The sequence below is a fragment of the Papaver somniferum genome, chromosome 5 (assembly GCF_003573695.1).
Source record: "Papaver somniferum cultivar HN1 chromosome 5, ASM357369v1, whole genome shotgun sequence".
NCBI classification, from domain to species: domain Eukaryota; kingdom Viridiplantae; phylum Streptophyta; class Magnoliopsida; order Ranunculales; family Papaveraceae; genus Papaver; species Papaver somniferum.
Genome location: NC_039362.1, coordinates 33293822 through 33365910, shown reverse-complemented (window position 1 = coordinate 33365910; position 72089 = coordinate 33293822). Strand labels below are relative to the sequence as shown.

At 37.7% G+C, this 72089-nt stretch overlaps 3 protein-coding genes across 5 annotated transcripts; 1 reads left to right on the top strand and 2 right to left on the bottom strand.

Moving 5' to 3' along the window:
• Positions 1 to 33890: 33890 nt before the first annotated feature.
• LOC113278931 lies at positions 33891 to 34625 on the top strand. The gene has a single exon (XM_026527653.1). It carries the CDS (start codon positions 33891 to 33893, stop codon positions 34623 to 34625), a length of 735 nt encoding a protein of 244 aa, XP_026383438.1.
• A 1157-nt stretch (positions 34626 to 35782) lies between these two features.
• LOC113281344 (probable thiol methyltransferase 2) lies at positions 35783 to 40223 on the bottom strand. Of its 3 annotated transcripts, none has more exons than XR_003326053.1 (9): positions 39834 to 40223; positions 39577 to 39707; positions 39249 to 39335; positions 38674 to 38774; positions 38493 to 38592; positions 38289 to 38335; positions 38067 to 38145; positions 36237 to 36510; positions 35783 to 36118 (listed from the first exon to the last, which is right to left on the bottom strand). XR_003326053.1 is itself a non-coding variant. In XM_026530057.1 (9 exons), exons 2-9 carry the CDS (start codon positions 39955 to 39957, stop codon positions 36457 to 36459), a joined length of 723 nt encoding a protein of 240 aa, XP_026385842.1. In that variant the 5' UTR covers positions 39958 to 40026; positions 40111 to 40216; the 3' UTR covers positions 36154 to 36456. The 3 variants fall into 3 exon arrangements, 2 of the variants coding, with proteins under 2 accessions (XP_026385842.1, XP_026385841.1); XM_026530057.1 differs by lacking the exon at positions 35783 to 36118 and having other exon boundaries at positions 36154 to 36510; positions 39834 to 40026; positions 40111 to 40216; XM_026530056.1 differs by lacking the exon at positions 35783 to 36118 and having other exon boundaries at positions 36154 to 36510.
• An 11279-nt stretch (positions 40224 to 51502) lies between these two features.
• LOC113278930 (uncharacterized mitochondrial protein AtMg00860-like) lies at positions 51503 to 51946 on the bottom strand. Its single transcript, XM_026527651.1, has one exon. It carries the CDS (start codon positions 51944 to 51946, stop codon positions 51503 to 51505), a length of 444 nt encoding a protein of 147 aa, XP_026383436.1.
• Between the last annotated feature and the right edge of the window lie 20143 nt (positions 51947 to 72089).

The following is a 72089-nucleotide window of genomic DNA, read 5'->3' as shown; positions in this document are numbered from 1 at the left end:
TTATTATGCCACCTCTTGTTATTGCGACAAAATCGCATGACGTCCTTGCATTTTCATGTAAAAACCCATTGATCTTGCCTTAACTTTTTCTTTTGTAAATTGCCTCTTTAGGATTGTTGCGACAATATGACATGCCTAAATATTCTTGCGAAAATAAAGCCCCATGACATTGTCGTCGTGCGACGAAATCGCAGGACGTCTTCGCACTTTCATGCGAAAACCCATTGATCTCGTCTTAGCTTTCTCTTTAGTATTATTGCCTCTTTAGGATTGTCGCACAAATATGACAAGCCTTAATACCCTTGCGAGTAAAAAGCCTCATGACATTTGCGTCTTAAGACACTTATCAGCTCCCTAATGGAGGGTGCGCCCTTATCTTCCCCCTGGTTTCCCCTTCAAGGAGGCGTACCTCTACCATACAAGGTTGGCTCCTCCCATCCGGTCTTAACAACAAACAATTGTTTTCGCAGCCTCTTATCCCTTTTACCTAGAGGGTTTATGGTTACGAGACTGCACCCTAAGTGGGGTTTTCTTCGGGCCGAGTGAAATATAAGTCAAGACTTGTCAAGAATGGCAAGGTACGCTCCATACGCCCCTGGCACACTTGACTCAACCGTGCACCTCAGCTCCTTGGTCAGATTCTGCACTCCTTGGGAGAGTCCTTATTACCTTAGTCGCCCAACCTAAGTCATATGCTTAAGCTGAGAATCCAAGGTGCCTCTCCCGGATGGGCTTTATTGACCCCAAATCTCCATGACTCAGGTTCCGGGGGCGGTGTAGCCTTTCCCTGAGCCATGCAACAGGTACCCCCTTATATGACGTACTTTAGGTCTTACATTTGCCTCTTGCGATAGTGTATTCGCGAACTAGGGTGTACGCCATAAAGGTTCGCCCCTTTCTCTTTTGTCATTTTTCTCTGATTATCTCTGCGAAAGTTTCGCGTATCATGATCTTGTTTTGAATAATCTCGCAAATATTCTTTCATTGAATGTTTATTCGCAATCGTTTTGTTGCGTCATACATAACTTCTCAAAGCTTCTTATGGATAATATCTCTTTAGGTACAATCCGTTCCATGGTCTGTCAAGTCTATGACCAATATCTCTTCCTTCAGGATCCATTAATTTATAATCTCCTGTCCCAACTATCTCCTTAATGATGTAAGGTCCATCCCATTTTTTCGCTAACTTTCCACCATTTTCTCGCTGATATATTGGTGTCTCTCGCAGAACTAAATCTCCTGGTTGAAATTCGCGTACTTTGACACGTTTATTATATTCTCGGGCTAATCTTCGTTGATAATTCTCCATATGCTGTAAAGCTCTTTCTCTTTTTTCTTCTAACTCATCAAGTTTTCTTAAGATCAAACCCGCACTAAGATTTTTCTCCCAAGCTTCTCTCTTTGTCGTCTGAATAACAACTTCTGTTGGTAACACCGCTTCAACTCCGTATGTTAAACAGAAAGGTGACATTCCAGTAGCTTCTCTCCTAGTTGTGTTATAAGCCCATACTGCATTATGTACTTGTTCGCGCCATGCTCTATGATGTCCTTCTAATTTCTTCTTTAATATATCTGCAATTGTTTTGTTTGTTACCTCTGCCTGCCCATTAGCTTGTGGATACAGAGGAGTAGACTTTCCATATTTTATTTTAAATGCATTAAGTAACATTTCTATGTTCTGTCCTTCAAACTGTTTCCGATTATCAGATACCAACTGCGCGGGAATTCCGAATCTGCAAATGATATTTTCAAATATGAATGTAAAGATATCTTTGTCGCGAATATGCTGTACTGCTTTTACTTCTGTCCATTTTGTGAAATAATCTGTTGCGACTATTAAGTATCTTCTTTGTCCAGATCCTGGTAAAAATGGCCCCACAATATCTATGCCCCACTTTCCAAAAGGCCATACACTGGTTGAAGATGACAATGGTGCTCCAGGTGCATGTATTTTTTTTCCGTGCCGCTGACAATCTTCGAAACGTCTTGATATTTGTTTTGTATCTTCGTGCATGTATGGCCAGTAATAGCCTTGCATTTTTGCTCTATGTGTCAAAGATCTTCCCCCGCTATGATTGCCAGCATCCCCACTATGTAACATTTTTAGCACCTTTTCTCCTTCTTCTCGTGTCAAACATCTGAGTGATGGCCCATTAAAGGATTTTCGGTATAGCAACCCATCTCTTAATTCATAATTTGTTGCGCGGCTTTTTACCTTGTGTGCTTCCAATTTGTTTCTTGGTGTTTCTCCTTTCGCCAAATATGCATGAAGTTCTGTTCTCCAATTTGCGATATTTTTCGTTTGTTCTTCTTCTCCACCTTCTATCATCATTACGTTCTCTTCGTCTTATTATTCTTCATTGATTGATGGTAACAAAAGTGTCTGTATTTTTATGTATCTCGCAGTTGGATCTGTCATCATGCTTGATATGAAAGCAAAAGCGTCTGCGAGTCTGTTATCTTTCCTTGAAATGTGCCTCCATTTTATCTTTGGGATTTTCGCTGACAATTCTTCAAAGAGCTTCTTGTATTTCTTCAAGGATGGTTCATTTGTAGCGTACTCTCCCTTTATTTGGCGAATAACTAGTTGCGAATCACTAGTGATCCTGGCATTTTCTAGTTTCATTTCTATTGCGAACTTTAAGGCATGTACCGCAGCTTCATATTCCGTTTCGTTATTAGTGGATGCGAATTCCAATCTGAATGAAAAAGCCATCTTCGCTCCTTCTGGCGAAATTAAAATAATTCCAACTCAATTGCCTTCCCCATTTGATGATCCATCTACCAATATCTCCCATCTATTTGGTTCTGTTAATAAGTCTTTTGGATCTCCATGTTCTTCTTCTATATCCATCATCTCCTCCACCGCTTCATCATCTTCTAAACGAAATTCTGCTAAAAATCTGCGACAACTTGTGATTTTGGTGAAGATAATATTTCATATTTGATTTCGAAATGTCCTACTTGTGCATTCCATCTCTCCACCCTACCTGATCTTTTTGAATTCTTCATCACTGATTCAATTGGTACTTTTGTTAGTACCCTTATTTTGCGTGCTTGAAAATATATGCGAAGTTTAAATGCGGCGTATACTAATGCTAAGATTAGCTTCTCAATCTTTGAATAATTCCTCTCTGCGGCATTAAATTTTTTGCTGATGTAACAAATGGGCTTTTCCACTTCTGCATCCGTTCGCAATAACACAGCGCTTAAAGCATGTGATGTTGTCGCAAGATAGATCAATAGTTCTTCTCCTGGTTCTGCCTTTTGTAAAATAAATGTATTCATGAGGTGTTCTTTGATCCCTTGAAAATATTTTTCACATTCATCAGTCCATCTGAATTTCGCACCCTTCTTGAGTATATTGAAAAAATGTTTACATTTTTCTGATGATCGCGAAATGAATCTTCCTAGCGAAGCTAAAAGTCCATTCAATTTTTGTACATCCTTTATCGTTGCTAGTGTTGGCATGTCACGAACTGCTTGTACCTTTTCTGGATCAACTTGTATTCCTTCTTTTGATACAATGTAGCCTAAGAATTTTCCCGATGCAACCCCAAAAATGCATTTTTCAGGGTTCAGTTTAATGTTATGATGTCGCATCTGTTCAAAAATCTCCCTCAAATCTTGTACATGATCTTTGTCTTCTCTACTCTTCACCAACATGTCATCCAGGTACACCTCTAATGTTTTGTGTATCTATTTCGCGAACACCTTCTCTACCATTCTTTGATACGTTGCTCCTTCATTTCGCAAACCAAACGGCATTTTTGTATAACAGTATAAACCTCTTGGAGCGAAAAAAGAAGTATGCTCTTGATCTTCTTCAGCGAGAGGGATTTGGTTATAACCTTTGTATCCATCTAAAGAAGACATTCTATCATTTCCCGCTGCTGATTCAACCATTTGAGGAATATCCGGATGTAGATGGTGGATTTTCGACAAAGGCTAAATTCGTAAACTCATAATTATACGAAACTCCGATTCAGCAATCGGACGTGAGTATCGAGACAAGAGTCTCTCATCGAATTCTCAACGGAGAGTACTTTCTCTCAGAGTACATGTAGATATGTAGTCTCACGACTGGACAATGGCATATCTCATGAATACTGAATACTTTCAGTAATTATTTCTATATAGCATCACGAGATGGACAGCTCCTAGACAGCTTGCTCTGCTAGTATAGAGCGATAACATCTTCAGGAACAAACAACGAGTTTACCCTGACTATATAAAGGATATGACTTACCGACAAGCTCATATCGGGATAATTAATGCTCCCAGACAGCTTGCTCTGCTAGTATAGAGCCACAAAGTTAATTATTCCTAATTAAGATTGATTCTTCCGTGACATTCACTACTGAATTCTCGGAATAATCTATTATTGCTCCTATTCCATGGTCGAATCCACAGCTGGTCCTATGGAATGGCAATAAAAATTGCTCCTATTCCATGATCGAATCTGGTCCCCTGGAATGACAATAACAATTGTTCTGATTCTATGATCGAATCCACAGCTTGATCTCATAGCATAGCAATAACTATATTATCTCATTACTCCGATTTCATGATCGAATCCACAACTGGTCTCATAAATGGTAATAGATAAACCTTAATTACTCCGATTCTATGGTCGAATCTAGGATCCCATGGAATGGTAATGCTCACTTTATTATTCTGAATTCGTAGTCGAATCCTCAGCTGATCCTATGAATTAATAATAAACATCTTATTACTCAGTTTTGTGAATTATTCTCCACTGAATTCCACAATTAGTAATAAATAATCAACAACCGGGAGTCTGAGCTACCTCTAAGTAAGCCCCGATTCAAATGGTGAAGGTGTATTCAACGACGATACACTAACAGTCACCGCACGAACGAGTATTTCAAAAATACAACTAAACGATGAACCTATGCAAAATAGAGAAGAAAATAATAAATAATTAAAAATATTGACCAGGGTGCTGGGAGCACGGACACACGACCGACCGACCGTGTCATGGTCAATCCCACGCCAGTTTTATATTTTTAATGCATTTTTATTATTTTCCATGATTTGATGAAAATTCTCTCATTTTATCAAATCTCCTTCGTCTCGAGGAAACTCCTCGGTTTCATGGTACTTCCATAAATCCATAAAAAATAATATAAAATTAAGGAAAGGAGTGTGGGACGTGACCATTGGCCAACCGTCCATGCCTTGGTCCCAACCGGCCCCACACCCCACGGTTCCTTATTATTTTATTATTATTATTATTATTTCTCTAATTTCATGAAAAAACTCCTTGATTTCATGGTATTTTTGCACAAATCCTCAAATAATAATAAAATAATATAAATTATGAAAACTTGTGGGACAGGCCTTGACCGGCCGACCATACCCTAGCCGGTCCAGTACGCTCCTTTGTTTTATTATTAGTTTTCCTTGAATTCATCAAATTCCTTGATTTCGTGGTATTTATCTCAACTTAGGAAAAATTCCTTCAAATCATCAAAGATACCTAAAAAATATTAAAAAATTATGAAAACTCGTGGGACCGGGCTTAAGCCGGCCGGCCATGCCTCCATGGTCCCACATGCCCTTGTTTTTATTATTTTAATATTTTTTTGCTTCCCTGAACTCATGAAAACCCCTTCAGTTCATGGAAACTCCCTAAATTCATCAAATTTCTCAAAATTCATTAATTTTTCATAAAATCATTATAAAATTAGGGAAACTCGTAGGACCGAGCCCTAGCCGGCCGGCCATGCCTTCCATGGTCCCACACGCCCTTGTTTTATTATTATTTTTTTTGCTTTCTTGAACTCATGAAAACTCCTTCAATTCATGGAAACTCCCGAAATTCATCAAATTCCTCAAAATTCATGAATTTTTCATAAAATCATCAAAATATTATAAAATTAAGGAAAAGGAACCACGGGACCGTGGTCACGACCGGCTGACCATGCCTTGACCACGGCGGTCCCACGCCTCCTCATTCCTTATTTTATAATTATTTTTCATCATCTCATGGTGTTTTCCTCAGTTTCGTCGAAACCTTAATTTTGGCATATTTTCTCGAATGGATGCTCAATTGCACGCCAGAAAATATCAACATTCTCAGGACCGAGACGTGGATGCCTTGGGGACACGAGAACACTATCTTGACCGACCAAGATTGACTCTTCGGCTCACGGAAGCCAGTCCCATCAATTTTCACAGTTTTGACCTAATTTGCACAATTGCTCGTATTGGGTCCAAAACTCTCCCAAACACTTTGTATTTTCATGAAGTGATCGTCAGGAGGTCACGGGACAACCAGGGCCGGTTTCATGACTCCATGGTTGGTCCCTTGCCTCGTCATAATTAATTAGGTTTTCTCACCTAAGGCTCAGACGAGTATTTTCGAATAAATGATTAAGCCAGCATTTAATCATTCTTTCACCAACAAATCATCAACTCTTCAGGAGTTCTTCGTATTTGCTCACGTGAGCATATGGACACTACATGGTTGATCCACGGTCCCATGTAGTCGCTTCCTCCTTCGTCCCATGGTTTAAATTCTGACGAACCATGAATTGATCATCAATTGATCGAATTAGGGTTTCTGAATCCAAGGATCATCATTCCAGATTCTAACCTTAATAATTTTATGACGACTTCATGGTCATTAATTTTATTAATTATGCTCGGTTCAACGACCAGTATTCTAGTTAATATTTTTGGTACGCTGCCAATAATCCATCAGACGAGCAACACATGCTCAGACGATCAAATATTCAACAATTCATCACATGAGCAACACTTGCTCAGATGATAAATATTTGCTCAAACCAAGGAATATTGGTTCAACAATCAATATTCAACGAACCACCGAATGAGCAATACTTTCTCACTTCATCGTAAGAACTATACCTCTGTCTCATGACATGTTCAATTCATGAGTTTCAGAACATCATGTTCGACACTCAGCAACTACATGGACTCATCGTCCCATCAAACCACGAAATCATCAATTGACTAACAAACCACGAGATGTCAATCGTGTCACTTTGGGGGATATCACTTAGGGTTTTGGTCTACGGCACGTGTGTTCAAACACACGATGAAATGTGAGCAAGTCATGCAATCAGTTAAAGGAATTCACGAGGTAGTGGGTGTAAAATCGACCAAGTCTCCATACGTTGAGCAACTGGTTTCAAACACGATCTCTACTTCCCCACTACTTGATTCCATCAACTGTCACACTTCATGGAATCATGGTGTCTACAATTCCAACAATATAAATAAGTCTCTGAATCATGATTGAATCATCAACAGTATCACCAATCTCACGTCTCATCGACAACACGAGATCATCAACTCATCAATTGAGCAACTACTCTCAATTGAGCAATTTCAATCACTCAGAGCTTATCGTATTCGGAATTCACACACCCACAATCTTTGATTACCATCGATTCCACACATTTCTCAGCTTCCCTCCTACAGATCAACCCATCCTCTCTTGTGACCGAATTTACTCTGTAACGGTCATTGTCTTGATTTAGTCCGGAGTACTACAGATTGATCTCTCGAATCTAAAGCACCCCCTTTGCAGCGGTGCATCTGTGTGAGGTTTAACATTTCGCTCGGTTCGAGGAGTCTCCTCCATACGGTCGTCTCCTCAATTCCTCAAAAACCAGCAAATCTTTTTTTCCCATCTACAAATTGGCGACCATAGTGGGAGATTAATCTCTCGGTTGCAATCTAAAAATTTCACAAGATGGTTGATCTCAGGTCAGGTTCAGTTACGAATCCTAACACAAACCGTGCTAGCACTAGAAACAACAACAATCAGAATATCCCGGAGACAATTCCGACTTCCAACACTGATGGTGGTGACACTACTCTTCCTCACGCCGAAGGTCATCCACTGTCCGGACGACACCCTGAAGAAGTCAGAGGAAATCCACCGCCTACCATTTACTGATCTTATCAAAGCGCAGGAGACTCTTGCAAATAACCAGACTGACATGGCTGCTACATAGAAGGAGCTGTGTAATTATCTCAAAACTCTTACTGACAAGATGTCAGAGAAGACTCAAGAGAAGGGAAAGGAGAAGGAGAAATCCTCGGACGACGGTCCTGAAGTAATTCCAATCCATACAGTAGAAGACGACGAAGTCCATAAAACTGCTGCCGACAACTCATCAGCGAAGGGATCACCGAATTTCATCACTCGCGAGGATCTGGATCACCTCTTAGAGAACCATGGAAAAGGCAAGACATCGCATGACCATCGTCATCAACCTCCTTACCCTGCGGCTACGCAGATGATTCCACTCTCCAAAGGTTACGTTTCTCCAAATTTAACCTTGTAGGATGGAACTGGCAATGCTCGGGAACATGTCTCTCGTTTTATCGAAGCCTTGGGAGAACATGAACATAATCATGTCGTCCGTCTCAAGGAATTCTCAAAATCTCTGAAAGGCAGGGCATACACCTGGTATAAAAGCATCACACCAGGGACCATCAACAATTGGGGAGAAATGTTTAACGCATTTTACAGGAAATACTTCTTCGTGTCAGAACAAGTCACCCTCTCCGACCTTGGAAGAATGTTTCAGAGGGTCAGTGAAAATCCTAATGATTATGTGAAAAGGTTCAGAATCCAAGCCCTGGATTGTCATGAACCAAACGTCACAGAGCAACAACTGGTGAACTTGTGCATAAATGGCATGCTCCCGGTCTACAGGGCTTTGCTAGAAAACCTTCGATTCCAGACTTTCTCAGAGCTTCACGAAGCTGCGAAGAGGTTGGCAACCACTGCACCCGCTCTTTTGGAAAGAGCAAAGTCAACAAAAACTGAAGATTCAAAAGACACTCGAGGAAGCAGGCGTATGATCAACAAGCAGTATAACCTGCAACCTTCAACAAATACTGTCACGGAAGGGAGTAAGCGAAAAGCAGAACCAGAACACAAGCGGACTTCCTCCACCCCTTCAAAGACACACAATAAGGAGAATTCGAAAATCCCTCCTCAGCATACGGAAGATCCAGAAGCACCTGATTTTCCCTGTTCAATGGAAGAAGTTAATGAACTACTCAATGCCTGGATTCAAGATGGCGCAATCAAATTGCCTTATGTCAAGAAGGAACCAACTGAAGAGGCCATGGAAAATCCTCGGTATTGCCGCTTCCATAGATACGTCAGCCATCCCACGAGTGATTAAAAAATTTTGAAAAGCATATTCAAAGAAAAGGTCGAATCCGGAGAGCTCAACCTGGGGACTGAGGGGGTGCACAAAAACCCCCTCCCGGTCAGAACTTTTACCATCTCCGAACCTCCTGTCAAGGAAACGGTCCAATCTCTGATCGAACATGTCTGCGAGCTGTTGTATCTTTCGAAAGCTCAAAGGAAAGACATGTTTGTTGCACTGAACCACATCGTGCCCGGAAGACGTCCGCTGATCCAAGAGACCACCACCAGACCTTCAGCCACCGACACAGAAATGTATGACTGGGGACTGCTCACCACAGTGCACATTAAAGGAAATGAGTTCAAGAGGGCGTTCATAGATGTTGGTACCGCCGTCAACATCATCCCTTTGAAAACTCTCGGAGCTGCTGGTATTACTCGATGGGAAGCCACCCACGCTCCCATAGCAATCAGGGACCACGAAGGAATCTCCAGAAACGCATACGACTTCATCACTCTCAAAGTTACGGAAAGATCGATCTGCACTGAGGCCAAGTTTTTCATAATCCGGGAAGACCCTGGATATGAAATGGTCCTTGGGAGAACTTGGATTCATGCTGAAAGGACAACGATGCCTTCAACACATCCTGTCATCGACAAGGATTCCGAGTCGGAAGACGAAGCAGAGGACGCACCACCGTTTGAGCATCTGGAAGAAGTAAAAACTCTGATGGGACTTACGCAGGAACTTGGAGATAATCCGCACACCTTTGTCAGAAGGTTTCGAGCTCAGGCAAGTCTTATTCCTCCTCTTGCTCCAATATTACCAATGTTCAAATACGCTACTATGGTCCAGGGACTTCTCCCCATGAATAATTTAGCAGTCATCAAAAGCTACGAGTGGGTAACTTCACCTCAGCAATATTACACTCAATGGTTGGGTTCAGAACTTCTTCAAATCGGTCACTCCATCGAGAGGTTTATTGCTGAAGACTTGGCTAAGCATGATCAACACTATGCTGGATACTCTCTTCGCGAGTGTCCATACGGGCCACAATCGAGGAATTCCATCAAACAGGGAATTCCGAATCAGCGGAAGATATTCAAGGCACGATCGACCAAGCCTAACAAGTTTCATGAAGGGGACCTGGTTCTCAAAGCAGTTCAGCGCGGTCTTCATTCTACAAGGAACTCCAATTGGGAAGGACCATTCATGGTCGCTGAATCCGTGGCCGGAGGATACTACAAATTGACCAACACAGATGGCAGAACCCTACCAGTAATTCACGAAAATTGGCTCAAGGCGTTTATCTGAAATTATTGGACATTTAAGGTATTGGGCGTTTGAAGCACTCATGGTGTTGGGATTTAACATTTAGGATTTTCTTTCATTTGTATTTCAATTCCTCCAAAACATTTGCAATACTTGCAATCAGTATTTGAATTCAGCAATTTATCAAAATTCAGTTCATATTTCGTAAAAGAAAATCTCTATCAAATCTACAAGAAAATCCTCAACCATCAGTCAATCCAAAACCATCTAAATATCAAAAACCCAAGTATAAACCTCACATCTCTCAGAAGTTCAGAAGTTCAAGAGATCAGCAAGAAAAGGCTTTCGCTCATCAGCATCCTTCAAGATTTGCAAAGCCGCCCTCTCCTTGTTCAACTCCTCGGTCAGCTTGCAATCTTGTCCTCCTTCTCCTTCACACATCGTTGGAAAGGGTATGTTCTTCTCACATGAATCCTTGATAACGTTTATTTGCTTACGAAGCCATTTCACGTTGAGGCCAAGTCTTTCTGAATTCTCCAAGTTAAACTCCCAATCAAAGAGTATATCTGGAGTCACGGTATTCCTGGGTCTCGTATGCATATCACTCACGACACGCAAGATAACGCCTACTTGCATGATTAAAGCATAAGCACGCCCAGGGTTCCTGTCAACGATCATATGGCCGAACTTCTTCCATATCGTCTCATACAAGCGTGCATATCCAATGGGAACGCTGAATCCACCGACCAGTTCATGATACGGGAGTGAAGTGTTAAAGGGAGGATCGAAAGCGACCCCTGCAGTTGGATATTCATACACTATTATACGGTTCTCGGTCACTGGAGTGGCTCCCACGACTAAAGCAACAGTTCCTTCGGTATTCTCCGCTGCTGTCTCGGTTTCTTCTATCACTGAGGCAACAACCATCTGGGTTTCCATAACAGCAGTAGCGACCTTCTCATGGCCTTGAAATACAGGGATGGTTGTCTCTTCATCAATAACTCCGAATGGTTAGGGTTATCATCGTTGGCTCCAGTATCCTCAACTTCGGTATTTAGCACCTAATACGAAGATTACATGAGGTTAGAGTCACGAATCCAAAGGAGATTATGAAACACAGTATACCAGCAAGGAAACATCATCAAGGTTCATCATACTACATTCAAGGCACGAGCAAATAACATGAAAGTCATGAAAACACATTTTACGATGAGTCCGTCTGAAGAAACTGAACTCTGCCATGTACTAGGAGACGAACTGGGAGCAATCTACAAGGAATCCGAGGATGGGTCATATTCCATTCTCTTCGTATGGATGTCCTATATGACATGTCAAAATTTCATGACAATCCGATGAACGAGCAGTAGATGTGGCCAAAATATCAAGTGATGCGCAATCTGAAAAAAAGTCTCCTGGAAGTTTACTATTTCGCCTTTTTCAGGCTCTGAACGTGCTCAAAACTTAAAAATCTTCTTATAAAGCTTGGAAATTTTCCGGGCTTGAATTTGCACATGCAGATCATCAAAATCCGACTCCGGACGAAGATTCTACAGCGTTTCTACTAAAAGCTGGGTTCTGAATTTTCTGACGACGAAATTCGACTAAGTTTTCATATATTCACATGGGTTCTCATTCATTCATTCACAAGTCAGCACTTTTATACTTCTATGAAGAATATACAGGATATATACTTACTTGAGGAGTCTCCAAAGTGTCCAAGGGGTTGGAATTGTCCACATCAACGACAAGAGGAACATCACTTCCATCCGGCTCCGAATCTTGGGAATTACCTCCATTCCCTTCCCAGAGGATGATTGATTCCAGAATTCTCCATCTCCATGACGACATCCTCCTGTACACGTCCTTACAATCAATATTTTCATCTATGAAGCACCACATTTGAACATGTGAAGAAATACTTACAGTTTCTTCGTCACTCAAATCAGCGATTGCTTGTTCAGTAGCAGAAAATTGAAGACCTTCAAGACTGATGGAGTAAAATTCTGCAACAAAATTAACAACATTGGCTTCATGATTCTAATGTTAATAGCAATGAAAGTCACGGTGAGAAATATTGGGAACTCACCAAAGCACCAACTGGGGACTTTACGGTATTGGGTAACAGCTTATAACCTTTATGCCTGCCTTCTCCGCCATGAATAACCGCCTCAGTCTCTGAGAAATCTACACCGATTCGAGGTCGTATATTACGACCGTCCTGTGGTGAAATCCAGTAATATAATCAGAATACAGTTCTTATAATTTCGTGAAGATTATATGAAAAACATACCTGAGAGCATCCTGGAGACGACTTTCGTTTATCACCAGAAAGATACTTCAATCTTGGTCGACTGGAAATCATCTCAGCCGAAGGAAGATCCTTGAATGGAGGTCTGGGAAATCTTACAAAGCCACGCAAACGCCCAAGTTGCTGGTCCCAGAATTCTACATAACCTGGGGTTACATAGGCGAATCTATCAGAACCAGGAAACCAGTAGCTACTCCCTTCCACGTGAGTATGATCCAAATGAGTCCTGAGTTGCTCAACTGATGGCTTCCTTCTCCGTATGGTTGGAACACACTGATCCATACCCATTTGTCGAGCTGCTCTATCAATATTATACTCCTCCACTGAAAGCTCTCCAAACGTGACTGATAGCAAATGACCAGGAGTGCAACTCAACATGAAAGATCTTTCGCCATCACTCAGATGCGCACCAGACGTCAAACTCGTGCCTTCTCCAGTATTGAAAGTCATCGGCTGAGAAACATAATCAGGGACTGACACCCACGGGCGAAAATTGAACTCAGATTCTTCATCTAACACATCAATAAAACGTATTTTAGAACGAGGCTGCTTGGTGGACCAACGCATGATCCTAGCATTATCTTTCTCAGGGAAAGTATGGCGCGCATCAGTATTCGGTCCTTGCAGAACATTACGTGGAGTAGGTGCATAATTCTTAAAATGCTCCCACATCAAAGCTTGAAGAAACATCGTGTTGGCATAACACTCAATCTTCATAGAGCCGTTCGACACACTGGAGTCTATAATCAAGGAGTCCAGGTTGTAATACAAGGAGCCTAAGAATAAACTACCTATCGGAAGTTGCTCACCTTGAGCCATCTTAATAGCAAAGGGAATCACAAAAGGCTTCAACAAGTTTCCACTGTCTTCAAAAACGTCTCTGGACAACCATAAACATAAGAAAGCAGCAATGGGTAACATACCGTCGATGGGTTTATCAGAAACCTCGTCTTTGGGCCACCAGTGTGTCAACCAGGAAGCATAGCATCCTTTACTACCAGCCTTATTCGCTTTCTCCATTGCAGCTGTCAAGACATGAGAAACGCGGTCTCCTCATCTGAAAGATCCCCAGGAAGATTGCCCGTGATCGGGAGATGCATCAGAGCCGCCACGTCTTCCAAGGTAATGGTAAACTCTCCCCATCTACATATGAAAGTGTGAGTGGGAATGCACCAGCGAGCAAACAGAGCCACAATACCACTTGCGTCATGATAAATGAACAACTCTCCAGAAGCTTGAATAGCTCTCGTCACCTGCGCCTGGTCGAGCATAGTCCTCACATGAGGAAAACCCAACATATGCCTCGCCCAGCCGGCAAATTTCTCCAAAGGTCGTCGAGAAAGCTTAAACTCTATGATTGATGAGGCGAAGACCCCTCGTTCAAGACAAAATCGAATCACTGTCTTAGGAGTCACCAATTTCTTCTGAGTAACAGTTCTGGGATTTATCAAAAGACGATACACTGGGGATTTCAAATGTTGCTCAGCTCCTGGGATATCTTTTTCAAAGAATGCATCATCTATGTTCGGGACATTCTTAATCCCAGGGATTTCGTTCGTCTCCCCCAACGGAAGTTTCATCCATGCATGTCTCATCTCTGGAGATACCATCATCAACGCACATCTCTTCCCTCGAGGCGTCGTCAGCTTGGGAATTGGACATCTTTGCTAAGTAGCTGAAAAGGTTCACACTACATTCTACTTCAGTATGCCGTCCAGATATAAATCAAGGAAATACAAGCAAAAATGGTAACTCTTAACTCTTACCTTTTATACTTCCACTAACAATAGTGATAGTAATGCTAGAGTTAACACCTCAAAATCGTTCGTCTCTTCGAAAACTGCAAAAACGAACGAAACTTTATTTAATTTCCGAAACTGATTTTTCATGAAATCACGGACACAATTTTCATAATGTGAACATTCACACAACTGACCTATGAAGTTTACAACAATAAAATATTTCATCATAAATATATTGTCTATCTTCGAAGGTTCCTCAAAACCCACGTTTCTGATTTTTCGAAAAAACAACAATTAATGCAACTTGCATATATAAATTCTCAAAGAATTTTATCTAATGAAAACAAATTCATGCAAATAAAATATACCATCATATTTTACACAATATATGTCATGGCTACATATATATATAAAAAAAAATTATTTTTCCTTCGTATCGTCGTTATTTGTCTTTAAAACGAAGGTTTATTTCAAAAAATATTGTGAAAGCTCACATCTCATACATATGATAAAGTTTTGTATTTACATGAAATCTCATAAGCAAAATTTTATCACTGGACACAAGTTCATCATACATATTTTCCTTCGTGTCATCATTATTTGTCTTTAAAACGAAGGATTATTCCGATTTCATGAAACCTTGGTATACATGAAAGCTCATACACTAAGTTTTATCACTGGACCTAGGTTCATATTAAAAAAAAAATATCTCTCCTAAATCAGGGATTATAGTTAGTTTTCAAAACTAACGATTGAACGAACATACGTTTTCAAAAACGAGAGTTTTTTCATAAAACTCACACTAATATACACACATGTATATAACTTCATCATGATAAAAGCATGAACAACTCTTGAGGATCATAAACATCAGCAAACAACCAAAAAAAAAACGTACCTGGGAGCGCCGGCCGGAAATTGGCCGACGGCGGCAACGACGGCGACCGGCGGCGGCGGGAAAACTCTCTTTCCCTGGCGTGAAGGTGCTGGTCGTGTGTGAGGAAAATTAAAAAAAAAGAGGATTAATCCCTTTTATATTAATTTTATTTCCAAAACCTAATTTTCTAAGGATTTCCTTATTGGGCCCGACCCGCGAATCCTAACCGACCACGGACTCGTCATCCAAACCAGCGATTCAACACCAATTTATGCTCATCAAACGATGCTCCAATCATGACATTTAAGCCTTCATCAATTCGTGGTTTGATCTTGCTCTCTAAATCCGGTAACGTCTCAACTTATGACTAAGTTCAATTACTGGTATTATTATTTATGGCCGGAAAATCACCATTTAATGCTGACTAAGGAACACAACTTTCCTCAGTAAGCAGGGGACTTAATGCAGATGGTGGATTTTTGACAAAGGCTAAATTCGTAAACTCATAATTATACGAAACTCCGATTCAGCAATCGTACGTGAGTATCGAGACACGAGTCTCTCATCGAATTCTCAATGGAGAGTCCATTCTCTCAGATTACATGTAGATATGTAGTCTCACGACTGGACAACGACATATCTCATGAATACTGAATACTTTCAGTAATTATTTCTATATAGCATCACGAGATGGACAGCTCCTAGACAGCTTGCTCTGCTAGTATAGAGCGATAACATCTTCAGGAACAAACAACGAGTTTACCCTGACTATATAAAGGATATGACTTACCGACAAGCTCATATCGGGATAATTAATGCTCCCAGACAGCTTTCTCTGCTAATATAGAGCAACAAAGTTAATTATTCCTAATTAAGATTGATTCTTCCGTGACATTCACTACTGAATTCTCGGAATAATCTATTATTGCTCCTATTCCATGGTCGAATCCACAACTGGTCCTATGGAATGGCAATAACAACTGCTCCTATTCCATGGTCGAATTTGGTCCCCTGGAATGACAATAACAATTGTTCTGATTCTATGATCGAATCCACAGCTTGATCTCATAGCATAGCAATAACTATATTATCTCATTACTCCGATTTCATGATCGAATCCACAACTGGTCTCATAAATGGTAATAGATAAACCTTAATTACTCCGATTCTATGGTCGAATCTACGATCCCATGGAATGGTAATGCTCACTTTATTATTCTGAATTCGTAGTCGAATCCTCAGCTGATCCTATGAACTAATAATAAACATCTTATTACTCAGTTTTGTGAATTATTCTCCACTGAATTACACAATTAGTAATAAATAATCAACAACCGGGAGTCTGATCTACCTCTAAGTAAGCCCCGATTCAAATGGTGAAGGTGTATTCAACGACGATACACTAACAGTCACCGCACGAACGAGTATTTCAAAAATACAACGAAACGATGAACCTATGCAAAATAGAGAAGAAAATAATAAATAATTAAAAATATTGACCAGGGTGCTGGGAGCACGGACACACGACCGACCGACCGTTTCATGGTCAATCCCACGCCATTTTTATATTTTTAATGCATTTTTATTATTTTCCATGATTTGATGAAAATTCTCTCATTTTATCAAATCTCCTTCGTCTCAAGGAAACTCCTCGGTTTCATGGTACTTCCATAAATCCATAAAAAATAACATAAAATTAAGGAAAGGAGTGTGGGGCGTGACCATTGGCCAACCGGCCATGCCTTGGTCCCAACCGGCCCCACGGTTCCTTATTATTTTATTAATATTATTATTATTATTTCTCTAATTTCATGAAAAAACTCCTTGATTTCATGGTATTTTTGCACAAATCATCAAATAATAATAAAATAATATAAATTATGAAAACTTGTGGGACCGGGCCTTGGCCGGCCGGACATTTCCTATCCGGTCCCACAGACCCCTTTGTTTTATTATTTTATTATTAGTTTTCCTTGAATTCATCAAATTCCTTGATTTCATGGTATTTCTCTCAAATTAGGAAAAATTTCCTCAAATCATCAAAAATACCTAAAAAATATTAAAAAATTATGAAAACTCATGGGACCGGGCCCAAGCCTGCCGGCCATGCCTCCACGGTCCCACACGCCTTTGTTTTTATTATTTTAATATTCTTTTGCTTCCCTGAACTCATGAAAACTCCTTCAGTTCATGGAAACTCCCTAAATTCATCAAATTTCTCAAAAGTCATGAATTTTTCATAAAATCATTATAAAATTAGGGAAACTCGTGGGACCGGACCCTAACCGTGCGGCCATGCCTTCCACAGCCCCACACACCCTTGTTTTATTATTTTAATTTTTTTTGCTTCCTTGAACTCATGAAAACTCCTTCAATTCATGGAAACTCCCAAAATTCATCAAATTCCTCAAAATTCATGAAGTTTTCATAAAATCATCAAAATATTATAAAATTAAGAAAAAGGCACCACGGCGGTCCCACGCCTCCTCATTCCTTATTTTATAATTATTTTTCATCATCTCATGGTGTTTTCCTCAGTTTCGTCGAAACCCTAATTTTGGCATATTTTCTCGAATGGATGCTCAATTGCACGCCAGAAAATATCAAAATTCTCAGGACCGAGACGCGGATACCTTGGGGACACGAGCATGCTATCTTGACCGACCAAGATTGACTCTTTGGCTCACGGAAGCCAGTCCCATCAATTTTCACAGTTTTGACCTAATTTGCACAATTACTCGTATTAGGTCCAAACCTCTCCCAAACACTTTGGATTTTCATGAAGTGATCGTCAGGCGGTCACGGGACAACCCAGGGCCGGTTTCATGACTCAATGGTCGGTCCCTGGCATCGTCATAATTAATTAGGTTTTCTCACCTAAGGCTCAGACGAGTACTTTCGAATAAATGATTAAGCCAACATTTAATCATTCTTCCACCAACAAATCGTCAACTCTTCAGGAGTTCTTCGTATTTGCTCACGTGAGCATATGGATAGTACATGGTTGATCCACGGTCCCATGTAGTCGCTCCCTCCTTCATTCCATGGTTTAAATTCTGACGAACCATGAATTGATCATCAATTGATCAAATTAGGGTTTCTGAATCCAAGGATCATCATTCCAGATTCTAACCTTAATAATTTTATGACGACTTCATGGTCATTAATTTTACTAATTATGCTCGGTTCAACGACCAGTATTCTAATTAATACTTTGGTACGCTGCCAATAATCCATCAGACGAGCAACACATGCTCAGATGATCAAATATTCAACAATTCATCACATGAGCAACACTTGATCAGATGATAAATATTTGCTCAAACCAAGGAATATTGGTTCAACAATCAATATTCAACGATCCACCGAATGAGCAATTCTTGTTCACTTCATCGTAAGAACTATACCTCTGTCTCATGACATGTTCAATTCATGAGTTTCAGAACATCATGTTCGACACTCATAAACTACATGGACTCATCGTCCCATCAAACCACGAAGTCATCAATTGAATAACAAACCACGAGACGTCAATCGTATCACTTTGGGGGATATCAGTTAGGGTTTTTGTCTGGCGGGTATTTCAATAATTTTGTTAATAGCAAATATATAGTATATTTAGAAAATTTATATATAGTATAACGGTAAGTTAAAGTATCAGATATTATAGATTTACGTTAAATCAAATTTGGATTAGCTATATGAATAAATGTATAACAAATATAGAATTACATCAAATTAATAAATTACTGAATATTAAACTATAATTTTAGCGCGGAAAACTTAGACATACTTATCTATTAGAATCAAATTCACCATAGTGAACTTAGAGACATTCATATTATGAAATAGAAAATTAGTCTATTGAACTTAGAGCTACAAATTATAGACTCTAGTTGTAGAAAACCATATAGGCTGTGTTTCTTTTCTTGTTGCTTCGAACTCATTTAAAATGAGTTAGTTTTCCCGCGTTTGTAAGTATGAGCAGTGCTTGCATTTAGTCGAGAGATAGTATTTCTCTATAAGGTGGGGAGTTTTTGAAGACCATAAGGACGGTTCTCTTTTCGAGGACGAAAATGATATAAGGTGGGGAGAATGTAACGAGCCTCAAACTCGTCAACGCTATTAGACCAGTCAAGAGACGACTAAGCCGCTAATGACTCAATTAGATAATATAGATTTAAATTAATAGAAATTAATCTAACCACGATTTAGATACAAAATTAGTATCACTGGATAGGTCTCGAAAAATTATGCGCATTGGACTACTCGAACGTGTCATTCAGATACCGGACGCAGAAGATATCATCAGATTTGTATGAAGGGAAAAATAGTCTTTTGTAGACAAACCTCCTGGTTTCCCTTATCAATTCAATGGGTTCCTTTATAATTTCAGTTTCCTTATCATCACCGAACGTGTCGAAGAGAAAATCATTTCTCTTTTCCTTTTCTCTTTCTTTCTTCTTTCTTCTTCTCCTTTGTTCTTTCTTCTCTTCTCTCTGTTGATCTTATTTTAGAAGAACTGAGTTATCTTTGTGTGGATTATTCATAGTAAACTAGGTAGCTTGATAAATCGAAGGAGATGAAGTAAGAGCTGGGATTGTTCAAGTTTAAGGAGAATAAAAAGGTGATGTTAATCTCGAATTGAGGTTAGGGTTTCTGAATTAAGGTTTTGAGCAATTGAGGTTGTTTATGAGTTTCTGGTAGTTGTTGAAGGAAAGGGTGGTTGTTAGTTTGTTGATGTGAAGCTGCTCTTATGAAGAATCACAGAACCATGTAAATTAGGGTTTCTTTAACTTGAAGATTAAATTTTGGAGTTATTTATTTATTTATTTATTTTATTTTTTTTGCTAAATCACAATTTTTTATTAATGAAAAATCAAAATATTTACAAAAGTTTGAAACTAAAAGAAAGAACCAAAAAAATTAGACATTACAGGACTTTAACAAAATCTATAATATTTTCTATTAGGTAACTCTATTTGAATCAGAGATGGATCCTTTTCTTCATGAATTACTAGTGAACCTTGAGGAAGCTTTGCACCTTGTTTGGCAAGCTGAATAGCAGAGAAATTGATTTCTTTGTAGCAATATTCATAATGTATCTCTGTAAACTTAGCTTTTGCTTTCAATAATCTGGACTTGAGACACCAAGGTGTAATCCCTTTTTTGAAATCTTCTATCACACAAAGTGCATCTGATCTTATGACAATTTTCCTGCAAAATAGTTTACTTGCCCACTCAATAGCCCAGATAATAGCCAGGACATCAGCCAAATATTTAGCAGCTACACCAATTCCACCAGAAACAGTTCCTTTAACTTGACAGTCATGGCTTCTAGTAATGATACCAAATCCAGCCACACCAGGGTTACCAGCAGCAAAACCATGACAACATAATAGCATATAATCTTCCTTTGGACCGAGCCATTGACATTCCTTGATGACTGTGAACTTTATATTCCTTTGGCCAATTTTGAAGAAGTCAAGTACTTTGGAGTCATAATTCTGCCCCCATCTTATACCTGTCATTCTATAACCACCATAGTACACCAAACTCATAATTCTTCTTTTAAAGCTCTCCAAATTGGGTTTGATCCTGTCATGAATTAGACTATTTTTTTGAAACCATAATTCCCTCATAGTTGCAAATGATGTTGTTAGCCATATTTCCTGAACAATTGAACTTTTCTGCTTTGCACTTTTAATAATATCAGAGAAAGAAGTAGGTAGTTGAAATTGAAAGATAGTTACCAACCATTTCCAAATGCTCTTGCTAAAGTTACAAGACCACAAAAGATGTTTCATACTATCCTGAGCTTGCTGACAAATACAACATTTAGAAGCAAGTGAATATCCCTTACTTATCAGTTTTGCATCATCCATATACACACCTTGTTGTATTTTCCAAATATTGCTAGAAATCCCTGGATGTAAAAAAGGCTTCCATACCTGGAGTTTCTGTTTTGGTTGATTTCTTTATGAAATTGAGTTTGGTTTGGTAGTTTATTTCGTGGGTTTATTTTTGATTTGAAGTAGAGATGTTCATATATGGTTTACTTTTAGTTCTGAGCAGTTCAAATTGAGAATTAGGGACTTTGTAATTTAGGGTTTGAGTTTATAATTGGGGATCAATTGAATGGTACTGGAAAGAATAAGAATTGGTGATTTGGTATGATTAGCTGTAAAGCTTAATTACAAAGTTCAAGGAATTAGTATTATGTAATAGAGAGAATGTGAAGTTGAACTGCTAATGATGTTGCTGGTTGTGTTGAGGTTACATGGAGTTTGTGAATTATGAGTTGTATCTCAGGTGGATGAAGTAGTTACCAGTGAAGCTGCAGTTTGTTATGGTGTTGGCGACTTTGAATGTATGTGTGTCTGAATTAGGAGAATGAGTTGAAGATGAAATGAGGATGTATTTGGGTTTGCTGGTGGTGTTGTACAATTCAGGGAGGAAGCCTGGGATGTGTTTAAGACAAGATGAGAAGAATGGTGTTGCAGACATGAAGATAAAAGTGAATAAAGTGATATTGATGAAGGTATTGTCTGAGTTGAAGTTTACATGAACGAATCCGAGTTTTAAGATACAGTTTAGTGAATATGAATCGTATTACAGTGAACTGATGGTGGAGGCGATGAAGAGCTGGAGATTAGGTGAATATGGATGGGTTGTGTTGGTTGAGTAGACTGTATTGTAGTTACAGATGGAACTGAAGTTGCAGCTGGCGATTGTGTGATGTTTGAATCTCAGAAGTGTGTGGTTTATGCAAGGACTGAAGTTACAGAATAAATTGATGTTGCGTATGAGTGTTTAGAGATAAAGTAGCAGTTGGTTATTATGAAGATGTTAGTCTAAGTTATTTGTGTTTAGATACAAGTATGAGGCAGACGTTGATGCAGTTTCTGTTGAGGTGAAATGTAACTGAAGTGAAGCTGCAAATTGTGTAAGAGTGTTGATGAAGTAGCAATGGTATTGATTGAGATTCAAGAATGTGAATTGAGGATTGTAAATTGATTAAGTTGTAGGTTTGCAAGTAGAAATAGAAATGCATCATTTGGTCCTTTATTTGTTTTGTATTGCACCATAATTGAGCATTTTGAGTAGTGGACAGTGTAAGGGCCTTGGATTGTATGCCTGACTCAGTGATCCCTGACTGAGTTGAATCCTTTGACTAGTTCTGGACCGTTGACTATTTTACCAGACTTTGACTTAGACGTTGACCGTTAGTTTACCTGTAACCGTTAGTTGACTCAGATAAACTGGACCTTAGATTAGGGGGTAATTTGTTGGGCTTGGGCTTAGAGTCATGTTTTACTTAGTTTGATGCAATGGACCCTTTATGGTCCGAACTAGCTTTTGGTTTGGTTCCTTCTATAAAGTTGTAGATATTCATAAGAAATACCTAATGGATTATAGAACCAACCTAATCGGATTAGTAAAACATTGGAAGTGTTAAAGATAGATAATGAAAAGGTGTACAATTATAAATGGGCTTAGAACCATTACATAGTTCACTTAGCTATAACTAGAGAATTGTATGAGATTGTGTTATGAGCCTATTGGCTAATCTTTAGAGTGCTTGTATGATTAACAGTTAATCTTTATTAACAACGATCGATCTAAAGAGTGTACCAGTGGATTATGGATCTCAAGGTATGCGAGGCTTGTCATCAAAAGAGGTGGGAATCGATAACGAACTTTCTTGTATTCATTATTGTTTTACAAATCAATCTTTGTGTTGTGAAATTCATGCATATATTTGTGTGCTTTGTGTGGTATGAGGTGTGTGCCGACAAAATATCAGTATTCTATGGCTTGGGAGATACACCGCAATATTACACGGCTAGGGCGATACACCGCAATATTATTCTTCCTTATATATTCAGTATTCTATGGCTAGGGCGATACACCGCAGTATTACCTATTCGGTATGGAATTGGCATCAATATTACTCTTCCCTTATGTGCGGCAACACACATCTCATACATGGATGTTTACTGTTATTCATGGGTGTCTATGAAGAAGTTTCTACTCTGTGTTTTACTGTATTTTTGTATATTATCGACTTTCAATATAACCTGCATTGTTTTTGAATCATATTAATGTTTACTTGAAAGCTAGTTGTTATTCCTGCGGGGCACCCCTTTTAGGGATGATGTGCTCACCCATTCCCATTTTCAGTTTCAGAGACAGATCAGAGTTGCGGAGTGAAAGCTTCGAGTAGTTGACTCCGTTAATTAGTTAACTTCTACTATGGTTATTATGCTGTATATTCTATTTGCAAACCAAATGACTATTGTATATGTAATTTGAGAGGAATTCTTGTTTATATATTTTTGAGCGGGGCTAGTTTTTGGGTTAAGTTTTGTAGCAGATTTATTAATTGAATGTTTAAGTAAATGATCAGATTCTTAGTGCCTCTTTATTTAGTCAATCTCTTTGATTAGTCAGCTGCTAGATTAGGAGGTGCTACATTTTGCTCCTCTGCATCCTTCAGGACTTGTAAAGCCGCCTTCTCCATGTTCAATTCTTCAGTCAGCCGAGCGATCTTCTCTTCTTTCTCCATCACAACATCATTGGGAAAGGGTATGTTATTCTCACATGAGTCCTTGATAGCATTTATATTCTTATGAAGACACTTCACGTTGAAGCCAAGTCTCTCAGAATTCTCCAAGTTGAACTCCCAATCAAAAAGTACATCTGGAGTGACAGTATTTCTGGCCCTAGCGCATATGTCACTAACAACATGCAAGATAACACTTACTTGCATTGTTAAAGAATAAGCACGCTTGGGATCTCTGGTAACGATGATGTGACCAAATTTCTTCCATATTTTCTTGTACAAGCCGACATATCCAATGGGAACGCTGAATCCACCAACCAGTTTGTGATATGGGAGTGATGCATCAAATGGAGAATCAAAATCAATCCCTGATCTCGGTTATTCATGCACCACTATACGATTCTCAATCATTGGAGCAACTTCTACAGTCATAGCAACAGTTTCTTCAATGCGTGGTTCAGCTTCTTCTGCTACTGAAGCAACAACAATTGAAGCCTCGGTCTCTTCAACAACAACACTCTCATTGAATTGAAGTGCTGAGGTGGTTACCTCTTTATAAATAACCCCAGGATTGCTCGTTTCATTATTGGCTCCTTCATTCTCGACTTCAGTATTTTGCACCTAATACGAAGATTATATGAGATTAGGATCATCCAAGCATGAAACCAAAGGAAATCATGAAATACAACATACAAGTGGTCTAACATCATCAAAGTTCTTCATGTTACATGCTAGACATCAGCAAACAACTTGAAAGTCACAAAAACATATTTTACGATAAGCTCGTCTGAGAAGATTTTACACTGCCCTGTACAAAATGATGAACTGGGAGCAATTGGTAAAGAATCAAGGGTTGAGTTATATACTATTCTCTTTGTATGGATGTTACCTACAACATATATAAATTTCATGGCAATCGGATGAACGATCAAAAGGATATGGTTAAAACATCCGACTACATGACAGTTGAAAATTTCGTGAAAGTCTCATGGATGTTTATTGTTTCGTCTATTTCGACCCCTAAACATGCTCAAAACTTAAAAATATTATTTTCAAAAGCTTGGAAATTTCCTTGGCAAAAGGATACATATGTGGATCGCGAAAATCTGACACCGGACGAAGATTTTATGGCGATTTTTCTAAAAGGCTGAGTTCTGAATTTTCTGGTGACGTATTTTCGGCAAAGCTTTTCATATATTCACATGCATTCTCATTCACTCACTCATAAATCAACAAATTTATGCTTATATGTATAAAATTCAAGGGAAATACTTATTTGAGTGACCTCTGAAGCGTTCGAAGAATCAGAATTGCTCGTATCAGCATCAACAACACCATTATTTTCATTCGGTTTCGAGCTTTGGGAGTTTCCTTTATCGCCATCCTCCAAACGAACATCATCAGTGCTCTCCACTTCCATGGAGACATCCTCCTGGATATATTCTTAATAATTAGCATTTTATCTACAAAGCATCATAATTTGTTATATGAAGAAATACTTACGGCCTCTTTTCCATCACTCAAATCAAAAGTTTTTTTCCCAGCAGCAGAGAACTGAAGACCGTCAATACTCGATGGGGTAAAATTCTGTAACAAAGTAACGAACATTGGTTTTACGATCCTAATTACACGGATGATAAGAAGTCATGGTGGAAAAGATATCGACGACTCACCAAATAAATCACTTGGGACTTTATGGTGTTAGGTAACATCTTATAATTCTTATTCCTGCCCTCTCCACCATGAATAGTCGCTTCAGTTTCTGAGAGATCTATATCGATTCGAGGTCTTACGTTACGACCGTCCTGTGGAAAATTTTGATGCAATAATCATAATAAAATTATCATAATCTTATGAAGACTTTGTACAAGAATACTTACTTTTGAACCTCCCAGAGACGTTTTTCGCTTATCACCACCAGGGAAATGCTTCAGTCTTGGGGGAGTAGCAACCATCTCAGGAGAAGGAGGCTCCTTCACCAAAGGCTGATCAACTCTCACAAAATTATGCAAACACTTGAGTTGTTGATCCCAAAAGTTTATGTAACCTGGAGTTACATATGTGATTCGCTTAGAGCTAGGGAACCGGTATTCACTTCCTTCCACATGTGTGCGGTCTAAACGGGTCATGAGCTGCTCAACTGATGGTTTTCTCTTTCGAAAAGTCGGAACACACTAATCCATACCCATTTGCCGAGCCGCCCTGTCAATATTGTATTCTTCCACTAAGAATTCTCCATGAATTACGGATATCAGATGACCGGGAGTACAACTTAGCATAAAAGTCCTCTCGCCGTCGTTCAAATCAGCACCAGATTTCAAAGTCATACTTTTTTTCAGCATTAAAAGTTGTAAACTGAGAGATATAAGGAGGAACTGACACCCATGGGAGAAAGTTGAATTCAGATGGACGGTCTAAGACATCAACGAAGCGAGTCTTGAGTCGAGGTTGCTTTGCGGACCCGCGCATGATCCTGTCATTGGCATTCTCAGAGAAAACATGGTGAGCATCAGCGTTCAATCCTTGCAATATAGTACGTGGAATGGGCGCACAATTCTTGAAACGCTCTCACATTAAAGCTTGAAGAAACATTGTATTTGCATAGCATTCAATCTTCATAAAACCATTCGAGATGCTGGAGTCTATAATCAAGGAGTCCAAGTTAGAGTACAAAGAACCCAGAAACAAACTACCCATAGGGAGTTGCTCACCCTGAGCCATCTTAATAGCAAATGGAATCATGAACGGCTTCAACAAATTTCCAGCATTTTCAAATACATCTCTGGACAGACATAAACACAAGAAAGCAGCAATAGATAACGTACCTTCAACTAGCCACTCTAGAGGAGTATCTCTTGGCCACCAGTGTATTAACCAATGAGCATAACAACCTTTGTTGTAGGATGCCTTATTAATCTCCTCCATTGTGGTTGTCAAGATGTTAGAGATTGCAATTTCCTCTGATGAAGAAAGACCTTCAGGAAGGTTACCCGTGATTGGAAGATGCAACAAAAAAACTACATCTTCTAAAGTAATGGTAAACTCTCCCCATCTGCATATGAAAGAGTGAGTTGGAATACACCAGCGAGCAAGAAGAGCTACCATACCTCGCGCATCATGAAAAATGAACAAATCTCCAGAAGCTTGAATAGCCCGTATTACTTGTGCGTCATGAAACTTGGCTCGAACACGAGGAAAACCTAGCATGTACCTCGCCCATCCAGAAAACTTTTCTAAGGGCCGTCGAGAAAGCTTGAATTCAATGATTGATGCAGAAAAATATCCTCGTTCAAGACAGAACCGAATAGCTGCATGAGGAGTCACCAATTTTTTCTGAGTAACCTCTCTAGGATTTATCAGAAGACGAAATGCTGGAGTTTTGAGACGTTTTTCAGGCCCTTGATCCATAAAGAATGCATCCTCTATGTTTGGAACGTTCTTGATTCCAAGTGTTTCATCTTCGCCAATGGAAGTCTCATCCATGCATGAATCATCCTTAGAGGCATCATTATCTATGTATGAATCTTCCCTGGAGGCATCATTATCCACACATGTATCATCTCCGGAGGCATCATTGGCTTGGGAATCAGACATCCTTGCAAAGTAGCTGTAACATGCACACAATGCTCTATATCATTCATACAAGATGCAAACATCAATGGAATGAAGTAATTGGAAAAATGCTCATGCAAGCATCTACAAAATGGTAATGATGAACTCTTACCTTTTACACGATTCCACTAACAGTAGTGATTGCAACGTGAGAGTTAACCCTTCAAAACTTGCTCGCTTCTTCGAACCTACAAAAGACAGGCAAAACTCAGATTTTCATAAAATCATGAACATTTGTACTATGAACATTCACTATGGAGTTATGAAAACTAAAAAATTATTTCATTATAAATAATTGTTTACTTCTAATGACTACACAAAATTCAAGTTTTGATTTTTAGTATATATATATATATAAATAAATAAACGTGATTTATTCACGTAAATAAAAAAATTTGACGTGAGCAAGGCTCACGTAAATAAAATTTGTGGATATTCTACGGTCTCATCAAAAAAAAAAATCCATGAACATGCCATGGTTTTATAAAAAAAATCTTTTTCCTTCGTACTATCATACGTCTTCGAAACGAGGGTTTGTTTCGATTTTGTGAAAAACTCACACCTTTTAAGATAAAGTTTTGGTTCTCATGAAAGCTCATAAAAAAAAAATTTACCACTGGACACAAGTCTATGTATAAAAACAAATTTCTCCTAAGTCAGGAATTATTATTAGTTTCTTAAACTAACGATCGAACGTACGTTTTCTAAAAACAAGGGTTTTCTACAAAACTCATACTCATATATACACATGTATATAACTTCAACATGATCAAAGCATGAACAACTCATGAACAAACTGCAAGTTAAAAAAAAATCGCTTACCTGTCGGCGCCGGCCGGAATATGGTCGAACGGTGATCGGACGACGGATGTTCCGGCTGGAAAGCTCCGGCGAAAATTCTCTGCTTCCTTCCTCTGCTCGGGCATGAAGAAGGTGAAGAGGTCAAGGTGGTGGTCGGTCGTGGGAGAGAAATAAAAAAAAAAAGAGATTAATTCTCTTATATCAAATTTTATTTCCAAAACCTAATCTCACAAGGATTTCCTTATTGGGCCCGGCCCGTAAATCCTAAAATGACCAAGGTCCCGTCATCAAAATCAGCGGTTCAACACCAATTCATGATCATTAGGCGATGCTCTATCATGCTACCGGAATATTCGTTCAAGCCGTGGTTTGCTCGTACTATCAAAAATCCGGTAAAGTCTCATCTTCCGGCTAAAGTTCAATTGCTTATATTGTTTGTAACCGGAAAATCACCATTCAGTGCTGACTGAGGAACATGACTGTCCCTCACTAAGCAGGGGAATTAATGTAGATGGTGGATTTTCGACAAAGGCTAAAATCGTAAACCCATAATTATACATACTCCTGATCCAGCAATCGGATGAGTATTGAGGCTCATGTCTCTTATCGAAAGCGTGAAAGCTCATGCCACAAAGATCTCTGACTGAGAATACTGTCTCTCAGAGTATATGTAGATGTGTAGTCTCTCAGCTGAGGCAACGGCATATCTCATGAATACTGAGCAATTTCAGTAATTATTTATATATATAATCGAAAGAACGGACGGCTCATAGACAGCTTGCCTGCTAGTATAGAGCAATAACGTCTTCAGGATGTAACAATTGTTTCCCATGACTATATAAAATAAGTATGACGCTTCAACAAGCTCATATCACTCAATTCATGAATAATTAATGCTCCTAGACGATCGTACTAGTATGGAGCCTTTAATTAATTATTCTTAAATCATCAGATTCATTAACTGAATCCCTGGTCTATGTTTTCCATAATATTTCATTACTTTAATTCATGGTTCTTCCCAGCAGAATTCCATGGGTTAGTAATAAATATTCAATACACGAGCATCTGAGCCACTATCGAGTAAGCCCCGACCAAAATGGTGCAAGTGTACTCAGCAATAATGCACTAACGAGCATCTAAATGCACGAACGAGCATTCCAAAAACACGAAGGAACAATGAACCTATGCAAGGAACAAAAATAATAAATAATAAAATATTAATCAAGGCGCTGGGGGGATGGACCCGCCAACCGGTCGTGCCGTGGCCAATCCCACGCCCAATTCTATATTTTATCATATTTTTTTTATTTTTCCTTGATCTCATGAAAATCCCTTCATTTGAAAAAATATCCTTCGTTTTAAGGAAACTCCTCAATTTCATGGTGTTTCCTTCGCATCAAGGAAATAATATAAAATTGGAAAAGGTGTCGTGGGACCGTGTCTACTAGCCGGTCGGATATGCCTTAGTTGTGGCCGGTCCCACACCTCAGGATTCCTCATTATTTTATTATTATTTCCCTAATCTCATGAAAACTCCTTAATTTCATGATATTTCCTTAAAGACATGAAAAATAATATAAAATTAGGGAAACTCGTGGGACCGGGCCCTAGCCGGCCGGTCATGCCCTAGCCGGTCCCACACGCCTCTTATTTTATTATTATTATTTTTTATGTTTCCTTCATCCCATGAAATTCCTTGATTTCATGATATTTCCTTCAAATTATGAAAATTCCTCCAAATCATGAAATAATACATAAAATTAGGGAAAACTCACGGGACCGGGCCCTAGCCAGCCGACCATGCCCAAGCCGGTCCTACAAGCCCTTATTTTATTATTATCAGTATTATTTGTTTCTCTCATCTCCTGGAAACTCCTTCACTTCAATGAAACTCCTTGATTTCAACAAAACTCTTTAGTTTCAACAAACTCCTTGATTTTATGATATTTCCATAAAATCATGAAAAAATATTATAAAATTAGGAAAATGCTACGGGACGGGGTCATTGGTCGGCCGTCCATGCCTTGGCCATGGCCGGTCCCACACTTCATGATTCCTTCATTTTATTATTATTATTTTTCCTTCATCTCATGAAGTTTCCTTAGTTTCAGCAAAATCCCTGATTTCTTCATATTTTCTCAAATGATTGCTCAAACACACATCAGAAAATATCAAAATTCTCAGGACTGAGACACGAACGCTATGATGACATGAGCATACTACCTTGACCGTCCAAGGTTGGCTCTTTGGCTTGCAAGAGGCCGGTCCCATATATTTTCATCATTTGACCTAATTTGTTCATATTAGGTGCAAACTCTTCCAAACAATTTAGAACTTCATAAAATGATCGTCAGTCGATCCCATGACCACCCAGGGCCGGTTTCATGACCCCTTGGTCGGTCCCTCATCTCTTCATAATTAATTAGGTTTTATCACCTAAGGCTCAGACGAGCATTATATTAACAAATGATTAAACTAGCATTTAATCATCCTTTCACCAACTGGTCTTCAAGAGACTTTGGTATTTTTCTCACTTGAGCATCTGGGCGCTACATGGTCGATTCATCATCCCATGTATCCGGTCCCTCCTTCATTTTCATAAATGATTTTCAATAAATGGTCAGTTAATCATCAATTCAGCAATTGATCAAAATTAGGGTTTTGAGTCCAAGGTTCATAATTCCAGATTGAAACACTAAATTTTATGTTGATCCCATGATCAGCACTCTAATTAATTATACTCGGTTCGGTCGCCAGTATTTTAAATCAATATTTATTTGGTCCTGCTACCAATACTTCATCAAATGAGCAACATTTGCTCATACGAGCAATATTTGCTCAGACTAAGGAATATTGGTTCAACTATCAATATTCAACAATTCACCAAGTAAGCAACATTCGTTCAGATGAACAATAGAATATTGGTTCAATTATCAATATTCAATAATTCATCAAACGAGCAACATTTGCTCAGATGAGCAATATTTGCTCAGATCAAGGAATATTGGTTCAATTATCAATATTCAACGACTCATCAAATGAACAATATTTGTTCACTTTAGCCATCAATATTTATTCGATAATTATACCTCTGTCTCAACAGACATGTTCAATTCGTGAGTTTCAGAACATTTTCAAATCATTTTCGACTCAACAATACAAGGACTCATCGTCCCATGAAGTCATGAAGTCGGAAACTGACTAACTAAATATACGTCTGCCTTGCAGACTCCACAACCACGAGACATCAATCGTGTCACATGGGGGATATTAACTAGGATTTTGGTCTGGCGGTCTACGACACGTGTGTTCATACACACGATGAGAATGTGAGCAAGTCGTGCAATCAGTTGAAAAAGTTAACGAAGTAGTGGATGGAAAATCGACCAAGTCTCCGCACGTTGAGCAACTGGTTTTAACATGATCCCCACTTCTCCACTCTTTGATTCCATCAACTGTCACACTTCATGGGATCATGGTGTTTACAATTCTAGCAATATAAATAAGTCTCTGAATCATGATTGAGAAGCCAATCTTTCGTAAAACAGGCAACACGAGATTAACAACTTAATGTCTGAACAATTACTCTCAACAGAGCAAAATTCAATCATTCAGAACATATCTTATTTCAGAATACACAACACACCTACAATCTTCAATCACCATTTTTCTCACACATTTCTCAGCTTCCCTCCTACAGATCGACCCATCCTCTCTTGTGATCGAATTTATTCTGGAACGACCATTGTCTTGGTTTAGGCCGGAGTACTATGGATTGATCTCTCGAATTCAAAGCATTCCCTTCTTGCAGTGCATTTGTGTGAGGTTTGACAGTTCGCTCGGTTCAAGGACTTTCCTCCGCACGGTCGTCTCCTCAATTCCGTAAAAACCAGCAACTCGTTTTGCCCCATCTACACCTGGCGTTATTAAATGGATTCACGATACAATCTTAAGGAGATTATTATATGTTAATCCAAACTTGCTCGGTCTTATGCTGTTTTGGTTTGGTTCATCAGAATAAAATAATTTAACACAATAAAACAATTTGACTAGCAAGATTTATTTTCAGTAATTACTCTTTAATCCACTATACTTCGAAACAAATGTAAAGATTATTTATATAAGACTTCTCGATCTACAAGTTCAAATGTGCGAAATTCAACCTCGCAATATTTCGAAATATAATTATTAACTAGATAAGTCTTTTCTTATTAGATATTTATTAAAATTTTATTTAAATTTTATTTTAGTTTCATGCCATGCCGTTACGGCACGGGTTATTTCTACTAATCCCACAAATAAGAATCTAAGACTAACCCCTATGGTCTTCTAATCTAGCAGGTAGATTGTTCACGTCAGCTAGGACAACCTCCTAAGTCCTATAAGATGGCTAATCTAACAGATAGTCGCTGAACAGAACAGCGTTGGGCGCTGAATGGTACACCGCAAGAGCCTGGCGCCGAATGAAACCGCGCTCTAAATTTTATCAAACAAGTTTTTTAACCTGTTAAAACCATCACGCATTTAGTGCTAGTTCTGAGTCGGTCCCTTTGCATCAGTCATTTCCACTGTTCACTGTCCACTAGGGCAAATAGGCTAATCGTGTGGACATAAGACTATTCAGATGTAAAGGACTAGCTAATCGTGTGGTTGCATGCAGGGCTTCGGTTTTCAAATGTTCCCAAAGATTTCCCTCTCTCCCCTTTTCAAATCGTGTGGACCTAAGGCCACTCTCTTATTCAAATTAGGTAGAACTTTATAATAACTCTCACATCAACTTTTTTTGGGTTTACTACAAAACAAAAAAAAATCTTTCCCGCCCTTAATCGTTCACTTTTTGAGCGCGTTCAATCTCGCTGCTAGTTGAACTACGATCAAATGTTAGGAGAAAGAACTAGCAAGTGTTAGTGTTAATTTTTTTCCCACACCTTTTTTTTGATTTTCAATATTTTTTGGTCAATGTAGTTCATAGGGGTTAGCCTAAATAAAACTGCATAGGATTTGTAGCACCCACTATTAGAGATGCACTGACTAGTATTTGGGGGTGTACTCCACGATACATACAAAACAAAATATATATACCACCTCTCTACCGTGTGCAAAATTATGGCGTTAGAATGGAATATAGTAGTCGAACATCCTGCCAATGGTCCCACACACAGACACAGTACATCAGTGATGAAGTTGTATCATTTTCCTAACGCGTCTCACTGCGACTGAATCAGAGAACCTGATGAAGCCAAATGTGATTTCTTAAGTTGAAAGTAATGCCTTGTGATTTGTTGGAGTAGCTTAAGTATTGTACCATGCTACATATTATACTTTTTAATCGTATACTAGAGAGTATCGAGTATCTTTTTGTACTCTCACTGTCGATTCTTTCTGTAAAACTGTGCTCCATACAGGTCGATAGCGAAAACGTCTGCAGAAAACCGAGTCTAATCCGCTGCTCATTTCTCCTTTTTCTGATTGTTTCTTACTTAAGAGATAACCTACAGTAGCTATTATTATTTGGGGTTTGAAGTTTTCAAACTGTGAATTAGTGAAGATGAGTATATACCACCTATATGGTTCCTCTTATACTTACAGCGCTGAAGATGAAGAAGATGATGATTATCACGTTGATCGACAACAACAAGGTCATATTCACACAAGTGAAGTTCAAGCAAGAAGAACAGGTTGTCGGATCTTCAATGTCAACTTTTTTGGAAGATCCATTATCACTACTGTAACTTCAAAACCACGTGAAATCAAGAGATGGATTGACAGTAGTTTGTATTATGAACGCTATCAGTATCATAACCGCACTCTCGTTGTCGGACTTGGTGTTCAATGGCTACCTCCTTATCGTGGTTCTGTTGATCCTGCTGAAACTCTACAGCTATGTGTTGGTACTCGTAGTCTCATTATTCAGCTCTCTCATACTCCTTATGTTCCTAGAATCCTTCGTAGATTTCTTGGTGATGAGAAGATTACTTTTGTTGGGATATGGAATCATATGGATGAAAAGAAGCTTTTGATGTCTGAACATCAACTTTATGTTACGAATTTGGTTAATCTGAGTAATATTGGGACTAGTGGAAATGATTCATCAAGAGGTTCTATGGAAAACTTGGTTAGGGTTTTTCTTGGTTTCAGTGGTGTTGCTAAAGATCCTGTTGTTGGTAGAAGTAATTGGAAAGCTAAGAATCTTAGTCATAATCAAGTTCAGTATGCTTGTGTAGATGCTCATGTTTCAGCTGAGATTGGGAAGAAGTTGGAAGCGTGGAATTATAAATGTTAGGGTTTTGATTATTTTGGGGTTTCAGTACAAGATCATGGTGGTGGGTTTTTTGTGTTCCAAGGAAGAAAAGTAGTGTAGTAGTACTAATTACTAGTAGTAAGGGATTTAGATGTTCTTTTTTTTATTAAGTTTTTGATGCTGTTATTCTAGGAACTGAATGAATAGATTTAAAGGTTTTGCAGCTGAATGTCCTTTGCTGTTGAAGCGATTTTTTTGAGGTTGAATGTGGATGATTGGTTGTACTGATGATATCAATACATTGTAGCAGGGCTTCACATATTTGTGGCACTTAACAGTAGTACTCTGCTCACTCTGCAGTTCTATTTGAAATCTTGTTGTAAATTTTCTGGATAAAATGTTGTTCTCTTAGGCATAATTTCTGTGGTGTTTGATTGCATTAATCTTATCAGCAAAGAATCGTAGGATCTGACTATATTGATTTTAGTATCGTGGTTATGCGCTGCATGTGAAAAAGAAGCTTAACATGTAGTGGCATTTTATTCAGTTCAACGAAAAAAAAACTTTAGTGCTTTTTCAAAAATAAGAGGGATTCAATTTAGACTCAAATTAGTTGAGTTAGAATTATTGTTTTTATCAAATCGACCTCCTATAAACGGGAAAACCACAAAGGATAATTTGGCAAATTTTGGAGCGCAGGAAGAAATAGATTTAGGTTAGGGTGCAGGTATTGGATCAATGACATATATTTCGAGTCCCGAAACCAATTTTGGGTCGAGCCCATATTTCATGCTGCTAATGGGGGACCGGAATTAGCGGGGTACCGTTTGAATGATCCGACAGTCAGGATCGGATATAACTTTTTTGTCTCATATGAAACGGTACCCCTGGCAATTCCGGTCCCCATTAGCAGCCTTGCCATATTGGACGTTTGCCAATTTCATTTTCATCTCATAGTATACAGTATACTATGCTTTTAGTCACTCTAGAACTAGAAAATTCCTAAACAGTCATGTGACATGGTAAACAACCCTTGACAGAGAGACCTAGACTAATCCATAGTTTATTAGAAGCAAAGAATTACAGGTTGGCGAGACAATAGGACACTATACAATCAACCTTCAAGAAACTTATAAAATGTATGGCAAACCCTTCATAAACACAGCCAAAGCGAGAAAAAAAATACAATAGAAGCTGGCTGGCACAATTTTTCCATTTTTCATTACAAAATTTTTGCCTAGGACACTACAGTTTTGAGCTATTTCACACTTTGCAGTGTCATTTGGGAAAAATTGGAAAACGCTGTACATGGGACAAAAGCAAAGGCAAAAAAGATAGTCCAGATATGGGACATGAAGGAAGGGAGAGGGAAAGCAACGTGGCGCTCATCCAAGGATGCACACAACAGCACCCCCTGCTATCTATGGTCCCAGGGGGGCCATTGTCCCATATTTGTCCGAGTCCTTTTATCCCTGCTGTAGCAGCTTCGGTGAAGGAACAAACAATACAAAGTTTTCCTGCTGGCATTTTCGCGCCTGCAGACATCAATCATCTATTTCAAATATTTAAGGCGAAAATAAAATACTAAATGAGAAGTTGGTCTTTTATTCTGAATACATGTTAAGACAACTACACAAGGTAAGATTAACATACAGATATCGCAGCCATTGGATTGATACACCACTGATTCGACCACAACCTAAGTTAGTATATTACATGCTGTATAAAAAGGAATATGCTATTGCTCTAAATGGGATTGTATCATCAGAGGATGGTTGTCATTTTGATTGTCACTAATCTCTGCCTGTGTTTATGAGCTAAGAAAGATGAAATGTTACTAGGCACTAGTACTAGCTTCTTCTCTTTTGATTATTCATAATTGAGAATGATTTAGAAACCTCTTCCATCTCCCAAGCTTCTCGCATCCCTGGACAAGTGAAAACAACAAGTTCTGTCATCTCTAAAACTCTATTACCATTAAAGAATGAACAGTAAAGATGTTTGAGCTTAATATTTCCATCTTTTTCATTCTACGCATAAAACACCTCAAAATCGATAAATATAAAGAGAAACAAATTAAAGAGCTTAATAATTTATTTTTTGGTCCCACAATATTCAGACTTTTCTGCTAATACTATCAGGAACAAACTCACGCTAATGGAGCTTAACAAATTACAGAGCTTAATATTCAGTCTTTTCTGCTAATACAAAATCAGAAAGAAGACATACCATGGTACCTAAAAGGAATGACACAAGAAATCAACATGCTAATGGAGACAATCCCACAAGTCAAATTCACGCACACATACAGGGAAGCCAACCAGGCAGCGGACAAACTAGCGAATGAAGCGGTAGAACATCAATAACAAAACCCAACTACATCAACCACAAGAATTTGGGATAACACATGCCCAGCATTTCTCTCCAATATTGTAAGTGATGATAGAAATGGGGTTATCTACACCCGTAATGTAAGAACCAACCTTTAATTCTAATAAATTGCAAGTTCAAAAAAAAAAAAAAAAAAATCAGGAACAAACTGTCCCCACCCAGTATTACCAGAAACATTCTATATATGGCACATCAAGGGGTATCCAGTATGCTATTAAAGTATCAATTCTGGGTTCCCATGATTTGGAGCCATTATTAAGTTTTCTACCGCCTACCGTTATAATACACTACTAGTTAAAGAGGAGGAGGTTCCAACTTCCATTAAAATGATACTGCTTTTAGAATGTCTAGTGGAATCCACATTGATATGAACTACAGCTTAATTTTTGGTGAGAATGTTGTTCTCATCATGTAGATCATCTACAGAAATCAGCTATTTTAAAGATTTGTGCCTATATCAGCAATGAGTGTAATTTAATTGTAAAACGGATAGTTTGGATACCATTTTATCTTCAAACTCATAGATGATCCTGTTACATTTTAGAAATATGCTGATTTTAGGTGACAAAGTTCTACCCAATGAGAAAATCATCCTCAACAAAAGATTAGATCAAAATTCATTCTCATTTGGGTGCCATAGGATGGATAAGTGGAAATGTGTCATTTTAAGCATGTGATTGAAATCCTCCTCTTGTTTAATAAATATATTATGCAACACTTAAATGGGGGCATAATGTGGCACACTAAGCATGAGACTTAACTAACGCGCCATAGAATCAAAACTGATGTTCTTGTCACCATGATTTCTTAAGAGGAAGTTAAGATCATCTAATTATATCTACACTGATATAATATCAGGTCTTAATAAAGGTGATCGGCCTGAACACTGGTTTTAATGTGGGATATGGAGAGGGGGTGGCTTTACCGGTTCGCCCATCATTAACATACATTACTGACAGAGACATGTTGTCACGCGAATAACCACATGACAACAGTGGCAAGAGTCGCACCTTACCACCGTTGGATGTTTAGCAGGGAGATCACATACCTTGCAATGAATTCTATACTAAAATTTTAAAATATATCACATACCCTTCGTCGTCCTACAGCTAGCTCGTTATCTATTATAGAAGTCGCCTTGAATCCCCGGGGATGCAAAACCTTTTCATAACTGCAGATAGATGAAATACTGATAGTTAATCAAATGATACCAAGAAGACACAAACATTTACCTTGTACAAGCTATAGTAACAGATAAGAAAAAACATGAGGAGAGCCATTGAACCAAAAGAAAAAGATTGAATGTAGAATTACTCAGCCACAGAGACTTTATAAGGTGGACCTCCATCACGATCATCAGTCTGCAATTTCAAGAAAACAAACACTCTAAAATTTAAAAAGCATGTAAGATTTTCTTAGTTGCATTTAGTTTCTAATTTTCATTAACTATAATTTATCATTTGAGAAAACTCTAGTCAAACAGATATATATGAGCAATAAATGGGTCCTTGCGCTTACAGGAAACATTAGAGTTATGAGCTCCCCATCTGGTTTCAACAGCTCATGTATTCGTGTTCCCCAAGATGCTCTAATGCGAGGTTCAATTGCACAGAAAAACCTGCAATGCTCCATATTAGTAACACGGATAAATCCCGCTGAATGAAAGAAGTCAATAAATTTCGATAAATTATCAACTTACGTATAATCAAATATGAGATCAAATAACACAGGTGGACGCCAAGTGAAGAAGTCCGTCTCTATAAACTCAAAATATTTTGCATTTGGTGATAACGAAGATACCTGGGTGACAAATAATGCAGAAGGTTAGGTAGGTGATATTTCATTCATACAAAAGAAGGAATTGATATCTAACAAAAGTAAGGTGCTTAGCGGACTAGAATCGGTAGAATGAAGGAGCTCATCAGGTAAGAAAAAAACAGGACCACTAATCTGAGATTGATTTCATGTTTTCTAGTCCTACCCCACATTCTGAACACATATTAATTCTTGGGCTAGATGCATGAACTCTGACTCTCAGTGTGAAATTAGATAGGCATAGGTGACAAGTTCATCTATTAAGTCACAAATTGTCCAAGCTTGTAACATATCGGTACGAATAGAAAGTAACATTATCTTCCACACCTCTCCTTCCCACAAGAATTATTTACATTCTTTATTCAAACCTAAAGAACAATAGATTAGAGTAAATGTATAAACAGTAATCCATGCATATATATATATCTAAGTGTCCCGTATGCAAATTGCAAACTTTACCTCTCTTGCTCTCTTAATGGCATTTTCGGATAATTCCAGGCCTACAACATAGCGTTCAGGATTTGCAATTGCAATCACGTCGTGTCCCTGCCAGTTTGATTACTCTGTAAGCCACGAAAAATATAAGGGAAAGAAAATATATTGTAAGGTGTAAACTTAAGCTGCAAAACTGTAAAAACACCATGTATCTGTACTTTCCAAAACTTAATTTTGGAGTATCATTATGATTATCCCTGAGTGTGAAGAAAATTTCTGAATAAATCAAGTTAAACTGTGAGGTGTAAATAACCTAAAGTTCTAAAGAAAAGTGTGATAATAAGAAACTCACAGCCCCACATCCAGGGACTAGAACTCTGCCTTTGGGAAGGGTTTCCTTGTCAAGAAGTTGTAGCAGTACAGGCGTTGGCTGACCCAAATCCCATGGTGTCAATCCTTGCTCCCAGCATTTGTCCCAACCACCTGAAATTACAATACTGAAACCACCGTTCACAATAAACAATGGAACCCTAACAGCTTCCATAAAAATTAAATGAATTTACCCAATGATATAAACCCAAACTCTCAATTGACAAGCACAATTGTTACCTGTTGAGTCTTCATCTAAGATATCCTGCATTTTCTCCACTTTGGAACTTGATAATGTAGAATTTTTTGAATGATTTTCTTCTCCTCTTTTTCCTTCCATTTTTTGGTTTGTTGTTGTCATCATCGAGAAGAAGGGTTTATTTACAGGGAAAAGGCCCGACTTGGATCGCAAATTAATGGATAGTCGATGAATCTGGGGACGAAGACGCAAGGAGACTGAGAACATTTAAAATGGGAGAAAGATTTTTAGAGAATAAAACAGAAAAGATTTACATACAGTGATACAGAGAATGCGAAAATGCTGGTCTTTCCCCACTCCTTTCCCCGTTAGGTGTCAAACACAGAGCGGTTTGATGCCACACACAAAAGGATCCTATGTTACTTCAATCCAAGGGATCAAGAATTAAGATTGTTGCCACCTAATGGGGAAAGGGGTGGGGGAAAGGAGTGGGAAAGTGTAGCAGCTTCGCAGAGAATGAATACATTAGGTGATGTTGCAGCCACATCTATCGCTTTCTATCAGCTTTACGCACGCGCCTACGTAAATGGACGTATTTACGCAAGCACCCACGTATATAGAATTTACGCAGTATTTAAAAGCAATTGTTGGTGCCTAGTGCCTACTATTACGCCTTGGGCACGACCCTTTTCATTTCAAATCTTGGGGTTTTTTATACGTGGGAATTATATAATTGACCTTACTCTTCAAGGGTTTCACAAATACCCTTATGAGACAATAAAAATATCCTTCTCCTATTACAGGCCCATCAGGGGTCCATTAACGTTTTTTTCTTTCCACATTTACCCTTCCTCCTTCAATCTTCGGTTCCGTCTCTTCAAATATTCAGAGAAAAGAGAAAACGTTATCGAAACCCATAACACCTTCGTCCCCATCGCTACCACCACCATCTCTGTCGCCATCACAACCAACAGCAACACCAGTGCCACTGCCACCCCCATTACAACCTACCACCACTACGGATGGAGAATACAATGGAAAATCAATTAAAAAAAAATCAATTTCAGATCTGGAAATTATCTTTCAGTAATCGCCACCACCACTGCTATCACCACCGTTTCAGTATGAAATCGATAATAACAATCCACCTGAAGAATCGATTCTAGTTTCAGATCTGGAAACTAGTTTACATTTCTTGTGATTTCGATATCGATTCAACCAGTCTCAATCTAATCTTCGATAATATCTATCTGATTTTTTTACAAATCTTCACCGGTGATGTTTTCTGTTGGTTTCCTTTCAATTTATTGTTCGATTTGTTTTTCATAATTATTTTGCTTGTTAGTGTTTATATTCTGAAAATTCATCTTTGATTTGGTGTTGATAATGAATTGGCTTGTTACTGGAATTGATTATTAGGTTATACTCGAATTTTCTGATTGCAGTTACAGAGCAAAGAAATTGATGCTACTGTTGGTATTGCAGGTGAGTTGAATTTGAGGTTATGGTGCTGGAGGTTGAGCTGTGAACTGATGGATGTGATGTTACCATGGTTCTGAAGCTGCTCTGAGTTTGACTGAAGGAGTTGGTAGTATTGGAAGAATGAGGTGTTATTTGTTGATGTCTGAAACAGAAGGGATTGGTGTTGGTTGATTTCAGATGAGTTGAGCATGGAGGTTTTTGGAATTCAAGTAGAGTGAGAAAGACTGTTGCATGTAAGGAATTGGTGATGGTAGTCTGAATATGCTGAGAAGATGTTGGATATGTTGATGCAGTTGTAGCTGGTAGCTGATTGCAGTTGTCTATGAGTTGCTGCTACAGAACATATTGTTGGGGTCAAGAAGCTACAGAACATATTGAAGGATGTTACAGTAGAACTGAAATGGTTAGGGTAGTTATTGCTGCTAAGTTTTATAATGCAACTAGTACTGGTGGTCTGGTATTGCAGGAAATGGAGTTGAAGCTGTAAACTGGTGGTGCTGAGATAATGAAATTGAGTTAGCAGCAGGAGTTTGAATAGAGATTGATGTTGTTGGTGTTTTGTAGTTGATCATGGAATGCATAAATGAGTTGGAGAAAAGATGTATGGGATATCCCAAAGGTGCGTGACTCCATATCTATATGATTTGTTGATTCCAAGTTTTAGTTTCAACCATAACTACATGTATGATTTAACAATTTCATTTGATTGAATGGTGTGAGTTGAATTTCTGAAACATTGAGGTACTTATTTTTTGACGAACTTGTGGTGTAATGGTAACACACCTGACTCCATGTCAGAAGATGCGTGTTCGATTCACGCCAGGTTCATAATTTTAGTACATCAATTTTTGGGATCAACTGCAGTTGTTGACACCATATTTTGGGATCAACTTTAGTTGTTGACCCCATTCACTGGGATCAACTTCCATTGTTGACATAAAAGTTGGAGTATTTTTTCACTTATTGTGTCAACAAAAGAAATTGATCAACTTTTGTTATTGAAACCAGATTTTGGGATCAACTTTGGTTGTTGACCCCATTCACTGGGATCAACTTTGGTTGTTGACTCCATTCACTGGGATCAACTTCCATTGTTGACCCAAAAAAATTGGGAGTATTTTTCAGTTATTTTTTAAACAAATAAAGTTGATCAACTTTGATTGTTGATACCAGATTTTTGGGATCAACTTTGGTTGTTGACTCCACTCATTGGGATCAAATTCCTTTGTTGATACTCAAAAACTTGAATATGTACTAGTAAAGTTATTTTTGATAATTTTGGATCAACTTTAGTTGTTGATACCAAAATTTGGCGGAGTGGCGGCGGCGGCGGTAGCGGAGTGGTGGTAGCGGCGGTGGTGGTGGCGGCGTAGTGCTGATGGTGGTGAGTGGTAGCGGTGGCTGAGTGGTGGTGACGGTGCTGGTGGTAGTGGAATGGTGGCGGTGGAATAATGGCGGTGAAGTTGATAGAGAAAAAAAATTGTCTTTTGAAATTAAAAAAAAATATTATATAAGTGAGGGTATTAAGGTAATCTATATTTTAATGGATAAGGTTCTTAAATGATAGAGGTATATTTATTGTTTTATAAGGGTATATTTGTTGGGTGTCAAAACTAGGAGTATTTAATTTATCTACCCATATTATATCGGGCCGCGAGTTATAACCCGAAGGTGTCAATGACTCACTATCAATTGTGAAAACTACTGCCACACCCATTTTTCAGATTTTCTACACTAAGAAACCCACGCCCAGAAAAACTCAAGCGCGCACCCATTTTTTATGAGAAAATATCTCCCAAACCCATAGTTTCTGAAATTATGTTTCGGTCTTTTTTTTTTTTCTTCTTCTTCTTCTTCTCCAATTCGTATATATCTACATAAACCGAATCTCGCTTCATAAGAAAAAAAACTGAGTCCGAACTTATTTCTCTCTTCGTCTCAGTTCTTCATTGAAGCTTCAATTTACAGGTAAATCCCAACATCTTTGTATTTTGTAAACCCTAGATATACGAGTCTTTAAATATTTTGAATCTAAAGAAAACTAGGTTATGTTCTTTTTCTGATGCCGATTCAATTAATGGATTTGGTGGTTTCTATCAAATTTTTTAGATTGAATTCAAGAAGGACGAGAAAGATCTGTATTTTCTGGACATGGAATTGAAGACGAGAGGGAATCAAAAATTGGGTATCGATACATTTTGGATTTTGTCGAGAAGTGATGTGGTGCCATTGATTGATGAAACACGGTGATGTTGAGATGAAAAGGTGTTCCTGAATCTAATATTATTAGTGGTATGTAGTTTGTCTTTCCCCTTTTTGTTAACTTGATGACTCTCTTTAATTTTTAAGGATTTTAGCAATGTGCTTGTTTTGTTACTTTGGAAATGAAAATTATACCATCTCTCATGATGAATAACCTAAAGAACTTATGTCATGGAGTAGTTTTTGTTTGCTTTCTGGTCACTAGGTTAATGTAGAACAATTTCATGCAAAATTGAGATAAAGGAATTCTCACTTGCTTCTTTAATTTCCTGTGAATCGATGGTCAATTGTTCATATCTAAATTTGATGGTGACCAACAAGTGGTTGCATAGTTGTAATCATATGTCAATTCTTGTCAGGTTGCTTCCATCGATTCACATGAAATTAAAGAAGCAAGTGAGAGTTTTTGATCAATTATGAGTTGGGTTGGAGTCGGATCTGTGTTTGGCAAAGACTTACTCGAGTTTGGGGATGATGTAAGAAGAATGAGGAGTTGCTGTGTCTGTTATTGATTCATCCAGAGAAACCAAATCAAAGGTATGAGTTAACGGAGTCAACATGGAAACGTTATAGATCTTTGATAACCAAGTAATTTGTTTTTGTGGTGATTTTTTCTTATAATTCTTACATCGATGTTTGAGTGTTTGCCGGTTTGGGAACTCGTATTAACACAGTGGTCATTTATGCGAAGATGTTCAGTCATATTAATTAGCAGGTTGTGTAAATTTGTTTGGAATGCAGTGTTAAGGTGTGTATATTCATTTGTCTTATTTAATCTCGGACCTTGCTATCCACTGCTGGTTTGATTTCATGGAAGAAAATGACACTAATAGATTGCTTCAATATGGCATCACTAACTGTAGTAGGGGCTATGATCTATGAACTTCACCCAACTCCTGATGATTATGAACTTCAACTGTTGCTAATAGATTACTGACCTGAGTTAACAGCTTAATCGAGTACTGGTGCTTCGTTTTCTGTGCACATAAGACATGTTAATTTAGTAGGCTGGATTCCAGAAATGGTTTGAGTGTCTTCAATTTTCTGACCTATACCCTCTGTTGTTATACAATTTCACTGAAATGGCATGCTTATGTATTTATAGGTTAAGAAGAACCAGATTAATGGAAACGGGAGCGGAGTCCTTTATAGTAGGGGGAGCCAGCGCAAAATTGAAGGTTCAAGTGTTGGTGTGGGATCCCATGATTTTACTGATGACATTTGTGCAATGGTAATGAAGCATGATTACTGCATTTTCTTTGGTAGTAGTGGATTAGGAAGCTACGGATGGAGGATAATGGTTGGATAAACTGAGTTTGAGGAGTTGGTGTTGTTGGTTGGGAAGCTACGGACATATTGGTTTTGGTCATGATGGTTGAATAATTTTTTATGCAGCTAAGAAAATGGTTGCATAACATGTTATGCATCTACAAAAGTTGTTGCATAACTTGTTACGCAGTCCAGAAAATGGTTGCGTAACATGTTATGGAACAACTTTTTTGTTAGTATTGAAAAAAAAAGGACTGCATAACTTGTCATGCACCTTCAATAATATCTGCATAACATGTTATGCATTCGTGAAAATGGATGCATAAAGCATTATGCAACCACTTTATTGTAAGCACTGAAATAAAAAAATTGATGCATAACTTGATATGCATCCAAAAATATTGTTGCATAACGCATTATGCATCAACTTTTTTTGTAAGCACTGAAATAAAAAAATTGATGCATAACTTATTATGTAGTTGAGAAAATTATTGCATAATTCGTTATGCGTCTTTTGGTTTTTGGTTGCATAGCTAAATTACTAAATGCATGAACTAAAATATGGTTGCATACCGTTTTATGCATCTTTTGTTGCGTCTGCATAATGTGTTATGCATCGTTTTTGGTGGTTGCATAATGGTTATGTATCAAGTTTTCGAAAATTTTGCCTAAAATGAATATCACCTCCGATATTTTCGTGAAAAACAAAAATTTGATATTGTTGTTTGTACTCGTTGTGTAGCTAGCTCTCTTTAAAAGATTTCCAACGATATAAAATTTGTAAAATTCCAAGGCGCAGTTTTTTAGATATTTTATATCCAAGTTGCGTTGCCAATTATACCCCTGAAAAATTTGGACGCATAATCCGTTATGCAGACATTTTTCAAAATTTCGTATAATTATGGGTGTTATAGAATCTAAAATTAATCTTGGGCCTGACAATAAGAATATTATTTTTTTTGGGTCTCAGCCTATTTTCCCCTATCAATTCACAAAAATCCCATCAAAACACAAGTAACACAAAAACCTCAAATAACAAAAGTAACACAAAAACTCCAAAGGTGTTTTTGCCACCACTACTAGCAACCAACACCACATCCACCAACAAATACTAGAACTACCATCACCGTAAAAAGCACCACCACCAACCAACACCACAACTAACCAGAAACAGTACCACCAAAATTTGGTTTTATCATAAGCTTACTGGTTTCATCATTAAAATTTATGGTTTCATGATAAAAAAATAGGCAAAAATAAGTTAAAACCAAATTTGGTTTCATCATAGAATTTGATGAAACCAATTTTGTTTGGGGTTTTTGTATCAAATTTTAAAAATTTGTGGTTTTTGTATCGTGGTTTTTGTATCAATTTTGTTTAATATGGAGTTTTAATGGATCCCAACATTTGAATGGAGTTTTTGTACTCCAAATTTGGTCACCTTGGTGTTTTACTATTAGTTCTGTTTTCGTATATTATTTTTTTATGTTTTAAATTTTTAGCCGTAGATTTCTAAATGAGACAGGAATTGGATAGTCTATAAATAAAAATAAAAAATCAGTATGAATAAATATGCAAGAATATTGAAAGGTAAAAAGTAAAGAGTAATGAGAGCATTTTTTTCGAAAGACAACGCAATAAGTACAAAGAGTTGGATTTTATTTTTTCAAAAAAGATGCAAGCTTTAAATATATGTTAATGGTAATTATCTAATTCGAAATTGGGGTCGATTACAAGATTTATTCGAGAATTTTTAACCATTATAGAAATCTAAAACAAACAACAGCGTGATTTAAACTACTTAGCATCATAGATACAGGACATAATTCGAAGAAAGAAAATTGAAATATTTCAAACCAACTCCAAAATAACATGAAAAATTCAAGTTGTTAGTTTGGATCAAAAGTAACTTATCCAAACTATACAACACATCTACGAACATGTAAGTGTTAGGATAGAAAGATCCAACCATTTCTTTAGGATTTTTTGAAAATTATAGTAAAACATAAGACATATGCATAAAAGGATCCAACAATCCAACCATGACTATTATTTTCTCAAAGTAGCAGAAACAAAGGTAAAAGGAATAACATGAATTGGTTATGCTAAGGTGCAATCGGTCTGGCTCGGTCTAAGAAATCATAAAATCAGTCTTCTAGAACTTCTTAATGTTGGTTTCTTTGAGTCATAATAGTTGTTGGTGTATGTGTCTTAAGAGATCTTATTTATGATGGAGTCTGAATCAGAACCGGAGACTCAAGGTGTTTCGTTGTTTCTGTTGATGAGGCCATTGAGGGAGTATTTGATACTGTTGTTGCTGTCATTTCTATCGATGAGTAGAAAACCGTTTTTATATAATGATAAAATCAGCAATAAGTTGAACAAAATCACGAATAAATACCCAACCCAAAGCTGAAAACGTCACTTGCAAGTATCGAAACCACATCAAAAGTTAAAGATCCGAAACAAAAAAACCTTAAACAAGTACTGAAAAACCAAACAAAAAAAAAGAAAAAACTTGAACTACATAAACCTAGATCGATTAACGAAAAGAGAAAAAAGAGGATAGGTTTTTGATGATCTGGTCTACTGAGATCTGCTCCTAAAATGAGCAAATTTGAGCAAAAAATCTCGAACGATTAGATTTTGGTTCCCCCTACTGCTTGAGAGGGGCTAGAAGGGGAGAAATGTTTTTTAGCATAAGCAAATCGGACTAAGGAAATTGTACTTATTTGTGATACCGAGTAATAATTTTCGTTATCCATTTTATTTAAAACATATAATTTTTTTTATTTGTAATATTAGAAATAGTCCAGGTTGCGATAGTAAAATAAATGTTGTCCCCGTAGAGGCATCAGAAGAACCAATATTGCTGGCACGAGGGGCCTGTGAAGCATGAAATCAAACCCTTAATTTGTCGTTTTTCCGAAAACAACTACCCACATGTAAAAGACAATGTCACATAAAAGGAGAAACATCGTTAACGACTGATTTGAAAAGCAGACAAAACATTAAATAGTCATTAATAGCGCTCATATCTCTAGAAGAGCCTTATGACCACGCAGCTTTTCAGGAAGACATTAGATCTCACACCAAAAATATACCAAGATCATTGAGAAATGAAACAATCACTCTGACCAGGAGCCAATCTTTGTACAACAAGTGGTGATATTCATAAAGAAAACTAAATAGGAAAAGTACAGCCTCATGGCTATAAGAATGTAATCAATAATGGTTGTAAAATATTGTTAATAACAAGGTTGAGAGATTCTTGTGTCTAATTTTAGTAATTCAGCTTTCTCATGAGAGCTAAAATCGACTATTGCTTGTAATCTTGATCAAATCAAAATGAACTCATCCCTCAATCCCTGTGAACATATATTTTAACACTGAATCCAGTAATTATTTAGGTGCTTGTTTACTTAGAACTTTATTTATATTTGTGTTCTTTATTAACGTTACTATTGAACTAGTAACCATTGGATTAGTTTAGAGGTATCTAATAAATTTTTTGTAGTTACCGTTTGGCGCTAGAAGGAGAGGGAGTTAAAACATTTATCATACCTATTAGTCAAGTAGATCTTAAGAATGAGAACGAAAATTTTTTTACTGGTGTAGTTGTAGTCAAAATTTGAACGAGCAGCTTCATCACTGTTAGATTAGAAAGGTATGATGTCGCCAAACTGTACTTAACCACAATTATCATAAATCGAATTTAAACTAAAACTTCCATATTTTTCTGAATATTCCATATAATTATTTTTCCAAGTATTTAAGTATGTCCTTATTCCTTTCTGTTCTTTGGCTGCAAGGAAAGATCATGTATCTCTTATCAAACTTATCAAGGTGATATTATTATAACAACAAATATTCTCGGCAACAATGCCTAAAGCATGATGATTTCCTTGCATATCACAAAATATATGTCTGTTTAAGTGTTTATACTTACATTCAGTAAATGACATACTCACAACGAAAGCATTAGAATGTCAACTGGGATGTAGACAAAGCACATACCGGCGCTTGTCGCAACAAGAACAATATCATCTTGACTAGCGAACCAAGACTACATCGTTTCCATTTGGAAACTCCTCAACATCGGAAATCCAAAAAGAATTGTGTAAGATATCCCAATCGTCTCATATCCTTTGCTCTCATAATCATTATCAGCAACAATTACACTCGGTCTTGAAAATCATACACTACCTTACTTCATTAATCTTCAAAATCGTAATTAACTATCTATGACTATAAAGTTCATCCATGAAAATTTGAATTTTTGTTCTTTGGTGTCTTCCATGACAAATAAATTCATCAGAACCAGGATGTGTATATCATTACCCTTCTTAACGATCTATGATAAATGGTGTTAGAGCATTCCTCGGTCGAACTCACAAGTGTTGATATATCAATCTTGTTGTCAAATTTAGTTGATCAAAACTATATCTTGATTTATAGTCTACAATTAGTTAAGTCTCGGATTAAGATAGAAGTGTGTAGTTGAGAATCAGAAAAGTTCTGTGAGTTTCGGAACTTAGTTTTGTCTTAAGGGTACTCATACCCGGTATCCAAAAGGGAAAAGTTATGTGAGTTTCGGAACTTATTTTTGTCTTAAGGGTACTGTTCTGTACTGAAAAAATTGAAAAAACAGAAGAATCGAAAATGGTAACTCTGATCCGAAAATCATCATGTGAACAAAGTTCTTTAATAAATTCAATAACTGGTTCTTACAGCAACCCCTCCTACCACTCTAATAGGGCAAAACAGAAAAAGTGGTACTCAATCCCCACACGACACGTGTGAGATTATTATAAGCTAAAAACAGAAAAAGTAAATAAAAGATAAGACAAGATGTAGGCACCCTGGGTTCAGATGAGTACAGCCCATAGCCACATGACATTGCCTACTCCTCCAGATTGTGCTTGCCCTCAACGACAAAAGCTGGGACATGAGCTGTAATGTTTGGCAGATCCTCCCAAGTGGCCTCTTCTGCTGTGGCATTAGACTAATGAATATGAACCCGTGGTACAATGTGATCACCCTTGTGAGCTATTCTATAAGCAAGAGATGAGATAGGAGTGACAATAATTTGTCCTTCATGGTCTACTAGTGGCAGAGTTGGTGAAGGAATATAAGCAGACCCAATCTTCTTTTTAAGCTGAGACACATGAAAAACAGGGTGTACTCTTGCCTCTGGAGGAAGTTGCAACTTATAATCTAAAGAACCCACTTTGGAAATAATAGGAAAAGGGCCATAATACTTAGCTGAAAGTTTAAAGTTCTTTCTGAGAGAGACAGAGGCTTGTCTGTAGGGTTGCAGCTTGAGGTAGACTAGGTCACCCACTTCAAAATACCTTTCAATCCTCTTTTGATCAGCAAAAAACTTCATTCGGATTGAGCAACTGATAAGGAGTCCTTAAGAATATCTAGCATGGCAGCTCTTTGTTGTAGATAGTCCTTAACTGCAACTACAGAAATAGTGAGAGTGGTTGGGAAAGCCATATGAGGTGCATCATAACCATATAGAGCTTTGAAATGAGTCATTTTGAGACTAGTGTGGTAGCTAGTATTGTACCACCACTCTGCCAGTGCTAACCAGCTGAACTATTTATTGGGTTGAAAACCTGTCATGTATCTCAAATAGTTCTCTAAACAGGCATTAACCCTCTTAGTTTGACTATCTGTCTGAGGGTGATAGGAAGTGCTGAGTTTAAGAGTAGTACCCAAATGATGAAAAAGGTCTTGCCAAAAATTACTGGTGAAAATCTTGTCTATGTCAGAGATGATGGAGGTAGGCAAACCATGTAATCTGAAGATATGATGGAGAAATGCTTTAGCCACAGTGACTGCAGTGTAGGAGTGTTTGAGCCCAATGAAATGGTTGTATTTGGTGAGTCTATCAACCACTACTAGAATAACATCCTTGTGCTCACTCTGGGGAAGCCCCTCAATGAAGTCCATTGATATATGCTGCCATGCTTGCTCAGGAATGGGCAGTGGTTGCAACATTCCAGCAGGAAGGTTGTGCTCATGCTTATTTCTTTGACAGACATCACAAGAAGTTACCATAACAATAATATCTTGCTGAATTTTTGTCCAGAAGAAATGAAGTTTGGCTCTATTATAAGTGGCTTGAATACCAGAGTGGCCACTAATGGCTGATGAATGTAATGAAGATAAAATTGAGGATTTAATGTTGTTGCCAGTACATATGTATAATCTTGACTTGTACCTGAGGATCTCATCATGGTAGGTGAAGTGTGGAGTTGCAGCAGGTGAGAGCAGCAGTTAAGCAATCAATTATTGGGCCTTTGGGTCATTGTCATAGCTCATAATGACATCCTGCATCCATATGGGTTTGGACAGAGTGATAGCATGGAGTGTAATATCTGCATGAGTCCTCCTAGAAAAGGCATCAACAACCTTGTTTTCAGTCCCCTTCTTATATTGGATATCATAATCAAATCCAATAACTTCATCAGCCATTTATGTTGCAAGCCAGTGGTGATCTTTTGCTCAAGAAAAAATTTAATACGCTCATGATCAGTCTTGATGGTAAAGTGATATCCTTGAAGATAATGCCTCCATTTAGTAACTGCTGAGCCTACTGCCATGAGCTCTTTTTCATAGGTGGATAATCCCATAGTTTTAGGACCCAATGGTTTACTATAAAAAGTTATGGGTCTGCCCTCTTGCATCAATACAACTCCAATGCAGACTCAGAAGCATCTGTTTCCAAGATAAATTTCTTAGAAAAATCTGGAAGTGCCAGCACAGGAGTAGTTGTAATGGCCACTTTTAGTTTGTTGAATGCTTCCTCAGCAACTGGAGACCAATGAAAAGAATTTTTCTTTAGAAGTTCAGTCAGTGGCTTACTAATATTGCCATACCCTCTGACAAATTTCCTGTAGTAACTAGTTAGCCCCAAAAATCCTTTTAGTGCCTTGATAGTGGTGGGAGTTGGCCAAGAAGTCATGCAACTAATCTTTGCAGGATCAGCTGAAACACCCTGAGCTGTGATGATGTGGCCTAAATACTCCAACTCAGTTTGTGCAAAACAACATTTGGATAATTTGGCATGTAGTTGATGTTGTCTCATAACAAAGAGTACTTGTTGAAGGTGAATCTTATGTGATGCCATATCAGGGCTATAGACAAGGATATCATTAGAAAACCAAAACAAATTTCCTCAAAAATGGTTTGAAGATGTCATTCATGAGTGCTTGGAAGGTGGCAGGAGCATTGGTGAGGCCAAAAGGCATGACAAGGAACTCATAGTGACCTTGATGATATCTGAAAGTTGTTTTAGGAATGTCAGGTGGAAATAATCTGATTTGGTGATACCCTGATCTGAGGTCAATCTTTGTAAAATCACCAGAACCATGTAACTCATCCAATAACTCATCAATTATAAAATGGGAAATTTATCCTTAATTGTGAGATCATTTAACCTCCTATAATCAACACAAAATCTCCAGCTATTGTCTTTCTTCTTGACCAATAATATGGGTGAGGCAAATGGACTGTGCTAGGTTGGATAATGCCTTGATGTAGCATTTGTTGAATCAAGTCCTCAATGACACCTTTCTATACATAAGGGCATTTATAAGGTCTTTGGTTGACTGGTTGTGCACCAGGCTTTAGAGGAATAGTGTGATCCAAACTTCTGTGAGGTGGTAAAGTTGTAGGTTCTGCAAAAACATCTTGAAAATCTTGCAATAAGGAAGAAATGTCTGGAGGGTGTGAAGTGGTAGTGGGGGTATCTGAGATGGACAGAAGTTGAGCACAAATACCATGAGTGGTGCTTTGGAAGAATTTATTGACACCCTTATTGCTGATTGGTTTCAAACTAGGTGTTGTAGAAGTACCAGTGAGAGTAATATGAACACCCTGATGTAAGAAAGAAACACTCAAAGTTTTGAAGTTAAACAGTACATTACCAAATTGACTTAACCAGTCAGCACCCATTACTATGTCACAGCCACCCAAGGGAAGCAGCCTGAGGTCACCAGAGAATGTATGATTTTGCATTGTCCATTGTAAGGACTTGCATAAGGCTGAACTGAAAGTTTTAGCACCATTTGCTACAGTGACAGCCAACTGAGTAGTAGGAGTGATAAGGCAGTGTAATTGCTCAACTAAAGTTGAATCTATAAAACTGTTGGTGTTGCCTGTATCAATGAGTATAGAGATTTTGTGTTTCTTAAGAAGACCAGGGACTCTAATAGTGTCTCCTTTATGAGTACCTGTTAAAGCATTCAATGAAATCTCCATGTCACTATCAGTTGGAGAATCAGTACCCTCATCATGTATGTCTTCCTCAGTAATGGTGTCAGCACTCTCTGTAACAATCCAAAATAGTTGTTGTGTTTTACACACATGACCTTGTCTATACACCTCATCACAATTGTAGCACAAACCCTGTGCCTTCCTGATTTTGAGTTGTTCAGGGATTAGTCTCTTAATGGGAGGGTGGGTAGGGTTTGATTTAGGAAGAAGTGGTGGTGGTTTTGGGTTTGTTGGAGGGAGAGCTGGTGGTTTTTGAGACAGATTAGACTGATAGGATGGTTTTCCCATGGAAAAATAGTTGGAAAAAAATTTTGGGGTGGGTTTTGGAGGTTTTTGCTGATGAAGTAAGGATTGTTCTTGTAACCTTGCTAGAACAAAAGCCCTCATGAGGTGGTAGGGTGAAACATCAACACATTATGTTGGATTTCTTCCTTAAGGGCCCCAATAAAACTCATTACATAATAACTCTCAGGAAATTCAGGATGAGTGCTCATCATTAAGGACCTAGCCATCTCAAATTCATCAAAAAATTCTTCTACTGTAGTTTTGTGAGCTAGCTTATTAAACATACCCACAATATTATCATTTGATGGGTTTTCAAAATGAAAACAAGCTTGTTCAGCTAATTCAAACCAACACAAGATAGATCTATAAGTTTCTAATTTAGGAATCCACCTTTCTGCTTTGCCATCCATGTGCATAGCTGCCATCTGTACTTTTTGAGTTTCTTCTCTGATATTGTGGAGCAGGAAGAATCTCTCACACTTTTGAATCCACCCTTTTGGATTAGTACCATCAAATCTCGGGAAATCTAGCTTTGGAAATCGATTGTAGCTGTTGAAACCCCGGTTTTCAGTGAGTTGATTAACGATTGGTACAGTACTCCCCTCCTTTGGGACAACGTTCGATTCTCCTTGATCACTCTCTCAGTTGTTTAGATTCTGCAATTGCAGAAGCACTTGATTGAGTTGTTCCTTCATATCCATAACATCTTGATTGACTTTATCGAGCTGGTTTTTTTTTTCTTTGCGTATCCTGTAAATCCTTATTAGCTTGAGCTCCCTGCCCTTCCATGGCGACAGGATCGACTAGCTTCGATGCCAATTGTTCTGTACTGAACAAATTCAAACAACAGAAGAATCGAAAATGGTAACTCTGATCCGAAAATCAGTCTGTGAACAAAGTTCTTTAATAAATTCAATAACTGGTTCTTACAGCAGCCCCTCCTACCACTCTAATAGGGAAAAACAGAAAAAGTAGTACTCAATCCCCACACGACACGTGTGAGATTATTATAGGCTAAAAACAGAAAAAGTAAATAAAAGATAAGACAGGATGCATGCACCCTGGGTTCAGATTAGTACAACCCATAGCCACATGACAGGTACGTATACCCGGTACATGTACCATGAAAAAAATAATCACGAACAAGGTAGAGTACACGTACTTTCCCTGTCGAATATTTTTAGATGCACAAAAATTATTTCTGCGAGATAATTGACATTTGAATAAATCTCTAAAATCAATATATAGACATGATTGGTCACATTATAACCCATGGTTGTGTTGATGGTGGATTTTCGACAAAGGCTAAAATCGTAAAATCATGATCTTGCATATTTATGACACGGCTTCAGAAACGTATATGAAACTCATATTTTAGGATTTGTGAAATCTCATTTCACAATCTCTGACTAAGTGAACACCCTCTCAGAGCATGCATGAATATGTGATCCTTAAAGCCTCTCAACTGAGCTTTCAACAACACTTCGCATATTTCATCAATACTTCTGTATAGGAATCGATAATGATTGGATGGCTCCTAGACATGTTGCATGCTAGTAAGAGCACTAACGTCTTCAGAATGTCTCAATGTTCCCTGACTACATAATTCATATTCAGAACGAGTACGATGTCTCTACCAACTCATACCTCGATTCTCGAATAAACGCCGTAGACATATTACATGCTAGTTAAAGCAATTCATAGTGTTAGAGCACTTCTCGGCTGAAATCGCAAGCATTGCTATCTCAAGCTTGTTTGTCAAGTTTAGTTGATCAAAACTATATACTTGAATTCTAATCTATTTATAGTTATGTCTCGGATTAGGATAGAAATGTGTATTTGAGCTTTAGACATCACGACGGTCACCAATTGAAGAAGAAGACCTACTGAAGAGCGTGGAGGAACTTCATCAACAAAAGGTATGTGCAGACTAAAACTTATCTATCACTCAGAAGTCTATTCTATTTTATCTTCTAAAGAGACTAAGTCGTATAGCTATATAGACTTTTACACTATACATATTTGAAATTTCGAGCCGACTTTATCTCGTTTATATATTTCTCGAAATACATATATATAAGATTGATTCACCAATATCTTATGTATATGGACGTTCTGAAACCTCAAGAAATCCTCTTGTGATCTCATGGACAGTACTATGAATGGATGCAAAAAGGAAGATGAAATTAAAGATGGCAAAATTATTGAGTTTCATGAGAATCCTCTCATAATAACTTGTTAGTATGCATGCGATCATGAAGACAATAGACTTGTTCAGATGTCATCTGATTTGGCTGGAATTCTTCTCCGTGATTTTACGGTTGTACGTGATCAACTTGCCATTGCAACAAATAACCTTGATTATCTGAAGACTGAACTGAAGAAAGCAACTGATGATATTGTTCTTGTTCGATCTCTAATTGTTGACTATATCTGAGTCTCTCAGTATGTTTTTAGGTTTTGATTTATTTATAGGAAACTTCTTATGAGAATTTATTCTTGTGTTTAAGAAGGATAACTAGGGTTTGGTATAGCAAATATTGTGATTATACATAGCCATTTCCAACTATTTTCATCTTGCTATGTTTTTAGATTTATTTATTTTAAATTCTAAGTTATTTAGAAGATGATCTTGCAGTATTTAATCTTATTGGTTTTATATATTGAAAATGTGTTATGAGATATATATGCGTCTACGTTCATGAACTGTGATGTTATCTCATATATGGTCAAAAGTTAAGTCTATTATGTCTTTATGCAAATATTGATAAAAGATATAATGATTTTTTTGAGGAAAATTCCACAGTATTGATCTTTCCCCGATCCACTATCATGTGAGAGTACTGTATTTACTCTGTAACTTTTCTTATGTTGATCAGTGATTTCCGGCTAAATTAATCAATAAGATCTTTTTGTGGTTAATTTACTCGAGTTTAATGGATACAAATCCATGTGATTTGTTAACGTCCAAAGAAATTATTCTTTTCGTGTAAACATAAGGTCGCTTATTTTGTTCTTTTGGGAATGACATCAAATGGGAGAGAGTTCTTAAATGAATGTGCTTAATTTCCATATCTTTGTGAGGAGAGCGGTTGTGGAATTTCAAGGGGTTAACTTGTATCTTGATAAACTCCTTGATGAATACACTAAGTTTCGACTATGTGAAATCATCAAAAAAAAGTTGATTTGTTTCTTTTTAGTCATGAATTATCTTTTGAGAATTTCATTATGATCCCATAGTTTCCGTACCTTTGCCAATTTATATTCACAAAAAGGGGGAATGTTATTTAGTAGTTCACACTACATAATATGGTTTATGGATAATTATGTAAGGGGGAGTGGTTTTCATTATAAGATGAAAGTATTGACTAAAGGAGAGTGATATTATTTCAAAGGTATGATGCAATTAGACTTTGATTCTATATAATAATACTATAACACTGAATAACAATGATTAAGAACTTTCGTTTTCATATTGTTATGGATACGGATCTTCAACAACAATGATGTTGAGTTGAACACATTCAGAATCGATGGAGAACTTAAAGTAACGAAGAATTCAAGGAAGAGCCAAAGAAATCAAGCATGATGGATCAGAAGCTACAAAGTTTATTTATTTTGTAATCCACATGTATTGATAGTTTGTCACTAAAATTGACAAAGGGGGAGATTGTTAGAGCACTGCTCGGTCGAACTCGCAAGCGTTGCTATCTCAAGCTTGTTTGTCAAGTTTAGTTGATCAAAACTATATATTTGATTTTTAGTCTACTTATAGCTATGTCTCGGATAAGGATAGAAGTGTGTAGTTGAGCTTTAGACTTCACGACGTTCACCAATTGAAGAAGAAGATATACTGAAGAGCTTGGAGGAACTTCATTAACAAAAGGTATGTGGAGACTAAAACTTATCTATCACTCAAAAGTCTATTCTATTTTATCTTCTAAAGAGACTAAGTTGTATATCTATATAGACTTTACATTATACACATTTCAAATTTGAGCCGAGTTTATCTCGTTTATATATTTCTCGAAATATGTTTTGGAAGCTTTTAGCTTTAGCTTAAACTTCATCATCTACTTGACAAGTTTAGTTGTAGATAATTTATTTGTTATAAACTAAATATTAAGTCAAGATGATCATGTGAAAATTACCTTGAACATCTTACATGAATTGTGTGAGACAATCATTTGATGTTAACTTGAGAAGTTTCGTGTCGATCGATTAATCACTTGAAAATTGATTGAAGCTAGTGGTATATGTAAGGTTACCATTGTTGTCTTCTAGGTATGTTTCAATGATTAAATGAGAGTTTAGAACGACTACCATGCCTGGATATAACACAGTATGTATACTTTGTATGTGTGTTGTGAAGTTCTAGTCCGGAAATCTTGTTTGCGAACTATGTTTGCGAAAGGGTTTACCCGTGAAAAGGTCAGGAGCTATTGTTCGCGTACTCTGTTTGTGAACGGATAAAAAGGGTTAATTTCGAAACTATTATTCTCGTATTATGTTTGCAAACGACATGACTAGGCCAAAGTCCGGAACTATGGTTCACGTACTCTGTTTGCGAACACAATGGTTAGGTTCTAAAATCAGTAAGTATTAAATTCATAATGATGAACTCATTTTCTTTTGCGAACTAAAGTCCCTGGAAATTTAATGAAATAAGGTATGCGAACTTGTTTTGCAAACCGTGGCATTATGTTCATGAATTGGTTCCTGTATAAGTACTTTGTACAATTTTAAACCAAATAGATTATGTTTCAAATGGTTCATATATATTTCCATGAGATGATGAACATTTGAAAAACTCTCTTGAAACACATTTAGATTCATTTGATTATGTATCATGGTTGATTGATCATCATATTTGATCTATAAGTGTCAGATAAATGTGGCTAAACTACAAGTGTTCATATGGCTAACTCCGGTTAACTATTATTGAGCCAACGGTTATACATGTTTAGGTACGGTTCATCCATATCAAAATATAGGTATATTTCACTTGTTGTATCAAGCTAATACCATCTAACGGTGAAGATTGATTACTTAGTTTCTAATCAGACTTAGCTTGAATCTTAAATCAGGAGTTCATCTAACGGTGAATATAAATTGCTATGTTACTAAGCTATCTTAGTTTTGATTGTAAGCAACCCTGATTTGAAAGACTATATAAGGGAGAACTCTAGTATGTGGGAAACCTAATCCTGACACTCTTGTGTGTCCTAGTTGCAAACTAGAGTCAATTCTCCATTAACCTAGGTTTTCCAAAACCATTATTAGGTTAAAGACTTAAAGACTTCATTTGGGATTTGTGAAGCTAGATCCAACTATTTCCTCTGCAGTTGTGTATTATGATCTTACTTTTTCTATCGTATTTAGTTTAATTTTCTCTAAGATTTTCTCGAGATTTATCTCCGATAGGTAAGATATAAAAAGTAATCAGAATAGTTCTTCGTCTCAAAATCTAGTGATTCCGCAATAACTTCTTTTGTTAATCAGTTAGGTTATTTTGAGGTGACTAATATTTCTAGGCTGCTTTTTGGGAGTATAAGAATGGATTATTAGTTGAGTTTCATGTTCACCTTGATTTATCTAAAGACGGAAACAAAAACCAGAATAGACTTATCTGTGGGAGACAAATTTGTTTTTAAGTCTTCGACTTTGAGTCTTAGCAACTTTTAGTTGTGGGTGAGATCAACTAAGGGATTCACGATGCAGAGTTCTGCTGGGATTCAAGAGGCGTAAGGAACATGAGTGTACCTTAATCAGTGTGAGACTTGATTAGGGCTCAACTATATTCCAGTCCAAAGTTAACTTGTAGTAGGCTAGAGTCTGTAGCGGCTTAATACAGTGTGGTGATCAAATCTAGACTATGTCCCATGGTTTTTCTTCATTCGCGGTTTCCTCGTTAACAAAATTTCTGGTGTCTATGTTATTTCTTTTCCGCATTATATTTGTTTATATAATTGAAATATCAAAGGTTGTGCGTATTTCAATCACAGTTGATAAATCCGACCTTGCTTGTTGGATAAAACTTGATTGACCCTTGAACATTGGTTTTTGGTACCATTCGAGTTATTCTCATATCAATTAGTCTCACGGATTTCTATCTAGTTGATTTACTGATAGTATTGAGAAAGAGATAAAGGTCTTTGATATGTTTCTTGATTGAGTCTCATTTTTAAGTTGGTACTCTCGGAATTATGTTGGAGTTTAGTCCATACAGATTTCCGAACGAAATAGTGGGTGTGGTTGTTATACCCCCGTGTTTTCACATAGATTAATTCTAGCGCACGATTCATCAATTGAAATCTTAGAAAATAATCTATTTTATCTCATTACTCCGTTTCATGGCTTATTCTCGGCTGAATTCCATGGATTAGTAATAGATATTCAATCTATCTCATTACTCTGTTTCATGGCTTATTCTCAGCTGAATTCCATGGATTAGTAATAGATATTCACTTTTCGGCTGTTTAGGCCGGCACCGAATAAGCCCCGAGAAAATGGTGTGAGTGTACTTAACAATAATGCACGAACGAGCACCCAAATATGCATAAGTGAGCACCCAAATGCATAAACGAGTATTCAAAAATATGGACGAACGAGGAAAACCATGCAAAATAGGAAAGGAAAATAATTAAAAAAAAGGAGAGGCGCGCACGGGACCGGGCCCAGCGGCCAGTCATGCCTCCATGGCCAGTCCCACCCCTCCCTTTTTATTTTTTATCTTATTTTATTATTTTCCTCATCTCATGAAAACTCCTTTGTTTGAGCAAACTTCCTCGGTTGAGCAAAACTCCTAGTTTTTCCATATTACCTCACACGATGAAAAATAATAATATAATATAGGAAAGAGCACGGGACCGGGCATATTGGCCAGCCGGCCATGCCTTGGCTGTGGCCAGTCCCACGCCTTTCTAATTCCTTATTTAATTATTATTTCTTCTCTCATCTCATGAAACTCCCTCGTTTGAGCAAAATACCTAATTTTTCCATATTTCTCCAATATTGCTAAAACTACCAAAACGTCAAATGGTCACACGACCGTTCGGACTTCTGACGGCAAATATTAAAATATCATTATTTTAATATTCTCAAAATATTGGTCGCACGAGAAAGTTCTACTTTCCTATTCAAGAAAAATCGAGAGTTTCAGTCAAGATCAAACTCTTCTGAAAATTGAAAATATTGCTCGAACGCACACCAGAAAATATCAAAATTCTTAGAATTGAGTCACGGGAAACATGGTGACATGGGCATGCTACCTTGGTCGACCAAGGTCGGCCCTTTGGCTTGCAAAATCCGGTTCCACACCCTTTTATAATTGTGACCTAATTAATCTTCTATAGTTCATATTGGGTTCAAAATCTTTCCAAACAACTTGAAATTTGATCAATCGAACATCAGTTGGTCTCACGACCACCAAGGGTCGGTTTTATACACTTGGTCGGTCCCTCCTTTCTCCATAATTAGGTTTTACCACCTAATGCTCAGACAGACACTATTTTAATAATGATTAAACGAGCATTTAATCATCTTTTCTCCAACTGGTCTACAAAGGACTTCAGTGCATGCTTATTCGAGCACATGGGTACTACATGGTCGTCCCACTATATCATGTAGTCGATCCCTATTTCACTCATGGTTGATTTTCAGTAAATCATTCATTGATCAACAATCAATCAAAATTAAGGTTTCATACCAAATGCCCTGCAAAGCATAATTCTGAGCAAGTTCAAACACTAATAATTTATGTTGATCCAGCAATCAACATCCTAATTAATTATAAAAAATTCGGTCTCGCTACCAATAATTCATGAAACGAGCAATATTTGTTTAAACTAGCAATTTTTTCTTTTCTCATCTATCAACACTGAATTGCTTAAATTAGAAAAATGCATGATCAACTGGGTTCAAAACTCACTTCTAACAATATTTATTCAACTATCAATATTTAAATTGCTCAATCGAGCAATATTCTTCATGTTGATTCAACTATCAACATTCGAGAATTCCACTGATTCACTATTAATATTCCATTGGTTCATCAACCAATATTTGGTTCATCAGTTGACCATTATAATCTAACCGTCATTGAAAACTCGTGACAGAGTGCTTAACTGCATTTTCTATCAATAAGTCCATGATCGAGAAATATTAATTTGGATGCGATAGTCCAAATTATCAGAACATCATTATTACCTCAACTGGTAAGATGATATATCACAATTCATGAAGACTCGACGTCTTTTCATCATTGTGTCCCAACAGACACCTTATGCCTAATACATGAGTCTCATAGCATACCATATTCGTTCATTATGCTCGACTCATCAAGGCTAAGACTCATCGTCTAGTCGATTCAACAACTGACTAATTAAATACACGTAAGCCTTGCAGACTCCATATTCGTGAGACATCAATCACGTCACATGGGGGGATATTCACTAGGGTTTTGTTATGGCGGTCTACAACATGTGTGTACACCCAAGATGAGAAATGCGAGTAAGTCGTGCAAGCGGTTGAAGGAGTTAGCAAAGTAGTGGATGGATAATCAACCAAGTCTTTGTACGACGTGGAATTGGTTTAACCACGATTTACCACTTTCCCACTCTTTCACTCCAACAACCGTCACACTTACTAGGATCAATGTGTCTATTATTCTTGCAACATAAATAAGTTCCTGGACCGACGATCGAGGAACAACAATTTCGATCCATAAGAAATTACCACTCAATCGATCAGGCCTTATCTTATCCAAACTTAACAGTTCACAAATTTGTAGAAATCTTCAACACATACACAATCCTCGATCATCATTTATCTCACATACACTTCTCAGCTTCCCTCCTACAGATCGAGCCTCATCCCTTTTTGTGGCCGAATTGACCCTCGAACGGCCATTGTCTTGGTTTAGTCCGGAGTCCTACAGATTGATCTCTCGAACTCAAAGCAATCCCGTGCAGTGCATCTATATGAAAAAGGTCTAGACAATTTGCTCGATCGAGGAGTCTCCGCCCGCACGCTCGAGTCTCCACTTTCCTAAAAACCAGTAAATTGTTTTCACCCATCAATAGATTGGCGACCACAGTGGGAGATTAATCACTCGGTCGCAATCCCAATTTTTCACAAAAAATGGTTGATCTTAGGTTAGGTTCAATTATGGTTGATCTTAGCCCAGGTTCAGTTACAAATCCTTACCCAAACAATGCTAGCACTAACAACAACAGTGGTGGTACTCCAGTCGTTCTTCATGTTTCTAACAACGGCGCTACTTGTACTACCCCTCCTCAAACCAACATCGGAAACAACCCTCTCTTCGGACGGTCTCATGAAGAAATCAAAGAAAATCTACCTACCATATTGATCTTATGAAGGTTTAGGAAAATCTCGCCAAGAATCAAATAGACATGGCTGCAATGCAGAAAGAGTTGTGCACTTACCTCAAGACTCTCACGGACAAGCTGTCGTCTGAGCAAGCTCAGCCCCAACATCAGTTGGAGAAAAGAAAATTTAAGAAAACATCCTCAAATCTCCTCAATTCACATCCTGGAAGATGATGAAGTCCGCAATGCTGCAGACAACCCACCAGCAAAGGAACCATCAAGCTTCATCACTTGTGAATATTTGGACGCTTTTTGGACGATCGTGGGAAAGACAAAACATCATTTTTCCATCATCACCGACATCCATATCCTTTTGCCATACAGAGAGTTCCTCTTCCGAAAGGTTACATTTCTTCAAATTTCACACTTTATGATGGAACATGCAATGCCCGAGCACATGTTTCTCGATTCTTGGAATCATTAGGCAACCATGAGTACAACCATGTCGTTCGTCTAAAAACGTCTTCAAAGTCTATGACAGGCAGAGCATATACGTGGTACAATAACATCGCACCAGGAAGTATCGCCAGTTAGGGAGAAATGATTAATGCTTTCTACAAAAAGTAATTCTTTGTTTCAGAACAAGTTACCCTTTCTGATCTAAGAAGAATGTTTCAAAGGAACAATGAACATCCCAATGATTACGTGAAAAGGTTCATAGTCCAAGCTTTGGATTGTCATAATCCTAACGTCACAGAGCAACAACTTGTAGATCTGTGCATCAATGGAATGATCCCAGTTTACAAAGCTCTATTGGAAAATCTCCAATTCCAGACTTTCTCAGAGCTTCATGAAGCAACCAAATGATCAGCAACAACTGCGCCTTGTTTACTAGAGAGAGAAAAGACTACAAAAGTCGAGGAACCAAGGGAGACTCGAGGCAGCAGCATGCGCCTGATCAATAAGAAATACAATCTCCAACCTTCCACGAATGTTGTTGCTGAAGGGAGCAAAAGGAAAGTCGAGGAACCACATCACAAGCACGCTTATGTAATATCCCAAGCTCCTCCGAAAGCGTAAAGAAATGATAACCAATCCTGAAATGAAAAAACCTCGACCCAGCATCAACAAATGGGTAAATGATCAGATATCCTCGGATTTCCCTCTTCTCATTGAAGAAGTGATCGAGTTACTGGAAGTCTGGATTCAAGATGATGCAATCAAATTGCCATTCATCAAGAGAGAACCAACTGAAGAAGAAATGGAGAACCCCGGGTACTGTCGCCTTCATAGGTTCGTCAATCATCCAACAAGTAATTGTAGTATTTTGAAGCACATCTTCAAAGAGAAGGTTGAGGCAGGAGAGCTTAACCTAGGGAATGAAGGAGTGCACAGGGACTCTCTCCCAATCATGACATCAATCTCTTTGAGCAACCTTTCAACGAAGCAATTCAATCCATGACAGAGCATATATGAAGAATTCTATCCATCCCGGAAATACTCCCCGAGCCTTCAGCCACAGACAAGGATATGCACGACTAGGGACAGCTTACCATAGTCAATCTCAAAAGAAATGAATTTGGAAGAACATTGATCGATGTTGGTACTGCCGTCAACATTATTCCACTGAAGACGCTTAGAGATACAAGCATCACTCAATAAGAAGCTACTCATTCTCCATATCAATCAGGTATCATGAAGGTACGCTCAGAGATGCTTATGGTTATATCACTCTTAGGATGAAAATAGGCTCAACCTGGAGACAAACCAAGTTTTACATAATCAAGGAAGATCTAGGATATGACATGATCCCCGGACGAACATGGCCACAAGCACATCTCTCCACTGAAGAAAATTCTGACCTTGATGACTTGGTGGGCGCTCCATCGTCATGGCACTTGGAAGAACTTCAAAATCTGACGGAGATGAAGCAAGAACCTACAGAGGATGCATTGACATTATTCAAGAGATTCCGCGCCCAGGAAAGTCTCATTCCACCCATGCCTATGTCATATATTCTCCCACATGTTCTCATAGCATGGGGAATCAATGCTGCTAGCAAATCTGCTGTTGCAAAACGCTCGAATAGGTGGCTTCACCGCTACAATATTTTACCAAGTGGCTGAGTTCGACTTCTCTTCAAATTGAGCACCGCACTGGGATGATCATTACCGAGATGATGTCCAAGCATGGAAAAGAACACTTTGGGCGTTTCTTCATTGCCTTGCATGAGTGTCCATGTGTGCCACAAACTCAGAAATCTCTGATGTCTGCACAAGTGTTGAATCCCACTATCGCGATGAACCGAATCAACAGAAGATACTCGGGGACGATACGATCAATCCTAAAACATTCGACGCTCAAGGGATGTGGCGCTTCAACGTACAAACATCTATGGTTTGAAGCATTTAGTATTTTCTTCTTATCTGTTATTTTCAATCCAAAATATATGCAATACTTGCATTAAGTAATTGAATCTATCAAACCAAAAATATCTGAGTGTTATATTCTTCAGAAACCTTTCAAATTGTACTCCCAATCAAAGAGTACACCTTCGATAATGGCGCCTCTAGATTTAGCACAAATATCTCGACGATGACACACTGATTCAATACCAAAACGGTTAAAGTGTCACTGAATTATAATCGTTAAGTCTTCACTATCTCCATGACAAGACTTCTGAAGCAGATGCAACATCATTCTTCCATGGATAGCACAAACTCCTTCAACATATATCTTTTTGTTGAATAGATGAACACCTCTGGGATGCACTTGGGGACTTGATCTTGTTGAAAAGATCAATTCAGATCAATTTCAATATGTTTTATACATAACAAGTCATTGCCACCTGATGTGATGCCATGAAACTTCATCAGCGGAACCTCTCTACATCACAAACCTTTCACGATTGAGGAACTTCTTCTCCTTACCGATCACACCCAGAATGGAGACTGTTGCTGCTATCTGCCGCAACAACATCGATTCCATGACAAAGCCACTTCACAGTAAAGTCATAATATTCAGGAGAATTTGGGTTGAACTCCCAGTACACCTTCATCTTATAGATGGTCAACTCACCAATTAGTTCTTGAATATAAAGGCTCATTGGATAGAGGATCAAGGACTATGTTGATAATCATGGTTCTATGTTTTTGGTCTCTAGAGCAATTCCATCCATGGTATCAGCATCAACAAGGGTCTCTAGAGCAACTCCAGACATGATCTCAATACCAACAAAGATCTATGAAATATGATATAAGTGGGGTCTCAACATCAACAACAGTATTGGGAGCAACATCCTCGTGGCCAACTTCATTAACTGTCCATTCTTTGGAGTGTTATTCGATGGATCGGACTTCTCCAAGCACTAACGATTCATATCAAGATGTGTATACATGAAAACATGTTAACATGAAAGTCTTCCCAAAGCTAGCACGACGGACGGGCACAATCCAAAGTCTTCTACAAGATGTTATCATTAACTCTACAAATGAGATACAACACACTTCAGGCCATTGATTCAGAAAAATGTACCAATGTTTGAGGAATGAGACAATGTTTCTTTAATGAAAGACGTTTTTCTATGTCTCTCCTACAACATACCAAAATGGCGCATCAATCTGATATACGAGCCGTAAGATATGACCTCCACACTCATGTTCATGGAATATGAAAACTTGCACGGGATTACAAGTTACGAATGTGCATGTGTCATTGAATGCGCTAGACATATCCAAATTGAAGGATTCTTTTTGTATATGATTTCTAAGTCTCTTAGCTTCGAAACTTGCGGTCAAACATCGAATTCCGACATCGTATGAAGTTTCAACAGCTTCCGGAGTGGACGACATGCAAGCAGAAATTTCTAGACAGGGTTCATGACACTCACAGTCGGTCGACGTCCACCTAGGTATTTTCATAAAGTCCTTAAACCTCGATATTTCCACCTTTTCTTATAAATAATAAATAATAAAGAGAAGGAACGAAGAGGAGAGCCCACCAATGTTGGGGATTGACGACCATAATACGCATGTCTCTCCATGGCGGCTTTAGAAGTTTCGAAGATGACATTTCCATAAATGGTCAATTTGGGAAAAATGAGACATGAGCATCTATCATAATTGTTAGAGCATGGATAGACTAACAACATCTGTCATGAAATATTCCAGACACAAGCAAATGGATGTTTTTGCAGCAAGCTCGTCTGTCGAAATTTTACACTGTTTTGCACAAAGCAGCAACTTGGAGCAATTGGTGAAGAATTTAAGGACGGGTCATATACCATTTTCTTTGGATGTTAGCTTCAACATACACAAGATTCACATTAATCGGATAAACAAGCTAAAAAAATTTCTGAAGAAGAATCGTTCAGGAATATGGGCGTTCGTACACTTCCTTTAAGCCGCTATACAAAATCAAACCAACTTCGTATAGTTGAGACCAAGCAATTAAACCTATAGTTCACCTAGTTTCTTCAATATCCCTGCGCTTTTGACATTCGATAAGTGCACGTACTGGAACAATTCCTTTGGTTCGTATTCCAAACAGTAAAGAAACAACAAATCTGTTGGGTAACAACTGTATTCAATCTGAGTGATATGAGTTAGACAAAGGCTATTCTGTTTAATCTAATAAACTCCTTTGTAGGGTTTGGATCTATCTATACAACAACTGCCAAAGTAGCAAAGTTTAGATTTTGCAATCAAATATAGGATATACCAAGATACTATATAGTGATGCCGATCTACGCAACTAACCAATCAAATCTATCAAAGATAAACCGATTATAGTTGGATCCCAGCCGATCAAGTTTTGTCCACACCAAAGATATAAAACCAATAAGAAATCTTTTTTGTCTTCAAATCTTCTTTATCTTCAATAAACACCTGTGATAGACGCGTTTATGTGTCTAATTTGTCCTCAGTGTCTCTATTGTTAGTGCTTGATTTTGTACTTATTATGGTGTTTTTATGTTTGTGTAGGTGTTCTTGGAGAAATACACTTGTGTGGAAAAAGTTGCTCGAATAGTGATGCTTGCACCTCTCTGAGAAAATTAATAAAGGCACCTGCACTTTGGATAGGGGCACCACCTTCGTCTTCATTTTCAAACAAAATATTGGCGAAAAATTTGGGTTTCAACAGTAAAGGATTTATAATTTTTAAGACAAGAATATCTTCTTCCTTATAAACATGAAATGTATGAGTATTAATTACCGGAGTTTCGAAAAAAAAGGAATGTATCTTCTATTAAACATGAAAGATATCTTAGAGGATTTTGTCTTGGATTTGATTCTGCGAATTAAAGAAGATTTGGGTATAATAAAGAAATTTAGAGAATATAAAGAAGAAGAAAAATTCTTGAAGATATTTTTAATTAAAAAGAAGAAGATTTTGGAGTTATGGAAGAATATATTTGATTAATGGGTTTGTGTGTATAAATAGAGAGCAAGAGAGCACAACCAAGGGGTGAGCCGTTATCCAGTTTCACAATTTTCTTTTATTTCTTCTATTTAGTTTTCTTTGTAATAATGAGGAGCTAAACCCAATCCTTGGGGCTATGGAGGAAGCCGTTGTTTCGGTAAAAGTGATATATTTCCATTAATTAATTACAACAACTCTATTATGATTTTTTCATTGAACTAAAAATTGTTTATATGATTTTGATTAGTTAGGTGTATTTTCTCTTGATAGAATATGATTGCTTTAGGGTTTTGATATTCTATGCTTGGATTAACATCTATTCTTTTGGAAATCTACATGTCTAGGCAATACTATTAGAATCAATTTAAATGTTGAGTTGCATAATTATTGTTTTATTAAATCACTAATATCGACAAATGGTGGAATCCTAACCCCATTCTCTCCATAATTTTCACAACATCTTTTTAATTTAGTCTGTTATTTTTATTTATAAAAATTAAGTCTAAAAATCCGCTTCCACAAGTCTCAACGAACCTTTTGCTACAACATCATTGAAAATAACCATCAATTTTTGGAGCCGCCGACGCGGACTTGTCTTTAGGCTAGAGTTTTTAGATTTTTTTTTCTTTTTTAGGTTTTTATTTGTTTTATTTTATTTGTTCTTCTTTACGTTTTTGGGTTTTTGTCTTTTCCTTACAGAATTTGGAATTGGAGCGAAAGAATATTTTTCCAAAGCTTTTGGTGAATACTTAAAGACTTGGAGTAAAAGGCAAAGCGAAAGGAGCGAAAGAAGAATATTTTTTTTATTTAATAAAAAAAGAGAGAAAAAAAAAGAGAGACATTTTTATTTATTTTTAGATATTTTTTTTTTAGACTTTTCTTTTTCTTTTGCACTTGATTTTTTTTGGACTTTGGACTTGGACTTTGGACATTAATTTTTTTTTTAAACCTTACGGAATGGCAGTTTCAAATATAAACTGCACAGGTAAGGACGGAGATTACGATATCGCCTCGGCCCCTCGGGTTCGTACATGACAAAGGAGTTGTGGCTCGAGTCGACTTCAACGGTTCATCCCCCGTCTGGAACGGGAGGTAAGAATTCTAAACACCCGTGAATCCCCTGTCAGCGGGTTTACTGGATGATTTTGTATGCATATATGTTGAGGAATCGAATACGGCTGTTTTAATTTCCTAGTAAAGGGCAAGGCCTGGCCATACAAGATAAGGGTTCGGATTTCATCACCGTTCTCTTCTTGCCCGCCTTAGGAAAACGAAATCAAACGCGAGCCTAAGCCTAAAATTTTGACTAGAACGAGACTGATAGGGTAACGAGCTTAATAGGAAAGTCATTCGAAAAATATTGGTTACTCTTTTAAGCATACTTCGAAGTTCATGATGGTTTCTGTGAGTTGAATGCGTGACTGCGCCGCCTTGTAATGCGGTGAGGCCTTGGGTATCAAAGCTCCACGCAGCTTCCCTCGCCTCTATTCAACTTACTTTGACTCGGATTGATTCCAGAGGGGTTTGCTTAAATTGTAACGAATTCCCTTTCGAAGGATTAGAAGCTGGTCTAGAAACAATCTAAGTGGAGCTATCATGCTTTTTGTTTGCTAGATAAAATAGGCTTGTTGTGGTCGAGTCATCCTTCTTTGTGCTTGTTTAGAATCCCCTTGCAGTTAGGATGTCGAACTGGTATAGCCAATACAATGATTATCCAACCGAGCAACATGGACATTGCTCTTTTTATGATCATAGTGTGAATAGTGGTTGGGCACGCCAACCTTTTCAAGATTTTGGGTCATACCATGGTGAGCCCAATTACTATCCGCATGCGCATCAGTCTTACGAGCATGAAGATTATAATACTAGTTCTTCGTATTTAGAGGATACAATCAAACTTTTGAAAAGTAGTCCTTTTTATGATCCTTCAGTTCCTATTCCTTCTCTAGAAGAGTCTCTCAGGAGTTTAGCTGAGTCGACACGAAAGTTAGCTGAATCGACATGTAAGTTAGCTGAGGTGAATAACGTAGTTATGGACGAAAGGACTGCAACAACGACTGAATCTTTAGAAGATATCCTCAATAGATTAACTCAAAACTTAGATCCAACACTAAGGGAACTTTCTTTGGAGGAGACCCATGAGAGGATAGCTGAGTCGACACGTAGACTTGAGTTAGAGACGAATGAAAGTATTGCTCGAAATAACTTGAATTTCCAATATAGTGTATCCAATAATACCTTAGAAAATGAAGAAGAAGGTGGTGCCCCTATCCAAAGTGCAGGTGCCTTTATTAATTTTCTCAGAGAGGTGCAAGCATCACTATTCGAGCAACTTTTTTCACACAAGTGTATTTCTCCAAGAACACCTACACAAACATAAAAACACCATAATAAGTACAAAATCAAACACTAACAATAGAGATACTGAGGACAAATTAGACACATAAATGCGTCTATCAACCTGCACACCACAACTTGAATCTCTTGTGATTAATCACGCACAGAACGGAGTCTGTTAACAATGGATTGTCACAAGACGCGCGTATTTAGATCTACAAACAGTTCTAAAGATCCCGTCGACACTTCGGTCTAGTTTGAGTGAATCTTATATCAGAAGAGAAGATTCTCAAGAATAAACAAACTAGGTGCAATCAAATTTCAACAACCGTTAGTCAATCAAATCAAATCGAAAACTAATAATATTGTAATTATCTAGTTTCCCACCAACGGTACTCGTAGAGATTCTTGATCCCACAGAAGTCTTTAAACGAGCGGTCGTAAGATATTTCTCCTAATTAGGGTACTTTCCTCTCCGAATAGACGACTCCATCAGTAACAACACAACAAGGTAGTTTTGCTGGCTCTTAGGATAGTTTGATCGATATGCAAACTTGGGTATTTATAGACCAGGAAGTTTGGACCCCAAGGAATTTCAAAAACATAATATTCTCAAGATATGCAATATATTTCCAAAATCGATTTTCATAATTCCTGGAAATGCTTTGTCCAATATTACCAAATTCTCACTAGAAAATCTCCAATTAGTAAATGCACATTACCAATTTTTATTTTCCAGAGATATGCATTTAATTGCTGGTAATTAAAAGCATATAAAATTAACAACCTTAATTAAAAGATTCTCAATTTGTTTCGTTCCGGGATCTCCTTGAGTTATTAAGGAATATCTTTGAACAATAAAAGATAAGAGTTATTGAACATTTTTAAAGTATGTCGACATCTTTTTCTTTGTAAATCCTTTTTCATATTTACAATCTTGGAACCGATTATACCACACTTCCAAACAAGTTAGAATTGGTTCATCTGAATTCCAAGAACTATGTGATTGATCAAATATCAATACACTAATCATGGGTTTACGGTTCTACCAAACACAAGGATCGGTCTACCTTAATATGGTTACTGGGACCGGTTACATCAGTTACCAGGATCAGTTACGTCAATTACCAGGACCGGCTACCATATTCTCATGGTATTACTTGTGATCGGTCACATTAGTCACTAGGATCGGTTACACTAATTACCAGGACCGGTTGCGCCAATTACAAGGATCGATTACACAACTCTTTTGTGATTGGTCATACCAATTACCAGGATCGGTTACACCAATTACAAATATCGTTCATACCGTCTTAGGTGATTACTTATGATCGGTTACACTAATAAAAGTCATACCAATACATAAGTCAGGCATTGTGACTAGTTTACCAAGATACATAACTAATTATGATCGGTTCTACTAGATCACACATATTGGTAATCCAAAGATATGCAATGAATAATAATACCAATAAGCCTAGCGATTTCCCTTTCGATTCATAAAACAAGTTCATGAATGTACATACTTTAAACAAATGTACACATTGTTTCCTAGGATGAAATATTCACCTTTACCTATACACATAATTACAATAGCATTCATACGATCATGTCGATGTC

Coding starts and splice junctions, on each gene's coding strand:
- LOC113278931 (XM_026527653.1), top strand. CDS start 33,891: ATGAGTATATACCACCTATATGGTTCCTCTTATACTTACAGCGCTGAA.
- LOC113281344 (XM_026530056.1), bottom strand. CDS start 40,059: ATGTTCTCAGTCTCCTTGCGTCTTCGTCCCCAGATTCATCGACTATCC. Junction 39,708..39,833: donor CTTAGATGAAGACTCAACAG/GTAACAATTGTG, acceptor TTGTAATTTCAG/GTGGTTGGGACAAATGCTGG. Junction 38,336..38,492: donor TCATAACTCTAATGTTTCCT/GTAAGCGCAAGG, acceptor TTGAAATTGCAG/ACTGATGATCGTGATGGAGG.
- LOC113278930 (XM_026527651.1), bottom strand. CDS start 51,946: ATGGCATCACATAAGATTCACCTTCAACAAGTACTCTTTGTTATGAGA.